The sequence below is a fragment of the Trichosurus vulpecula genome, chromosome 2 (assembly GCF_011100635.1).
Source record: "Trichosurus vulpecula isolate mTriVul1 chromosome 2, mTriVul1.pri, whole genome shotgun sequence".
NCBI classification, from domain to species: Eukaryota; Metazoa; Chordata; class Mammalia; order Diprotodontia; family Phalangeridae; genus Trichosurus; species Trichosurus vulpecula.
In genome coordinates this window covers 306,979,426-307,051,514 of record NC_050574.1, presented here as the reverse complement: position 1 = coordinate 307,051,514, position 72,089 = coordinate 306,979,426, and the positions used below count along the sequence as shown (strand labels likewise).

At 37.4% G+C, this 72,089-nt stretch overlaps 2 pseudogenes; both read left to right on the top strand.

Moving 5' to 3' along the window:
• Positions 1–35,181: 35,181 nt before the first annotated feature.
• On the top strand, positions 35,182–36,060 carry LOC118839208 (annotated as a pseudogene).
• A 9,196-nt stretch (positions 36,061–45,256) lies between these two features.
• Positions 45,257–64,519, top strand: LOC118837069 (annotated as a pseudogene).
• Positions 64,520–72,089: the final 7,570 nt, after the last annotated feature.

Sequence of the window (72,089 nt, the reverse complement as noted above, 5' to 3'; positions counted from 1 at the left end):
GTCTCTTTTCTGTTTTGTTGCAAGGATTATATCAGTAGCATATTTGTAGGAATTACTGGAATAGTTTACTATTTCATAAGTACTGATATCCATGATGGCATTGCAGACCCAGAGCTGATCTTGGATCGAGGAATTTAAGGGTTTAAGACCTGCCTCTGTCTCTGCATAACTTATTTAGCCTTTCAGTGATGCAGGCCAGTGTTAACAAACTCAAGTAGAAATGGATTCTTGATGACTCATATTGACTCAGATTATGTTTTGCACTGGATTTGCCACAAGTTTCATATCTCTGATAGGCAACTCTCTACCAATATAAGTTGCAAAGAAGCTACAGATCTTCACTGGTGTAGTAAGTTTCATCTTAGGCTGCTCCCTCCATCAACAATATCACAAGTGCAATACCTCCTCTTATCCCTAATTCACATGGGGCAAAAGGAAGATTGTTCATTTCACACCCAAAAGAGAAATGACATTTTATCCACAGTAAGTTCCTCTGATGCTGTGAGGAAATATCAAATGAGAAGACTCCTACCATTACTGTCTCTTAATCAGCATAGATTGCCAGACTCCCAGAATTCTGTAGTTTTTCCTTGAATTATTTTACCCAGGTTAATTACCAGGCTGAATAAACTGCTGAGAGATGTACTGGTAGCTCTGATTGCCCAATGTATAGACCACTAACTCCCTGGAAGTACCCTATACATCATCTATATGCTTAAATTTAAAAAAAAAGAATTCGCTTATATTAGCAATAACTGTCTCTGCAGAAGACATTTCTTTGGAATGAATGACCAATTGGTGTTAATGGGATTCTTCTTAAGTCATCAGCACCTCTCAGCAAATAATTTGTTTCCCCAAATGCCCTGAGGACTAGCTGTCATTGTTTTAAACACTTCATGTTTTAAATAATTGGGTTTTAATTTCAATAGAGTTCACAGAAAATAGATCAATACTCTTCTGAGAGCAAGGCAGAGACAATAAAAATTGCTTGGAAGTACTTCATGGACCTGCATCATGACCTGCTTTATAATCTCTAGATTCTCAGCAAAAGAGCAAGGACTTTTTTTAGCTGATGAAATAGATACCCAGTCAAAATGCCATTCTTTTGATCATCTTTTTTTAAATAAGATTTCAGCATAGCTATGCTCAATCTTAATTTATTTAGCTCTTAATTACTTGAGTGAGGGTTGTACAACCAATGAATTATCCAGGACCTGTGTTTTCCTCTTTTCTTTCCTTGTTGACCACCATGTTACTACTTGGCATGACCAAACTGAAAGATAGATAAGAAAAGAAAAAAAGACATCTGTCATGCTAGACAAGGGATTAAACTAAGTGGCTAATGAATGGGGGGATCAGGGTAAACTTGAGCAAGAACTAGCTCAGGCCCAAGCACATCATTTCTAATAGCTCACCTGGTAGCATAAGGGAAGATATGAAGATTGTTTCCTCCTTAACCCTTGTTTTACAAGAAATTTTTTTTAATTCCTGGAATTCATTTCTGGTCATCTGAGAAGAGGGCAAAGATACCAAGAAAAGAGAAGAGGGAGAATCTTTGGAAGATGATAATGGGAAAAGAATTCTAGATATTGCCAAGGAATGAAAGATTTGAAATTGAGGGAGATGGACAAACAACAAATACACTCAAGTTCCCTGTAGAGTTAATACATAGGTATGCTAAGAGGAGTTACTTTACAGTCAGTAGATCATTCAAAAAGTGTTTATTCAGTACCTGTTATATGCCAGGCACTATACTAAGCACTGGTAGGGGGCTAAGAGGTAGCATGAATTCTGTATTTATTCTTGTAAGACTTTATGAGCTAACTAAAATAATAAGGCCCTGAGGACTACTAGCTATGGATTTGTCAAAGGTAGAAGTGACAATTAAAACCCTAAATTCACAAACTTTCTGGTAATCTATCTTATAGTTGTGTTGGTATCAGAAATAAGACTTTCTAGTTGCTAATCACAGTATCCAAAACTTGTTACTTTCCTAATATTGGATAATCTAAAAAAAGATCATCAGATGGTGAGATATGGAGAAAGTTATGACTAAGGCCGTTATGATATTGCTGATAACTGTTTTATCTAATCCACGGCTGTCCAAGCAGCAATGAAAGATCTGTGATAGAGAATCTTAGGGGGAGAAAAGAACATCAACTCCATGGGAACAGGAGTTATTTACTTTTTGTCCTTATAGCTACAACACTTGGTACAATGACAGATTCATAGTAGGAAATAAATAAACATTTGTTTAATTGAACTATGAGAAAAAATTTAATACCTAATTTAAGGAAGAAAACTGAAACAGATTGAAATTGAACTACCTAAAATCATACAACTACTTCGCATCAAAGTCAGGACAAGACCTTAGGTTGTTTGTCTCTGCTTCCATGTCTGATCTGTCTCTGAGTCTCTGTCTCTCTGTCTCTGTCTTTTCCGATTCTCTTTGTTTCTCCCTCAGACACATATGTGCACACTCAAAATACTACAAAATAATGTTTGATATGTAAATTAGAGAAGAAATATTTTATGTGAAATCTGAGGCGATATTTTCCTCAAATTGTAATCCTTTAAGGATAAGAATATATTAAAATACTTTGTATCCCTCTTGTAGTATAACATAGTGCTGGGAACCCAGTGGTTGATTAGGTAACTAAAATTATATTGATTACCAAGTCAATAGAAATGTTTTCATTTGAATATTACTTTCCATGACTTGTCCAGGTCATTACTTGAGTTCTCCATTTTGCATGGCTAAGGAGACATAGTGGGAACTGGTCTATCACAAGATATTTCTTTTTGTTCAGTTGAGGAAGTTACTTACACAAGCTTTTATTAAATGCTTGTAATATGTATAGAACCTACTATAAGCATAGTAGGTTAGCAACAGTGTTTTTTTCTTTTTTATTTAATTTTTGATTTATGGAATAAAACAAGCCTTTCTATAACATAATATAATAAAACAAAAAGAATTGTGCAAGAAATTGCAAATCCATTATATACAACTTGCTATTCCTTTTAAATATGTAATAAAGTTATCAGGTAAATTTCTTTTTGTTTCTTCCTTTCCCCCTGCCATAGAGGTGGCTACCATTGAACACACATGTATGAATGTATGTATGTATGAATGTATGTATGTATGTATGTATGTGGTTATGTGTGTAAAATCATTTTATAGATACTTCTGTTTATAAGTTCTTTCTCTGGATGCAGATGGTGTCTTCCTTCATATGTCCTTTGCAGTTAATTGGGGGTATTTATAATAGTCAAAATGATTTAGTTGTTAAAGTTGCTTTTAATACAATATTGCTGCTACCTTATACAACATTCTCTTGGTTCTGCTCATTTCATTCTTTATTATTTCACAGACATCTATTCGGGTTTTTTTTCAAAACTATCAAGCTCATCATTTATTATAACTCAGTAGTATTCCACCCCAATCACATACCACAACTTGTTCATCCATTCCCCAAATGGCAGGCATTCCCACAATTTCCAGTTCTTTGCAACAACAAAGACAGTTGCTATAAATATTTTAGTACATATAGCCTCTTTTTCTTTTTTCCTAATCATCTTTGGAAATAGATTCAGTAGTAGTATTGTTGGGCATAATTCCAGATTGCTTTCCAAAATGGATCAATATCTTCACAATTCTACCAATAATAAATTAGAGTCACAACTTTTCCACATCTCAAATGTTTGTTGCTTTCCCCTTCTATCATTTTACCCAATCCGATAGGTATAAAATGATATCTCAAGGTTGTTTTATTTTGAGTTATTCTAATCAATAATGATATACAGCATTTTTCATATGATGATAAATTGTTTTGATTTCCTCATTGAAGCTGCCTATTCATATCGTTTGACCATTTGTCATTTGGGGAATGTCTCATATTCTTATAGATTTGACAAAGTTCTTTATATATTTGAAGCATGTGACCTTTATCTAAGAAAATATCTATAATCCCCCCCCCCCAATTTTCTGCTTTCGTTCTGATATTGGCTACATTTGTTTAAGTTGTACAAAACATTTATGATTTAATGTGCTTCAAAGAATTATAGTACTCTATCCTTTCCCTCATGGAGCTTCCAAGACAGTTCAAAATATAAGACTAACAAACATTAAAAAATATTGTGCTATAACTGTCCTTTTTGCTTGGTGTCTAAACCAATCTAATCCAATCCAATGAAACAAATACTTATCAACCACCTATTATTTGTGAGGCACTATAAAGGCACTGGGGATAACAATAAAAGACAAAATTTAAAAAAATCCTTATGTCAAAAACTTATCATTCTATTAATGAATGGTTAAAACAACAGATCTTGGGCAGAGCCAAGATGGTGGCTGGAAAGCAGGGACTCACATAAGCTCCCCCCCAAATGCCTCCAAAGACCTGTAAAAATGGCTCTGAACAAAATCTAGAGCTGCAGAATCCACAAAATAGCAGAGGGAAACAGGTCTCCAGACCACAGCAGCCTAGCCTGTGGCTTGAAAGGTTCTGTTGTACCATGCTGAGAGCAGAGCACAGCCCAGCATGAGCTGCACCAGGACAGACCAGACTGGGAGTCAGTTGGAGCAGGCCTTACGTTCATGGAATCACTGAGCAGTAGCAATTGCCAGACTTCTCAAACCACAAATGCCAAAGACCACCAAGCAGGTTAGTGGAAAAACTGCTGGATCAGGATGAGATCATTCTGCCCTCAGCCCTGGGAGCAGCAGAGGTGACATGGCAGTGGTGGCGAGGTGGTAGCTGCAGCAGCAACAGCAGCAGGAAGCTCCAGCAGCTGCTTCCAGAGCATCAGCTGCTTCCCTGAGTCCCTGGCCCACACTTTAGGAAGAATCAAGTGCCAGATAAGAGTGGGACTACTGGGAGCTCTTTGCTGGCACAGACACAGAGTTCCCTTGCTTTGCCCTGCTTAGATCAGGGTGCCAGTCTGGGTTGGTGGATATTGGGGGAGGAGGAGTGCTGGTGTGAGAGAGCTTGCTGTGTAGAAACAGCTCCGGAAACAATAGCACAGCCCCTAAAGCTTGGGACAAAGTACCCTCTACTCTACAAGCAGTCGAACCCTGACAAAAAGCTCAAAGTCAAGTAAGTGGCTGGGAAGATGACCAGACAGCACAAAAGGACTCAGACTCAGACTTTAGAATCCTTTCTTGGTGACAAAGAAGATCAAAACATACAGCCAGAAAAAGTCAACAAAGTCATAGAGCGTACATCAAAAGCCTTCAAGAAAAATATGAATTCCTCTAAGGCCATGGAAGAGCTCAAAAAGGATTTGGAAAAGCAAGTTAGAGAAGTAGAGGAAAAATTGGGAAGACAAATGAGAGTGATGCAAGAAAATCATGAAAAACATGTCAATGACTTGCTAAAGGAGACACAAAAAATACTGAAGAAAATAACATCTTAAAAAATAGATTAATCCAAACGGCAAAAGAGCTCCAAAAGCCCAATGAGGAGAAGAATGCTTTAAAAGGCAGAATTAGCCAAATGGAAAAGGAAGTCCAAAAGACCACTGAAGAAAATACTACCTTAAAGATTGTAATGGAGCAAGCAGAAGCTAGTGACTTTATGCAAAATCAAGAAATTATAAAACAGAACCAAAAGAATGAAAAAATGGAAGACAATGTGAAATATATCATTGGAAAAACCACTGACCTGGAAAATAGATCCAGGAGAGATAATTTAAAAATTATTGGACTACCTGAAAGCCATAATCAAAAAAAGAGCCTAGATATCATCTTTCAAGAAATTATCAAGGAAAACTGTCCTGATATTCTAGAACCAGAGGGAGAAAGAGAAATGGAAAGAATCCACCAATCACCTCCTGAAAAAAGATCCCAAAAAGAAAACTCCTAGGAATATTGTCGTCAAATTCCAGAGTTCCCAGGTCAAGGAGAATACACTACAAGAAGTCAGAAAGAAATAATTTGAGTACTGTGGAAACACAATCAGGATAACACATGATCTAGCAGCTTCTAAATTAAGGGATCTAAGGGCATGGGATGTGATATTCAGGAGGTCAAAGGAGCTAGGATTAAAACCAAGAAACACCTACCCAGCAAAACTGAGTATAATGCTCCAAGGCAAAATATGGATTCTCAATAAAATAGAGGACTTTCAAGCTTTCTCATGAAAAGACCAGATTTGAATAGAAAATATCATTTTCAAATGCAAGAATCAAGAGAAGCATGAAAAGGCAAACAAGAAAGAGATATCATAAGGGACTTACTAAATTTGAACTGTTTTGTTTACATTCCTACAAGGAAAGATGATGTTTCTAATTCATGAGACCTTTCACAGTATTAGGGTAATTTCCATACATATATATATAGACAGAGGGCACAGGGTGAGTTGAATATGAAAGGATGATATCTAAAAAATTAAATTAAATTAGGGGATGAGAGAGGAATATATTGGGAGTGGCGGAAATGGAGAGATAGAATGGAGTAAATTATCTCACATAAAAGTGGCGAGAAAAAGCAATTCTGTTGGAAGGGAAGAGGGGGCAGGTGAGGGGGAATGAATGAATCTTGCTCTCATTGGATTGGACTTGATGAGGGAATAACATACACAGTCAATTGAGTACTTTACCCCACAGGAAAGTAGGGGGGAAAGGGATCAAAATGGGGGATGATAGAAGGGAGGGCAGATATGGGGAAGAGGTAATCAAAAGCAAACACTTTTGAAAGGGGACAGGGTCAAGGGAGAAATTTGAATAAAGTGGGACAGGATAGGATCAAGGGAAATATAATTAGTCTTTCATAACATGATTATTGTAGAAGTGTTTTGCATATTGATACACGTGTAGCTTATGTTGAATTGCTTACCTTCTTACAGAGGATGGGTGGGGAAGGAAAAGGGGAGAGAATTTGGAACTCAAAGTTCTAAAAGCGGGTGCTTAAATAAAGGTTTTTTGGCATGCACCTGGGAAATAAGATATACAGGCAATGGGGTATAGAAATCTATTTTGCCCTACAAGAAAGTAAGGGGAAAGGGGACTGGGGGAGGAGTGGAGTGACAGAAGGGAGGGCTGACTGAGGAATGGGAAAATCATAATATAGGCCATCTTGGAGTGGGGGGAGAAGGGTAGAATTGGGGAGAAAATTTGTAACTCAAAATCTTGTGGAAGTCAATGTTGAAAACTAAAACTATAAATAAATAACATATTCACAAAGCAAAAAAAATTAAAATTAAAATTAGGAAAACAATAGATCATATAAAAACACTGAGAATGATCCATAGTAGTTGAAAGAGGGGACGTAATTTTTAATTAGGCTTTAAAATGGAAGGAAAAAAACTTAGAAAGCTTAGGATATACTGAGGATTAAAGTGTTCATCAGTATTTGACATTTTTTTTTTGTATCCACTCTATAGAAAATGATGGCAAAATCATCAAAGATTCATTAAATTTTTCATTCAAAAATATTGATTGAGTATATACTATGTATACAGTACTACATTAATTCAAATGAAGGAGAATACTAAACATTTTGGAATCAAAATTGGAGCAAAATTTTGGAATGTAGTCCTGCTATTATGCCCACTACTTCAAAGTTATTCTCCTTTGGTCATTCTTTTTGAAGGAAGGGTGCCAAATTAGATTGTTTTCCTCATTTATTAAATATGCAAAAGACTACCTTCCCCAGATTCATGTCAAGAACCTCCATCCTGCATGCCAGATAACAGAATACAAGAATTGTATTTGATGAGAAACAGGAGTGAATAATGGAAAGGTCTTAAGTTACCACAAAGTGGATTTGTTGGGGGAGAAAAAACCCAGGGATTCAGGGATCCCAAAACTAAAGTTCCCAGGACTGGAGTTCCCAGCTGAGGGGGAGTGCCCCTCAAGGATCTGAGTACTGGAGAGGGTTGGGGGCCATCTGGAATGAATTCACGATCTCAAATATTCTTTAAGTCAAGGTGGAAAAGATTTATTATGCTTTACAGTGGGTAAGAGTTCTTAGGGAACCTGCAACCTTAGAGCAGTGCAGGGAGAGCTTTTATAAGAGATTTAGGGATGAAACATGTCAATTAGTTTTTCTGGGGTGGGATTGAGAAGTGGTTAAGGTGTGGTCAGCTCTTAAAAGAACATGAACTTTTAGTATCTCTTGCACAGGCATAGAGTTCACTGGGAAATAGCCCAAGGTGGGGTATGTGGGGGTGTGATTTGACTGTGAAATGTCACTAAGTTAACTAGCAGTCAGGGCTGACTGTGAATATCTAGGTGGCTTTCATCAAATGTCTTGTTAGAAAAAATAAATGTAATAGAGTATACATTTGACTATATCTTGGATACATATTAGTAAAGTTAGTAAGTACTAAATATAGTCATGACCCAGTGCACAGCCAATTATCAGTATACAGGGAGTAGATAGGCACAGCTGCCTACAGTATCAGGAGTAGAGATAAGTATTTTGCTAGGGTATGCTGCCCTGCTTTGCTAGAGAGAAACTGCCAGGGTCAATGCTTTGAAGCTAGGGAGAGATGTGATTTTAGAAATTGATGTGGTTTTGGAATTGGGGTTCAGGCACAGGCACCAAAGCATAGGCTGTTAGAATTCAGGTCCAAGCACAAGCACCTAAGCACCCCCTCAGATTCATCCCTATCTGATCTCTCAGACTTCTATGTTGGCTAAAGTGTGATATCCACAGTAGAAGCTATTGAACTTTTTCTATAGAACTAAGTAAATTCTAAGGTGTCATAAAAGAGATTGCATATCCTTTCAGCCATAATCCTAGAAGAATTAGTGCATAAGGTTTAAGAGAAAGGGAGAATACTAATTTTAATGGCAATGTAGAACAGTTAGGTGAAACTAATGAATTTCCAGTGCTTGGAAGACAAAGGCATAGGACTGATTAAGAAGGAAAAAAGTTTTAAAAAAATGAGACATGGTTAAAGATCATCACATACTCCAGGCTATCCTCCACTCAGCTGCCAATTCTGTCTTCCAAAAGTGCAGTTTTCACCCTTACTCATAAACTCTTAACAATTCTCTGATACCCCTGGCATCATGTTTTAAGTCATTTGTTTGGTTTTTAATGTCCTTTACAACTGTGTCCCTTGACACCTTTCCCGACTTCTTATAACTCATTATCTTCTATATAATCTACAATCCAGAATCAACTAACAGTGATTTTCCTTCCATACAACATTCCATCTCCTGACTCCATGCTTTTTATGATCTACTTCCTCACATGTACAACCTTGCTTCTCTGGCTTTCTTTGTGACTAAGCTCAAATTCCACCTTCTTTAAATGGCTTTTCTCAGTATCCCCTTCCCCAATTTCATGGCCATGCCCCTGAAATTACCTTACATTTACTCTCTCTCTCTCTCTCTCTCTCTCTCTCTCTCTCTTGCATCTCCTCTACCCATTATGAGTTTCTTAAGGGCAGGGGTTCATGTTTGTATCTTCAGCCTTTAATAAAATGCTTGGTACATTGGAAGCACTTAATAAATGTTTGTTGACTGACATACAAAGTTACAGTTAAAAAATAAAATATTTATTTCTATATAGTTACCACATTTTGAATCAGCAATTGGAAATATTTATGGATATGTACTTTCAGTCCATTGATATCACTAGAATTTAGGTAGCAATGGAATTGTAGCGAAGAATCCTAGCCAAGAAGCCTACCTAACCAGGTGGAATCTGGCACAGACTTAGGTAGGGAGACACTGAGTCCAAGGATGTCTGCTATAATGGAAAAGAGTAAAAATATCCTGTGGGTAGAGATAGATGAGGTCCAAAGACCAGGAGGTCAGAGTGAGAATCATTAAGAGTGATACCAGAAAGATATATTTTTATTTTTCCTTCAGTAAATTCTCTTTATTTGGTTTATTGCTTCTCTTTCTACCTTTCTGATGATTCCTTCTCAGTCTCCTTTGCTGGATCATCATCCGTGCTACATCCAATAATCATGGATGTATCACAAAGCACTGTTATAAGAAGTACCTTTTCTCTATACTATTTCACTTGGTTAATTCACCAGTTCCTGAGGGTTCGCAACCTCATTGCTGCCTAATCTTTTTGCTTTTCCTTCCATATCTTTCATATGAAACTACTTGTCTTCACTTATACAGACACTGTGCTAATTCAAACTCTCTTTACCTCTTGCTTAGATTATTACAATATCCTTCTACTTGGTTTCCATGCTTCTAGCCTATTCTCATTCCAATCTAATAGATGTCAGCCAAAGTGCTGATCTGACCTTGTGAGTCCCACATTCAATAAACTCTAGTGGTTCTCTGTTATCCCTAAGATCAACTAGGAACACCTCTGTCAGGCATTGAAATCCCCTCACAACCGGAGCCCTTTCTACACTGTCATTTTCCGTGCACATTACCGCTTCTACAGTCTAGAAGTACAGGCCTATTTGACTCTTTTTCACAAATAACATTCCATGTCCTATCTCATTCTCTTTGTACTTATTTCTTCCCACTGCTGGAATGCTCTTCCTCTTGACCTTCCCTTGTTGGAATCTATGGTTTCCTTCAAAATTCAACGCATGTCACCTTTTATGTTTAATCATTACTGATTTCTGAGCTGCCAGTACCCTCCTTCCCAAAACTATATTGTATTCATTTCTAATATATTCTGTATATATTTACACAAATACACATGCATACATATACACATACACATATACATCTACATATTATACAAATACATATATGTATATGTATGTACGTCTATATATATATACACACATATATACATATATGTATATAAAAATTGTTCCTTCCTCTCTTCTACTCTTATCTCCTCTCCTTTCCTCTGGTATCATGCCCTTTCCTGAGGGTGTTCTGCCCAAAGGAAGGTAAATTTTAACAGCCAAAATCTACCTAATTATCTTGGGGTTCACTGGCTAGATTTCTTATTCAAAGACCAAGCGTTAAACCCAATTCTCTCTGGATCTCATTGATTAGACACCAATAGGTCCCTGCCCTGTCCAAATACCACTTAATTGTTTTTTTCTTTTTGTGGGGGGCACCTACTGGCTCAGAGTGAATGTAAATAGTAACTCTTTTGGCCAGCAACCCTGAAGGTCTTCCCCTCCCAGTTTGATATTGTTTTTCTGATTAAAGGGGTTTATTGTTAACGTATTTTTGCTTAACGGGAAGAACTTTCTTATCCACTAATGTTACAGTTTACATCAGTTCAGACACCATGTGTGGTACTGTCAAATGCTCTCTTTCTTTGGCAGATGATCAAACTTAGGTTACCTGCACAAAAGCAAGTTCCTATTTTGCTTTCTTGACCGTGTCCTGACATTCCTCATTGCCGATGCCAATTCACCTAAGTAAAATTTTGGAACATGAGAAGTCTTGGGCTCACTAGAAAGACCGCCCCCTTGATATGGTCTCATGAGTTACACTCTATATGATAGACACATTGTTAAACCATTCATTATTCTTAACATATTTACATTTGGAGATCAGACACTTGTGGGGTTAGGTTGAAAATATCTCTGATGCCATATGTTCAGCCATGAGAATCATGACAAACATGCACCTTTTTCCTTTTCGTTTGTCCTTCAACCTAACATTTTCCTCTCACTAAGTTTCAGAAATGAAAGAGAGGGGTTTTGAGAACTGAGGAGAGCTCAGATTTACTTATTAGTGAATCTTGGTAGGAAAATAATAGATAGGAGTTAAAAATTCCAGTTTTGTAGTATGTGTGTGTGTGTGTGTGTGTGTGTGTGTGTGTGTGTGCAGTTTTGAGGGAGTAGGAGGATTGAAGGAGTACTGACAGGGAAGCATTTTTGCCACTATTACAGAGTACATAGAAATCTGATAATCCTAAATTCTGATTTAGTAACTAACTCTGTCCCTGTTTCTTTGTAACTATTCGATATGTTTGCCAATTATTAATTTGGAATGGATGTGTGTGTGAGTGTGTGTGTGTGTGTGTGTGTGCACACACACACACACACACTCATACCCACACAGGTATCGAGGCAGCTTGTGGCTGAGTGGATAGAGCCCTGGGCTTAGAATCAGGAAGATCTGAGGTCAAATCCAGACTCAGCACTTCCTAGCTTGGTGACCTTGGGCAACTCACTTAACTTCTGATTGCCTGATAAAATGGGTCCACTGAATCCACTAGAGAAGGAAATGGGAAACCATTCCGATGTCTTTGCCAAGAAAACCTTCAATGGGTTCATGAAGGGTCAGACACCACTGAAATGACAGTACAAAATAATAGACAACTGGGTGGTATAGTAGATAGAGTGCCAGGCTTGAGTCAGGATGATTCATCTTCCTGAGTTCAAATCTGGGCTCAGATACTTACTAGCTCTGTGACCCTGGGTAAGTCACTTAACCCCATTTACCTCAGTTTTCTCATCTGTAAAATGAGCTGGAGAAGAGAATGGCAAACTACTCCAATATCTTTGCCAAGAAAACCCCAAATGGGGTCATAAAGAGTCAGTCATGCTTGAAATGACTAGACAGCAATGATAGTTACAGTAACAATAACAAAAGAGAGAAGCCTTCTGTCTTCCTCCCTGTTTAACCAAATTTATACCTCAATGTACTCTGAAGTCTCACTTCTTCCATGAAGACTTCCACACCAATTTTAGCCTAAGTAGATATATTCTTTGTCTTGATTCCTGTGGCTTTTAATGATTACATCATTCACTTTAGCACTTACTCATAGGTAAACTTGTGATGTTGCTTAAATGTTTCATGTTTCCATGGTTTGTTCTCATCAAATAAATTTTAACTATATGTGAGCATCAGCATCCCTCTGCAGTGACTAGGGTAGAATTGAGTTCATAATAGGCGGCCAATAATGATTTAGAAGAATTTAATTGCTTTTCCCACCTTTGTGTTAGTCTTCAAAAGGTTTCCTTTTATAAGTTATCTAAAATTTTTTTAAAAACATAATTCTATTATTAATTACATCTAGAGAACTATATATAACTATGGCATATTAAAGTTGGAATGGATCTCATAGCTTAGCTTTCTGTAAAGCCAATCACAGCAGCACACCTGAGGATTGTTGATGTGAACAATTTAAGGGTCTAATTGCATAGTATAATGAACTCTATTCAGAACTAAACATTGTTCAAAAAACTAAATTATAACATTTGTAGCAACATCTTTAAGCAAAACATATCATTCAATATATACCTCATAACACTCAGTATGTCATATGACACATAGCATATGTCATTGCATCCCCAAAATACTTATTTACACAAGCAGGGGATCCCAGGCCAGGGTCTTCCCCAGCACAACATATCATCCTTAAGGGGTAGCAGAAAATAAAAACACCATCCACCCCTAGGTCACAGTAAGTTACAATCTCTTCAATCAATAAAGAGTGTCTAAGTTAAGTCCTCTTTTATCTTGACTCTAGGTTGATTGCCAAGTCCCATGGCTCTTCCTCCATGGGCTGAATGGCCCCCACTCTCGCCTGGGTTCACATGTAGGCAGCTCTCTCCTCCTGCTCCTTGTCTCAGATCATGGGACTGCTCCACTCCAAGCTCTTCTTGCTCCTCGCTGGGAGTAGGCTACAGGGGCTCCTGCCCACAGCTCCTGTTTCTAGGAGAACAAAGCTTAACAAAGCTACAACGATATTTACATACATTACCAGCACCATCATCTCAACTCACTCATAAAGACCAACAGGCAGGGCTTCTGACTGAGAAATTAATGCAGATCAAGAGAAAGGGCTTCTGCCTAAGAAATTGACACAGACAAACAGACAGGACTTCTGTCTGAAAAATTGATACAGACCAACAGACAGGACTTCTGTCTAAGAAACCAACGCAGACAAACAGACAAATTGCTGGCATCACAAACTTTCTTCCTGTTAGGCCTCCCCACAAGCAAGCGTAGCCTGCTCATGCTTGCTTCTCTCTCTCAGCTTCGTTTCTCTCTTCACCAAATTCTCCCTCCAGGAAATACAATATATATTGTTTCCAATCAAAGTCTCTTGATTCAATCAGTTTGGAAATCCAATCAAAGACTCTTGGTTCAAAGGCACTTGATTGGCTTAGTGCTAAGAAGCTTGGATGTCAGCACATAATTGGATTAATGGTTAATTAATTAAATCAACCTTACATTAAGCACTTAATGTGTTACAAACACTTAACTCCAAAAGAAAAAAAAAACATTCCACTTTGCTTGCCCTTACACTTTCCCAACTCTATTCTTTTACAGATGAGGAAAACTACATAAATTTGTAATAATACTACTCTCCAATCTTCTTTGTATAACCTCTTTCTCAAATATGTAGATCTTAGGTATTAATATTTCATTACTTCAGAATTCAAGAGATCCATGATGGCTGTATGGTCGCTCCTTCTACCAATCCAAAAAGGTTAATGTGTTATAGAAATTAATAAAACAACAAATAAATGCCTTGTGGTCATCCTTCTGTAATGGTCCTCTCCAAGCCCAGTTGATCCTTAAATGAGTATCTTTTTAGGAGCCTCCCCCATTTTTTTTTTTGAAATTTGTCATAATTCATCAAGTTAGAACTTAACTAGGCGTAACTCGGTATTACCTTCACATGATAATGAACATGGCAATTTAATTTCTAAAGAAAGGTATGGACAAGTGACTCACTTTTGTATGTTTTCTTATGCTTATAAACTTTAATTTAATTGGGAATCTTGATCAGTTTTAATATTACTGTTCCTACAGATTAAAAATTAGCATTTTTTACTTTTTGGGGGGAGTTACCTTCTCATTTCTAAATTTCCAAGAATTCTTCTTAGTTTATTTTCTTTTTTCCTCCTCATGAATATTAAGGAACACCATAATATAGCACATTTATATAATAAGTAAAGTATCCAAATAAAAGTATTCAGTAATGCTAAACATCTGGATATCATGGGCTACTCAGATAATTGAACAAATCTTTTCATTTTTCCCACAGATATTTGGCATAATGACAACATATTTTTGTAGCTTTTAAAAATCTACTGCTTTCAAGCTGAATATTTATCTGGTAGTTGGGTACTATAGTGATCATTATGGGACTTGTTCTGTCACAGGTATATAAGTCATCTGAAATAATTTTTAAAAATCAATTCACAAGCTTCTATTAAATATTTTGCCAATTTCTTAAGCCTCCTGTTGACACTTTGTGGAGTAGTACAATAAATTTCACATATGACAAAAATAACTTAAAAGTTTAATCATGATGAAGCTCTAGACAAACAGTAATCCACTTCACTGAACTTCATTTGTTTTGGTCATCTAAATTATCCAAAGATATGAAAATATTACACCCTGGAATGCCACATGCCTCAAATATTTTGTCCATCATAACCTACCAATGTGACTCTCTTCAATTATCAGAAAGTCATTGCCATTTACTCTCCTCCAGAAAGCCATCTTGGATTGCTATATATGAAGCACTGACTAATCTGGTCTTATCCTAGCAGGAAACAGCATGAAAATCTTCTACAGTTACTTCTATCACTCCCAACCCATTGTTATATTTATTTTTGTTCACTGCTTCCCTTCAAAAAAAATGCTTGTAGCCCTGTCAAAAAGTTGAAATAATTACTCTATTCGAACTTCACACTAGTTCTTTATTTAAAAAAAAATGCTAACCTCAGTCTGCTTTATCTGCATTATTTCCAAACCACTTTTCTATCTATTCTATTACCTGACCAAATTGGATTAACTGACCATCTCTTAAATGTATTGAGTAATTTCATATGCCTGTACCTTTGCCTGTATAATGCCCTCCATTTAGAATACCCTACCTATCCTGACAGTTCTACTTTTGCTCACTATGAAATCCCAGTTCAAATATCACTGCTTTGATGAAGACTTCATTGATCCATCATTGTAGAAATGATGTCTCCCTTATCAATGATCTTGAAGCATTTTGATTGTCCTTCCCCTTAGAGTAGTTCTCATTCTTCCTTGAATCATATTTATTTATGCATATCTTATCATCATGACTAGACTATAAGCTCATTGAGAGACAAGAACTGCATCTCATTCATCATCTTCTCCCTGTGCACATTTAACATAGTACTCTTCAAATAGTATGAACTCAATAAAGCATACTGAATTGGCTTACATTAAATGGAATTAAATTGAATAACAGGTTTAGTCATGCTAGTGCTGACTTTTTAACTGCAATTTCTGAGTAAGGAAGAGCTGGACTTATAAAATTGGCTTCATATGACACAATTAGGCATTCAGTTAATGATTTCAGATGATAATGGTGATGATGATCAGTCACCTCAAAAATGATTAAGTGGAAGCTGAAGGAACTGATTTTATGAGGGAAGGTTGAAAGAATTAACATGTTTATCATGACCTAGTAATAGCTATAGGGAAGCTGTCCTAAAGCATTCTTATTCCATTCCATTTCTACATGTATCTGGTACTTGTCATAACAGCCCCAGGCAGGTTACAATAATGAGAGCAACATATGGCATTTGAAGAGTGTAAACACCAAGGAGGGATTGTGATTTACAAGGGCAATACCAGGGGAAGAAACTGAACAAGTAAGAATGATACAGCCAAGAAACTTGTCCCCAAAGAAAGCTAGATCTTCTTTTCCTGCAGTTTTTTCCTCTTTGTTTCTTTGCTGTTACTCGAACAAAACAGCCATTGATGAAAACCTGAAGACTGTAAGATGGTAGGATTTAGAGCCAGCTGAGACCTCAGGGAATTTGGATAGCCGAGAAAACTAAAGCAGATCCATTTTATCTGTAGTTCCTCCGTCTTGCCTCTGACCCTGATTGTATTGAAGCATCCTCTCCCCTCTCCCCATGCTCCACTCCCCCCTGTCTACCCCTTCCTTTCTGCTGTAACAGCAAGTTTTGGAAAAAAAGTTTTATCTCTTCATGTGGTGTGGATTACAAGAGATAGCTAAGCTGAAGAAGAACCTTTCCTGTTACTAGCTCCACAACAAACTCTGTCCTATCCTGAGGTATCCCCTATCCAATTCACCCCCTACCTAAATTGAAATCTGTATAAACTTTATCTTTTGTTCCTTTGGGGAGTCTCTGCCTATATGCATGAGACTCACTTTCTGGGGATATCAGTAATTCATCATTAGTTCCTAAATTTCTGGTTTGGGTTCTGGTTCTAACACTTGGTTTTTGTTCTGGCACTGGCAGTTTTACCCAAAGGATCATCCATTCAACATCCTCTTTTTGTAAATAAAGTAAATTGCCTAATGTCTGACAGGTAGGAGGATTAGCATATAACCTCAAATATTCTTACTCCAGGACCAGTATATTTACCATTGTACATGTCTGCCTAGAAAGAGTAGCATTATATTTTGTTATTTGTGAGGAGGAGTTTGCAATCAGATGTATTTGAACTTGCTATAAGGAAATGCAGTAAAGCAGAGGTTCTTAACTTTGTGTCAGGAACCCCTTTGGCTGGCTGCTAAAGCCTGTGGACCTCTTCTCAAAATAATTTTTAATGCATAAAACATATAGGATTACAAATAAAATCAACTATGTTGAAATACAATCATCAAATAAATTTAAAAACAAGCTACATCCCAGGTCAAGAACCTTGTACTGTAAAGATTAAGATACATCTAATAATGCAAGCAAAAGTTATATAAACATGACAAAATTAGTCATTTGATGTTGAATGGGTTTAAGAGGGAGGAATTGTTGGACTGAACTGAACCATATGTTTTCATTGACTTCAATTAAGATTTGTGTTTATATAGGCTGTTACAAAAAGACGGATGACTAAGAAAGGTTATAAACTCTTTATACTTAAGAATCATTATGAATAACAGGGTCAACCTTGTCTTTTTAAGATTACCTCTTCATATATAAAAATAGTTTTGATGCAAAAAAGTCATTAAGATAAAATTTCAGCAATGTGTTTTTAAGGGTAAGGGAGTTCTGCCTCTCAATCAATTTTAATATTCTGTTTGTTTTTGAATTTATTTAAACATATACATATAGATACACATAAAAGCAACTTCAATGTTTGTTTGTTTTTTTTTTTTTAATTTTGAGTTCCAAAGTTTCTTCCTCTCCTCCCCTTTCCTTGAAAAGGAAAGAAATTTTATATAAGTCATAAATGTTCAGTCATGCAAAACATATTTCCATATTAGTTATGTTGTGAAAAAGAAAACACAAACAACAAAAAAGACAGTTTAAAAAGTATGCTTCTGTCTGCATTCAAACTCCATCAGTTCTTTCTCTGGAAGTGGATAGCATTTTTCATCATAAGTCCTTTGGAATTGTCTGTGATCATCACATTGTTGGGAATAGCTAAGTCATTCACAGTTGATCATCATACAGTATTGCTGTTACTATGCTTTCCTGATTCTGCTCACTTCACTTTGCATCAGTTCATGTAAGTCTTCCCAGGTTTTTTTCTGAAGGCAACTTACTCATCATTTCATATAGCATGATAGTAAACCATCACAATCATATACCATGACTTGTTCAGCCAATCCCCAATTGATGGGCATCTCCTTATATTGTTTACTTGATAGATTCCATTTCTCTACATATCTAAGTTTCATTCATCCTTCAAGGCCTAGTTTAGTCCTATGCAAGATAAATCAGTATGTTCAAGGCACAGTCACTGTCCTCAATGACTTTATATGTCATTGGAGGATACAGGAATAATAAATGCAAGGAAATTCAAAGTGGGAAAAATGTTAACGTGATAGTATTTAATAAAATGCTTGCAGTACTAGAAACAATACCTGAACTGAACTCTGAAGGGAAGCAAGGATTCCTAAGGGGCAGAGGTGGGGAGCAAAGACATTTTAGACATGAGACAGGCACAGATTGTGCAAGTGACAATGATTTTTCAGATAGCAAAGCAACTTGTGATTCTTTTTGACTGGAAGAGAGGCTTTTGCTTTTCCTTAATGAAAAGTAGTAGTATAAATTTTAAGAAAGGTGGTTTTGAGTCAGATCATGTAGGTTTCTAAGCCCCATCTTCATGTGTTTAGATTGTGTCCTAGAGAGAATCAATATGAACAGAGTGCGACATTGTCCTACAACTGTTTTAGGGAGATTATTTTGGCAGCTGTATAGGAGATGGATTGAAGAAGACACACAATGGAGTTTTGGATACCAATTAGTTTGAGCGAATGGAGCTCTATCAAATCTTCGTAAAATCTCCAGCCCACATTGACTTCATCAGTAGAAATTCTCTGAGTTCTAGGAATTAGCCTTTGGTTATGTACTATCTCATGTTACTCAGGCTGCTGAAGGATAGTGATCTGGTTTTACGGCTTGTAAATTCTGTAAGGGCAGAGATCATGTTTTAACTACCTTATATCCATTACAGCATGCAACAAGGTATGGACAGAAGAGATGTGCATCTAATTGGCTAATGACTAGAATATAAAGTTCTTGAGCAAGGAATCATGTCTTTTCTAATCTATGAACTTTCCAAAGCTGTGCCTAATCCATAATCAACTCTAAAATAGGTTAAATAAATAATCCATTTTAGATCGTGCTCAGTTGGACTGGTTGGGCCTCTAGTCAGAGAGTTGTATTGAAAGATTAGAGGACTGAGAAGCCAGGCAAGGTAGTGGGATTCAGGAGCTGCTTTTTGCAGCCTGGGAAAATCTCCTCTATAGCTCTCACTTTTACGGTAGCCACTGGAAAAGGAAACTATTGATAAATTCTGTATGTCAGGGAGTATATATAGCTTGAAGCTGCTGCTACAAGGTGGGGAGGGGTTGTGCACGTAAGGATCAATTTGGTGGAGAGGAAATCATTGGTGACAACCAAGTGTGAACCAAGGGACATTTGGTGATGGGTATAATGCATTTTTCCATGTGAAAAGATAGAGTACAGCTGGGGAGGCACGGCACAGTGCTCTTACTGCATTTACCATGGATAACCACCACCTGGGATGCCACACTGATGTTTGAGAGGTGCTGACCCCTCTTTATTTCTTTTGGGGTTCATGGCTGGGTTGGTTTTATGCCCCTTATGCACCGAAAACACGGACTGCTGCTAGAATAAAAGAGCCCACTTCTGCCACTTGCTGCCTACAAGGCACTTCCTATCTTTGCAGCTGAGTGTCCTTATCTATAAAATGAAGGGATTACACTACCCCTACTGCTGCTGCTGCTGCTGCTGCTACTCCTGCTGCTGCTACTACTATTACTGCTACTACTACTTCTACTACTACTACCACTGCTACTGCTGCTATTACTACAGCTGTTGCTACTGTTATATTGCTACTACTACTACTACTACTACTACTACTACTACTACTACTACTACTACTACCACTACTACTACTACCTCTACTACTACTACTGCTGCTACTGCTGCTATTACTACAGCTGTTGCTACTGTTATATTACTACTACTACTACTACTACTACTACTACTACTACTACTACTACTACTGTTGCTATTGTGGCTGCTATTACTGCTACTGCTACTACTGTTGCTGCTACTGCTCCCTCTTTTAGATTTCTAAAAATTTTAATGTCTTTCAGGGCCAGTACAGAGATAATAAGATGTAAGAGCATGTTTTATTCCAATTGCATTTACTCTTTGGAAGGCAGAGCCCCTTTTCAGACATGAGTTGATCATTCCACACTTTGTAAAGGATTTAAAGCTTTCAGTGGTCACATTTGTACCTTAAAATGGATTAAAAGATTTTAGGAATTCATTTGCATTCTAAAAGGCTAGCAGAGACTATGAATTATCACCCAAGGCATAGATTACCTCTGTACCTTTTCCTTAACCAATGAATTACATAGACCAATAGAAGAACATTGTAGTTGAAAATTTAAAAAAAATGACTGGGTAACTATGAATCCCAGAGATGTTTGGTGATAATTGGGTAAATGGTCATTGTCTGATATGGCACAGGGCACAAAGATTTGAGAAATGTACTGAATAGTAGCCACAAGATAGGACAATGTCTCTCACCAATTGGAAACAGTCATATACTTAAAAGAGTTACCCAAGGGAAAGGCTAATACTTTTGCTCTATCTATTCCTTCCTGGAAAATGACAGGCCTGAGAGCTAAGGCCCTAAGAGAGAAGAACTGAAAGGACTTTGGCTACTCTTTCTGAAAGATCCTATTAAGTACCAATGGGGAGAATTATAGAGGACCCTGAACCTAAAGGTGTTGGAGCCTATAGCTATATTTAAAGGAACATCCTGACCAGAAGTGACAAAATGCTCTCTGAGGAACACTTCCAGGTGAAAAACCCTTTTAGCACTCATGTCATATAAAGTGTGGATCTTTTGGAAACACTAGGAACAGAGAAAGGGCATTGCAGTCCTTAAGGATCAAGAACGTTGAGTTACCTTTAACACACATGTACCCTAATACCTCCCCAGCATTGTATTCTAAGTTTGATTCTACTCTTCCCATGGGTACTGTGTGTTTTTGTAGAATAGTGTGCACTAGGTTTATGGGGGAAATATTTTGTAGCTAGTTTTTATGTTACTTAATGAAAACTTTTCCTGAGATCTAAATGTTTTCTCCAGGCTATTTTCTAAGGGAACACACTGGTGGGGGTTCATGAGGTAGACTTTTTAGAAGTACTTACCCACAGGCTTATTTCTAGAATCAGAGATAGTAGCTATATTTCTGAGATTTCTCCTACGAACCTGAATACAGGTCAGGGAGAGTATCCCAGAAAGGGCTTTATACATATATTATCCTGTTTGATCCTCACAATGATCCTATGAAGTACGAGTTATTCCAATTAAGAGACAAGGCAAATGAAGCTGAAAGAATTTAAATAACTTGATAGGGACATAGGATATAAACTCAGTTTTCCTGACTCCATATCCAGTTCTCTATTCACTGTACTACTTAGATAACCAGAAAACATCTAAGGGACCTTCTAGTTCTGTGTCCTAGCACCTTATTGCTCTAAGTCTATAATCCTATATACTAGTAACACATTATGAGATAAAACCTAGACTATTACCACTAATTTGAATAATTTCTGATGAATTAGTGTCAGGATTTTCTCCTGAGAGTACTGTTGCCACATTTCCAGGGACAGTGGGCACTTGTAACTCTTGCTGTTTTCAGGTATTCCATGTGAGATTATATTTTACCATATGTATTTGTCATCAAAGGTCATTTAATTGTTTATATACTGACATTCTGAGAGGAAGGCAACTTATCTGCCCTAACCTTGCTGCAGCTCTTAGTGGAGGCAGCAACGTAAACCTGATGTCATCCCAGGGGCCTTCTGACCTTACATTTCTAAAATATCTGAGAAGTCTTGCTGATTTGTTCACATGGCCTTGTTTTGTTCTTTGGTGAAAATAGCAACATGCTATTCTGTTCTACTCCTTAGCAGTAAACAACAATGCCTCAATAGATACAGTACAATGAAAGTAAAAAGCTTTTGTATATGAAAAAGGAACAAAAACTTCATAAGTAGTAAGATTTCAAGAACATTAACATTTAAAGTAAAAACACTGAGTCTGGTAAATTACAATTCAGGACCGATTTGTTAACCAAAAGCTAATGTGAGGAGCAATAAACGTTCCTCCAAAACAGCAATGAATACACAGAAACTAAATATGCATTAGGTCATTTTATTTGAAGAGTCATAATACAAACTGGCATCAGAATGCTTCATGGAGATTATCTTTCATCTGTAAAAGCATGTGGGGGAGAAATGAAATTGCCCAGTCTGATTCTGAGCAAATGAATAATTTATGCCAGTTCATCTCCGACTCTGATAGATTTATCTCAAGAAAATGTGAATTAGCCTACTGATTAATGCACAATAACAAAAAAAAAATCATTTCAACTAAAAGTTAAAAAATAATGGAAAGGGCATGTCACTTTATAATCAGCCCACTGCCAAAAATATAACCTTGTCCCGGGTTGCCTTGCAACACTACCTAATGTCAAAGAACATTATAATTTTATTGTATTTATTTAAATATTCATCCAAACACTTGCTTCTTTGATGAAGTCTCCATTTTTCAAGGGTTTCTTGGAGGTAGAAATCAAAGGTAGGTGATTCTTTAAGTCTGTCACAATTTCAAAGCAGACAACCTGGGAAGAGACAAAAACTCAAATGACTGGTATATCGGTAAGGCAAGATTCATGACCTTGAGGATGACCGTGAACATGCCTGAATGGTTTGGAATCACAAAGTATGAAAAACTCTCTAGGTAGAAGGCAGAGGAAGTGTAACATTCATTTAGACTCCAGAGGATAAAATCCCAAGACCGATAACCCCAATTCAATATAGCAGTAATTATATTCCAAAACCAGTAAGCCCACCTCAATGTAGCAACAAGGAAATTATAACACAGAATTATAGCAAGGAACTATGTCATCCTGTAACCTTTCCCCCTCCTAGGGTCTTCCTGTAAACATCACTCACGAATCCTAACTGTCTGCTTGCCTGTCTTCTCTCCACAGTTCTGAAATCCCTTGCAGTTCTCAGAGTCCTTGCAGTCTCCTAGATTCTCTGGATTCTCATTTTTCCAGTCTCTTGATGCTGTAGATTCTCAGTTCTTTGATCTCTCTGCAACTCTCTTGTCTGCACTCTCTGCTCTGCAGTCTCTCTCCATGATGCTGGCTGACTTAATGTCTTCTTGATATCTGCTTCTCAATTCTCTTTCTCAAATCTGCTGCCCTCAGTTGTGCTGCTCTCATACTCTTGGCTCTCCTTATGTACAGCCCTAGCTGGCATCTGATTGCATAGAACTCAGGTCTCTGATTGGGTGAATTCATGATTGACTAGAACTCAGTGCACATACCATTGGCTCTGATATTAGCAACTCCCCTTAGGCCCTGAGGGCTTCACACCCAAATTGGCTTAGTACCTAGTAAGTAGGGGCTTTAGCCATATTTACAAAGAAAGATATAATCAAGCTTTCCAACCTAGCCCCACCAAAGGCCTATTGAGTGGGCAGGGAAGAACTTTGATCACATTAATAGTACAACTGGTTATTTAGATACTAATTCCAAAGTGCATTTTCTGATACTTAAATCAACATAAGTCCAGAACTGCTATGGCAATTTACACTTTAGAGACATGATCCATCTTGTTTTCACCTGACATTGAATTCCTGGATTTGGATTTTTGAAGTGGCCAAAATCAAAAAGCCATTTAACATCTCAATATAAACTCAGCTACAGCAAATATTCGAAGAAGTCAATGGCTTACCAAATGTCTATAGAATCACTTGAGAAGCAATAGTGTGAGAGACCCATATTTTTCAACAAAATAAGTGGAACAGAAAATGTAATCAACACCTGATCTAATTTGTGGTTGGAGACAGCAGCATGGATAATCTCAAACTGCAAGGAATCTAAAAAATCTTCTTTATCTTTGGGAATTTTTTTCCATATAGACTTTATGTATGATATTTAAGGATTTTGTGACATTTTAAATAATCATTATCACTATTATATTATTGTAAAGCTCTTTCATAGGAAGGGGATAAGATTTAGCCCACTTGCTATCTCTTTTTTTATTTTAAATTTTCTTTTATAGCTTTATTTATATACTACCAACACTTCTAAATTTTATCCTTTCTCTTTCTTCTGTGAGCCATTCCTTTCAAAAGAGAGTAGCAGAGAGAGAGAGAGAGAGAGAGAGAGAGAGAGAAATTTCAACAAAATTAATATGTTGGTTCTTATATTTGCAGTCTTTCATACCCATAGCCCACCAGCTCTTCAAAGAAAGCAAAACATGGCATGCTCTCATTTTGTGATTAAGCTTGATTGTTATAATTACACATTCAGTTTTTGTTGTTCTTCAAATTACAGTGTTGTCATTGTATATATTGCTTTTCTGAATTTGCTTATTTATTACTGTATCAGTTGATCTGTCTTCCCTTCCTTCTTTGATTTCATATTTATCATTTCTTAGGTACATTCCTTCCATTATCTTCTTGTTCCACAATTTATTTAGCCATTTTTCTACCCCTGACTTTTAACATGCCACCACTTTTTTCCCAATCCATTGTGTCAATGAATAACATCATTGATAAAACATATGACCTGCAGCCAAGATGACTTTTGTTCAATTTAGATGAACATCTCACTTTCCTTACTCATGAAATGTCTAAAGTATAGTACTACATTGATTCCCTGAGGAAATGTCTGACATTGCATTGGCAGAAAAAAGAAAGTTAATCACAAATTTAATTTTTTTTTTTATTGCTAACCATTAACCAGATGAGTAGTAGAGTCTGGATATGATCTGAGCTGCAAGATACTACTGGAAAGAATCTTGAGTTGGGAATGTCAAAGCCAGGGTTCTACCTCTAGTTCTACTAGCTAGCCATGTGATGCTCACCAAATCATTTCAAATCTCAAAGTGTTAGTTTCCTCATTTATAAAATTAGGCATTTGAGTTAAATCAACTCTAAGGTCAAACAGGACTCTAGAAACAAAAACAAATATCCCTTTTGGCAGTCTCACTAATTGGATAACTTTGAGCATTATAGAACTGAAAAAATATTTGTTGAATTCATTAGATATTATTCACTCACCAAGAGGTTCATGGTTCATCCAACTCATTCCGACATGTGATCTGTGAAAAGGGCATGAAAGGATATGTTGTATCCACTCATTGGATAGCAACCTGGTCTTCTAATTAAAGGCATTTTTATGGGCACATAACTCAAGTTGATGTTTTGTGAATGTCTTATTTCTCAAGCAATTTGTTCTCTAACTACACTCTCCACACACAGTTGAACACACAGATCAATCTAGATTTTAATTCAGTTAATTATGAGATGTAAGAAAAAGAGTTAAATTGGAGCACGCATGTATGGAAAATTTTGTTGTGAGAAGCAGTAGGTATTTCTAAGCCTTGGTAGATTTTTCAATTAAATCACTCAACAGATATTTAATTGCTTACATTTGGACAGGCATTGTGTTAAGCATTAGGGATATAAAGATAAAAGTGAAATTATTCTTTCAATTAAAGAACTTAAATTAAAATGGAATACTATAGTAGAGAGTCCATTGGATTTGGAGTAATATATCCTGGGCTTGTCTATTTACTATGTCTGTGACATTTTTATTTTGAGTAACTTTTATTAATAGTACTGATAACATTCATTGTCAACCACTTGCTAGAGTTAGACATTCATTCAGCGTTCATGGTTTTCAAAATGGAAATTCTCTGTATTGATCATACACTTGATCATAATTTAGACTATGGGGTTACAAAGTCCAATAGTCTGTTTCAATGTTTTTTTGTTTGAGAGGAAAGGGAGGAACCTATGTCGAGTCCAATCCAAACCAAACTAACAAGTGTTTATTAACTGCGTATTATATGCAAAGCACTGAACTAAACATGGTAGATACAAACAAAATTTTAAAACAGTCCTGGACCTCAAGGAGTTTACATTCTATCTGGAGGATCTACCATGTGAACAAGTACGAATGTACAGGATAATTTGAGCAGGGAGGGTACTGACCATTAAGTAGGATCAGAAAAGGCTTCATGGTAGCAAATCATCTGAGTACTAAAGAAAGCTGGTGGTTTAAGAGGTGGAGAAAGGCAGGGCATTTGACATGGTCAGACTTGTGCAGAGGGAGAAAAATAATATATTAGTGAAGTATGCTGTTGAATTGTTTTTAATCATTTCCAACTCTTTGGGAATCCATTTGGTTATTTTTTGGTTTTTTGTTTTTTTTTTTTTTTGGCAAAGACATTAGAGTAGTTTGCCATTTCCTTCACCAGCTCATTTTACAGATGAGGAACTGAGGCAAACAGGGTTAGGTGACTCAGCCAGGGTCATTCAGCTAGTAATTGTTTGAGGCCAGATAATATTATTGAGGATCTGTTGATGGTTGGGAAAGGCCTCAAGGTTATAGATCTCTGTTTTACTCTAATAGGGCTTGAGGCCTTAGGTCTGCAAGTCTTGAACCTGAAGTCTTCAGCTGAGAGTCAGGAGATCTAATATTTTTGGTTCCAAAGTCTGTAACTTGCTTCCTGTGTGACCTTGGGAAAATTGCCTTCCTTCTCTGAGCCTCTGTTTTCTTTTCTATCAATTTAATTTAAATTTATTTATTTATTTAACATATTTGGTTTTCAGCATTGATTTTCACAACAGTTTGAATTACAAATTTTCTTCCCATTTCTACCCTCCCCCCACTCCAAGATGGCATATATTCTGGTTGCCCTGTTCCCCAGTCAGCCCTCCCCTCTATCACCCCCCTCCCCTCTCATCCCCTTTTCCCTTCCTTTCTTGTAGGGCAAGATAAATTTCTACGCCCCATTGCCTGTGTATCTTATTTTTTAGTTGCATGCAAAAACTTTTTTTGTTTTTGAACATCTGATTTTAAAACTTTGAGTTCCAAATTCTCTCCCCTCTTCCCATCCCACCCACCCTCCCTAAGAAGTTGAGCAATTCAACCTAGGCCACACATGTATCATTATGTATAACCCTTCCACAATACTCATGTTGTGAAAGGCTAACTACATTTTGCTCCTTCCCAACCCATCCCGCTTCATTGAATTTTCTCCCTTGACCCTGTCCCCTTTCCAAAGTGTTTGTTTTGATTACCTCCACCCCCATCTGCCCTCCCCTCCATCATCCCCCTGCCTTTTATTTTTTTTTTATCTTCCTTCCTCTTCTTTCCTGTGGGGTAAGATACCCAACTGAGTATGTATGGTATTCCCCCTCAGGCCAAATCTGATGAGAGCAAGGTTCACTCATTCCCCCCTCACCTGCCCTCTCCCCTCCTCCCATAGAACTGCTTCCTCTTGCCACCTTTATGCAAGATAATCCACCCCATTCTATCTCTCCCTATCTCCCTCTCTCAGTATGTTACTCTCTCATCCCTTAATTTCATTTTATTTCTTTTAGATATCTTCCCTTCATCTTCAACTCACCCTGTGTCTGCTCTCTCTCTTTCACATATATATATATATATATATATAACACACACACACACACATATATATATGTATACACATATACATACACATACATTCATATACACATAGATATATACATACACATTCACTTATATATATACATAAACACACACACACACACACACACACACACACACATATATATATATATATATGCATATTCCCTTCAACTACCCTAATACTGAGGTCTCATGAATCATACACATCATCTTTCCATGTAGGAATGTAAACAAAACAGTTCAACTTTAGTAAGTCCCTTGTAATTTCCGTTTCTTGATTACCTTTTCATGCTTCTCTTGATTCTTGTGTTTGAAAGTCAAACTTTCTATTCAGTTCTGGTCTTTTCACTGAGAAAGCTTGAAAGGCCTCTATTTTATTGAAAATCCATATTTTGCCTTGGAACATGATACTCAGTTTTGCTGGGTAGGTGATTCTAGGTTTTAATCCTAGCTCCATTGACCTCCGGAATATTGCATTCCATGCCCTTGGATCTCTTAATGTAGAAGCTGCCAGATCTTGGGTTATTCTGATTGGGTTTCCACAATATTCAAATTGTTTCTTTCTGGCTGCTTGCAGTATTTTCTCCTTGATCTGGGAGATCTGGAATTTGGCGACAATATTCCTAGGAGATTTCTTTTTGGGATCTATTTGAGGAGGCGATCGATGGATTCTTTCAATTTCTATTTTGCCCTGTGGCTCTAGAATATCAGGGCAGTTCTCCTTGATAATTTCTTGAAAGATGGTATCTAGGCTCTTTTTTTGATCATGGCTTTCAGGTAGTCCAATAATTTTTAAATTATCTCTCCTGGATCTATTTTCCAGGTCAGTGGTTTTTCCAATGAGATACTTCACATTGTCTTCCATTTTTTCATTCCTTTGGTTCTGTTTTATAATATCCTGATTTCTCATAAAGTCACTAGCTTCCACTTGCTCCAATCTAATTTTTAAAGAAGTATTTTCTTCAGTGGTCTTTTGGACCTCCTTTTCCATTTGGCTAATTCTGCCTTTCAAGGCATTCTTCTCATTGGCTTTTTGGAGCTCTTTTGCCATTTGAGTTAGTCTATTTTTTAAGGTGTTGTTTTCTTCAGTGTATTTTTCAGTATTTTTTTGAGTCTCCTTTAGCAAGTCATTGACTTGTTTTTCATGCTTTTCTCGCATCCTTCTCATTTCTCTTCCCAATTTTTCCTCTACTTCTCTAACTTGCTTTTCCAAATCCTTTTTGAGTTCTTCTATGGCCTGGGGCCAGTTCATGTTTTTCTTGGAGGCTTTGGTTGTAGGCTCTATGACTTTGTTGTCTTCTTTAGGCTGTATGTTTTGGTCTTCTTTGTCACCAAAGAAAGAATCCAAAGTCTGAGACTGAATCTGGGCGCGTTTTCGCTGCCTGGCCATATTCCCAACCAACTAACTTGACCCTTGAGTTTTTCAGTGGGGTATGACTGCTTGTAGACTAACGAGTTCTATGTTCCACGTTTGGGGGGGAGGTGCCAGCTCTGTCAGACCCGCACTACTCCTTCCCCAAGAACCCCCAGCCTGGGCTGGGCTTAGATCTTCAGCAGGCTTTTGCACTCCTGCTCTGATCCACCACTTAATTCCTCCCACCAGGTGAGCCTGGGGACAGAAGCAGCAGCAACTGTAGCTGCCCCACCTCTGCTGCCCCTGGGGCTGGAAGCCGAACCGGGAACTCCTTCCACTCCGGCAGCTTTTCCCACTAACCTTCTCCGCAGTCTTTGTTGTTTGTGGGTCGAGGGGTCTGGTAACTGCCGCAGCTCACATATTCAGGGTGCTAGGGGCCCCATCTGCCCGACTCCAAGTTTGGTTGTTCCACACCGCTCAGGCTGGGCTCTGCTCCACTCCGTACCCAGCTCCCAGCTCCCAGCTCCGTGTGGAATAGACCTCACCCAGAGACCATCCAGGCTGTCCTGGGCTGGAGCCCTGCTTCCCTCTGCTGTTCTGTGGGTTCTGCCATTCTAGAATTGGTTCAGAGCCATTTTTTTTATAGGTTTTTGGAGGGACTCTGTACAGAGCTCACTCTAGTCCCTGCTTACCAGCCGCCATCTTGGCTTCGCCTCTATGTCTGTGACATTTGGCAAGTTACAGAATCTCCATAGAACTATTTCTTAATTTGTAAAATGAGGAAACTAGATAATCTCTAAAGTACCATTCAGGTCAAAATACCTGTCATATCTTTCTATGTTTAAAGACACACATGTAATCATGGACTCTGAGTCAAATATCCAAATAATAAATTCATGGTGAGACAATTAAAGATGTAGACCTCATTAGAAATATATCCCCCAAAGATCTATGGTGACATAATGGAGTCAAGATGATTAGGTTTCAAATTCCTCCTCAAAGATTTATTAGTTATATGATGTTGGACAAAGAAATTTACCAAAGATTCCAAAGGCTCACATCTTTAAAACAGAGAAAATAATAGTACCCGATACAGACATTTTGTGAGGAAAAAAAAGAAATAGTGAATGTAAAGTACTATATGAATACAAGATATTGCTACAATTAGAAATTTTAAAAACACAGCAGGAAAAAGCAATTGATTTACACAATGTGAATTCATCATTATGTTGTATAAGGGACATTGTCCTATGGTAGAAAGGAACAGGTACTTTCATACTTCTGACCTTTTTGATTAAGCACAATTCAGGTGAATTGTTCATGGGAAGAAGCGAGAGCTCAGCTTTGTTGTGATGTAATAGCAAAAACTTCTAAGCTATCTGACCATTCAGAAAGCATCCTCCTGCATTGTAATGCTCTGGTTTCCAGAAGCCAATTTCAAAGACCAATAATACAAAACAGGGCCGAAACTGAATATTAGAAAGGCTTTTTAATGCATCCTTTGCATCCTTTGTTTTGGGAGCGAATTCATCACAGATTAAGTGTAGATGAGGTAAGCACCAAAAGCATTACAGTAGCCTAAAAAGGTGACCCTGGAAGTACCAAGTTTAAATTTGCCTTATTTCACTCAGAAACATCACACAGCCAGAAACTTTCTTTTTCAAAATGAATTTGTTATTTTTTTTTTACTTTTAAGATTTAAAAAAAAATTTTTGAGTTCCAAATTCTGTCCTTCTCTCCTTCCCCTCCACTACAGATTGAGAAAGCAAGAAATATATTATCAATTATACATGTGAAATCATGCAAAACATATTTCTATATTAGAGACATTGCACAAAATAAAGCAGGAAAAAATGAAAAATAACAGTACATTCTTCACTCAGACTTTCTAAATTGTCTCTCTGGAGGAGGATAGAATTTTTTACCACAAATGCTTTGGAATTATCTTGGATCATTGTATAGGTCAGAATATCTAAGTCATGGGGGCAGAGCCAAGATGGCAGCTGGAGAACAGGGACTCACTTAAGCTCTCCCCCAAATAACTCCAAACACCTGTAAAAAATGACACTAAAAAATTCTAGAGCTGCAGAACCCACAAATGACAGAAGGAAACAAACCTCCAGCTCAAGATGGCCCGCATGGTTGCTAGGAAAGGTCTATCTCACCGTACTGGGAGCAGAGCACAGCCCAGCACAGGACAGACCAAGCTGGGAGCAGAATGGTCTGAGCAGCCCTCAGCACCCTGAATCACTGAGCTGTGGCATTTACTAGACTTCTCAACCAACAAATGTCAAAGACAATGGAGCATGTCAGTGGGAAAACTGCTGGATGTTGGTGAGAGAAGTATGCAGTCTAGCCCCAGCCCTAGGGATGGCAGGCCACAGCAGCAGTAACAGCAGCAGCTGCTTCCAGAGCTCCAGGACAGCTGCTTCATGAGCCCCTGGCGCACATGGTGGGAGGACTCAAGCTTCATATCAGAGAGGGAGTGCAGGGATTGCTTTGCTGGTACAGAGGCAGGGTTGTCTTGCCTTGCCCTGCTTGCATTTGGGTTGCAGTTCTGGTTGGTGGTTCTTGGGGGAGGAGGAGTGCTGCTGTGGCAGAGGTTTCAGGGACTGTGACCTTGAAGTAGCATTGAAAACATCAGCACAAAACCCTAAAGCTTGAGACAAAGCACTCTCCACTCTGAAAGCAGTCATACCCTGACAAAAACCTCAAAAGTCAAGCAATTGGCTGGGGAGATGAGCAAATAGCATAAAAGGACTCAGACTATAGAATCTTTTTCTGGTGACAAAGTATATCAAAACATACAGCCAGAAGAACTCAACAAAGTCAAAGATTCTACATCAAAAGCCTCCAAGGAAAATATGAATTGGTCTCAGTCCATGGAAGAGCTTAAAAAGGATTTGGAAAAGCAAGTAAGAGAAGTAGAGGACAAATTGGGAAGACAAATGAGAGGGATGCAAGGAAATCATGAAAAACATGTCAATGGCTTTCTAAAGGAGACTCAAAAAATACTGAAGAAAATAACACCTTAAAAATAGAATAACCCAAATGGCAAAAGAGCTCCAAAAAACCAATGAGGAGAAGAGTGCCTTAAAAGTCAGAATTAGTCAAATGGAAAAGGAGGTCCAAAAGTCCACTGAAGAAAGTGATACCTTAAAAATTATAATGGAGCAAGTAGAAGCTACTGACTTTATGAGAAATCAAGGAATTACAAGACAGAACCAAAAGAATGAAAAAATGGAAGACAATGTGAAATATCTCATTGGAAAAAATAGATCCAAGAGAGATAATTTAAAAATTATTGCACTACCTGAAAGCCATGATCCTAGACATCATCTTTCAAGAAATTATCAAGGAGAACTGCCCTGACATTCTAGAAGCTGAGGATAAAATAGATATGGAAAGAATCCACTGACAGCCTCTTTAGAAAGATCCCCAAAATAAAACTTCTAGGAATATTGTCGCCAAATTCCTGACTTCCCAGATCAAGGAGAAAATATTGCAAACAACCAGAAAGAAACAATTTGAGTATTGTGTAAATACAATCAGGATAACACAAAATCTAGCAGCCTGTACATTAAGGAATCAGAGGGCTTGGAATATGACATTCCAGAAGTCAAAGGAGCTAGGATTAAAACCAAGAATCACCTACCCAGCAAAACTTAGCATAATACTCCAGGGCAAAATATGGATTTGCAATAAAATAGAGGACTTTCAAGCTTTCTCAATGAAAAGACCAGAGCTGAATAGAATATTTTACTTTAAAATACAAGAATCAAGGTAAACAGGAAAGAGAAATCATAGGGGACTTACTAAAGTTGATTTTTTTGTTTACATTCCTACATGGAAAGATTATATTTGTAACTCATGAGACCTTTCTTAGTATTAGAGTAGTTGAAGGGTATATAGGAATAGATAGAATGTGGTAAATTAGCTCACATAAAAGTGGCAAGAATACCTAAGTCATTCACAGTTGATCATGATACAATATTGCTGTTACTATGTAGTATGTTGTCCTGATTCTGCTCACTAGACTTTGCATTAGTTCCTATAAGTCTTCCCAGGTTTTTCTGAAACCATCCTGCTCATCATTTCTTATAGCATACCTTTTTGTGATTCCTTCACAATCATAAACCACAACTTGTGCAGTCATTCCCCATTTGATGGGTATCCCCTTGATTTCCAGTTCTTTGCCACCACAAAAAAACTACTTTAATATTTTTTAACAAATATGTCTGTTATCTTTTTCATTTGTCTCTTTGTGATGCCAATATAATAGTGATATTGGGTCAAAGGATATGCACAGCTTTATAGCCCTTTGGAAATATTTCCAATCTGTTGTCAGAATGGTTTGACTACTTCATAACTCAAGCAATAGTGAATTAGTGTCCCTATTTTTCTACATCTCAATGTGAATTCATCATTTCTGATATAACACAGCTATGAGTTGATTATAATAGGAAAATTGGAAAAAATAAACAGTGAGAAAGAGGGGTGCAGAGGGATACGGGGGAAGGGAGAGGAAGAATGAGGAAAATTATCTCACATAAAAGGGGGATGCAAGGATGATTTTTTTTACAGTGGAAGGGAAGATGAGTAAGTTCTGGGTAATGCTTGAATTTTACTCTTATTTGAATTGCTTCAAACATTCTTAGGGAGGGTGGGTAGGAAGGGAAGAGGGCAGAGAATTTGGAACTCACACTTTTAAAAACAGATGTTCAAAAACAAAAAAAGAAAGTTTTTGCATGCAACTAGAAAGTAAGATATACAGGCAATGGCACATAGAAATTTATCTTGCCCTACAAGAAAGGAAGGGAAAAGGGGATGGGAGGGGATTGGGGTAACAGAAGGGAGGGCTGACTGGGGAACACAGCAACCAGAATATACGCCATCTTGGAGTTGGGGGGAAGGTAGAAATGGGGAGAAAATTTGTAATTCAAACTCTTGTGAAAATCAATGCTGAAAACTAAATATATTAAATAAATTAAATTTAAAAAAAATTAAATTAAATTAAATTAAAAATAAAATTAGAAATAAGAGAAGAACACTCAGAGAGTTCAGCCTTAATGGCACTTTTCTCACCCCTCTTGACACCCTATTGAGGTTGGAGGAGGAAGGTGTGGCCTGGGAGATAGGTGCCACACCCTGAGTGTAGCAGCCTGAGGATGGTAGGAATGGGCCTATGGCCCAAGGCATGGGCACTGTTAAAGTACTGTAAAATGGTAGTCGCCAGGACAGTCATCTCTACCAGAATGGGGAGGGAGTGACCACTCCAAAGAAGAGCACTCCTGGATGTTGGAGACCTTGGGTAAAGCTCTGTTTGCCATAGCCTAGTTATGGCTCTATTCTTAGCAACATATTCTTTCACTATACCGTGCTGCCTAGAAATTATTATTTATCAGAGTCACTGGAAGGGTTATAGGAAAATGGGGGTAATGGTGGGAGGGGGTGGAGTAGGTATAAAGCATATCATATTCACTGGATAGTGGGAATGAGGAAAGGAATAAACATTTATTAAGCACCTACAAAAAATAAAAAGAGGAGTCACTATTAAAAAAAGGATTAAAATCATTGCATCTAAAAAAAAAAGAATTGGTTCAAGCACAGAATAACATACATTCAGTTGAGTATAGAAATCTATTTAACCCAATAGGGAAGTGGAAGGTAAAGGGAATAACTGAAAGGAGGTAATAGAAGGGAGAGTGGATTAAGAGAGATGGTGATCAGAAGCAAAACAGAAATTGGACAAGGGACAGGGTAAGAAGAGAGGGAGAAGGATAAACAGAAGATAAAAAAGTATAGAAAGAAATAGACATGGCATAATTGTTAATATGAATATGATGAACTCATCCATAAAATAGAAACAGATATCAGAACAGATTAGAAACAAAAATCTGCTTTCCGTGCTGCCTCAAAGAGGGTTCCCTATGGTGTTGTTCTCGGTTTCTGCCATAACTTTTAAAGGGAAACTTTCACAATGTCTGGAGCCCTGGATGTCTTGCAGATGAAGAAGGAGGATGTCCTCAAATTCCTTGCTGCAGGAACCCATTTGGGTGCCACCAATTTGGACTTCCAAATGGAAGAGTATATGTACAAAAGAAAGAGTGGTGGCATCTATATTAGAAGAGAACTTGGGAAAAGCTTCTGCTAGCAGCTCGTGCCGTTGTTGCCATTCGAAACCCAGCTGATGTTAGTGTCATCTCATCCAGGAACGCTGGGCAGTGAGCTGTTCTGAAATTTGCTCCTGCCACTGGCACCGCACCTATTGCTGGATGTTTCACACCAGCTCCTTCACTAACCAGATCCATGCAGCTTTCAAGGAGCCTCACCTCTTGGTGGTCACTGATCCTCGGGTAGATCACCAGCCTCTGACTGAAGCATCATATGTTAACCTCCCAACCATTGCACTGTGCAACACAGACTCTCCACTTCACTATGTGGATATTGCCATTCTGTGTAACAACAAGGGGGCTCACTCAGTGGGTCTGATGTGGAGGATGCTGGCCTGTGAAGTCCAGTGTATGCATGGTACCATCTCTCGTGAACACCCATGGGAGTTTATGCCTGATCTTTACTTCTGCAGGGATCCAGAGGAGATTGAAAAGACAAGCAGGCCACAGCTGAGAAGGCAATGACAAAGGAAGAGTTTCAGGGTGAATGGACTGCACCCTCCCCAGAATTCACTGCTACTCAACCAGAAGGGGCAGATTGGTCTGAGAGAGTACAGGTGCCATCTGTGCCCATTCAGCAGTTCCCCACCGAAGATTGGAGTGCTTAGCTGGCTACTGAGGACTGGTCTGTGGCTCCTACTGCTCAGGCCACTGAGTGTGTAGGAACTATCAGAGAGTGGTCTTAAGTTTTGCCCCAGATATTCTAATCGGGTTGGAAAAATGCTGATGGAAAATAAACATTGGTTTCTTTAAAAAAAGAAACCAAAATTCAAGAATATGTTGTTTACAAGAAACACAACTGAAACAGAAACACACACAGAAAGTTAAAATAAGGGGCTAGAGTAGAATCTATTATGCTTCAGATGAAGTGAAAAAAGGGATAAAGCATAAGCAAAAACAGACCTAATTAAAAGAGATAAGCAGGGAAGTTACATTTTCCTGAAAGGTACTAGAAATAATGAAATAATATTAATACTAAACATGTAAGCACCAAATGTCATAGCATCAAAATTATAAAAGAAAATGTTAAATAAATAACATGAGGAAATAGTCGGAGACATCAACCTTCCCATTGCAGCATTAGGTATATCTAACTATAAAATAAGTAAGAAAAAAAATTAAGATGAATAGAATCAAGAAAGCCATTAGTATTCTAGGCTAGTATAATAGTATTCTAGTAGTTCCAGGGTTATTCCAATGGCATTACTTCTTTGGACAGGGATTCCTAGTGGTATAAACCAGCACCTTGTTAATGAAATTGTGAAAGTTATTAAATGAAAAGGCCACATTGCTTCATAGACTGGGTTCAAAGAGACATCAGAGGCCTTTTAGTTCAACCATCATTTTACAAATGAACGAATTGAGGTCCAAAGAGGTTGACTTTTTAGGATCACAGATTTAAAACTGCAAGAGACCTTGCAATCCAAATTCTTCACTTTATAGATGAAGAAACTGAGATTCAGATTAAATGACTTGCACAAGGTCACATAGCTGCGGTCACCTATCTGAGGCAGGATTTGAACCTAGGTTATTCTCATGCCCAAGTCCAGTAAGCTATATATACACCACTTTACCTAATTTACACAGGTCTTCAGTGGCAGACACAGAACTCAATTCCAGGTCCTCCGAGTCTAAATACTTTGTGTTTTCTATTGTGTAATGTTTTGTCTGCACTCCCAGTTAATCTTCTAGCCATATCAACTGAGTGATGATGATAATCTCAAAGAATGTATGAATGTTTCAATATTATTGGTAGAAGACCTTGAAGAAAATCTTGTAGAAGTGATCTCTACTGATTGTGGTTGTTATTCTGCCTCCTTTGTTCTTGAAGGGTGATATCCTGATTTGTGTGTAAATTGGATTTAAGTGAGGCAGAGATACACAAAGTCATCAGCTTCACTCTCTCCTCCAGAATTATTTGAGTCCATTGGCAAGACAAGTTTCATGACAACTGATGATGGCCCAGGATACAGTGGGTGACCTTGGAATTTTAAAATTAAGACCTTTTCAAGGTCTCAGTTTGTCTGCCAATTCAATGACTAAGGGCTAGCTAGGTAGCTGGCCTAGTTTATCATCACAAAAGTATCAGTCCCTCAGTGGAAGACCGTAAGAGTTTCTGGCGAGAACAGAAAATAATTGCTATTTACAGTCATTCTAAGCCATCAAAAAACAAGCAATGAGCAACCAGGGCTTAGGCTATTGGCCATTCAATGAAAGCCAGAGTGATTTGAGTTTAAAGGCATAGTCAGGTAGAGATTTTTTAAAGCCTGTTTTTTCAGAGCTGTGTTTCAAGAAATTATGAATGGAAAAAGCCCAGACAAAGAGTAAGCTGTTCCAGCTTTTCGCAAATAAATAATAACAAAATAAATAAATAAATAAATGGAAAATATCTCTGTGACCCTGTGCAACCCATTTAAATTATCTCAATCTCAATTTCTTCATATATAAAACCTCTTTCAACCTCAGTTTGCTCATTCATAAAGTGAGGGGGTTGAACTGAATGACATCTGATGTCTCTTTGAACTCAGCCTTTTCATTTAATAATTTACTCTCACCATCTCTACAAGGCAGTACAAATTTTACTAAGGAAGGTGATGGTTTACACCACTAGGAATCCTTGTCCAAGCAGTAATGCCATTGGAATAACCTTAGAATAATACTAAAATATTATTATACTAGCCTAGAATACTACTGGTTTTCTTAATTCTATTTGTCTCCTTAATTTTATTCTTATTTATTTTATGGTTGGATATGACTAATTCTGAGAGGAGAAAGTTGAGGTCCCCCACTAGTATAATTTCCATAGTCAATATTTATTGTGTTTCCTGTATTCAGAGCATTGTGCTAGTTTCTGGATGAGTAAGAAAGATTTAACATATTTTCTAGCATAGATGCTGTATTAACAACAGACAAGGAACATTTCAATATGGCACTTTATGGCTATAGCAGAAGACCTTGCAAAATCTCATCTTTCTGCATCACAAAACTGTCAAAACTTTAAAGGACTAACCCTCAACAAGAAAATTGATCAAATAAATTCTACTCGCAGTATACCGCCATATATACTATTACTATGGATGAATGACTTGGACACTGACTGCTCAAGTGGTATGAACCAATGAATTCCCATTCATGAGAAATTTGAGGCAAGTTGTCACCTCTAACAGTAGCAGTCCATTACTGAGACCAGGTGGATAGGTATGGCTTACCATGACTTGGCTTCAAGTCCTGTTGATGATTACACTTTACTGAAAAGAATGAATTATGCTGTTTTCTTTTCATTGATTGGATTCTTCTTTTGGCTTTTTTAATTCTGTGTTTAACTCTTAATTTAACTTTTACTTTTATTTAGTGTTTACCCTCAAACATAATCCCTACTTAGCCACAGACCTATTAAATTCGATATTTTGTACACCAAATATTTATCTCCTAGCCCTTTTCTGATGCTGTTTTAATAAGTCAGCACTGATCAGACTACCATCTTGTATGGACCTTATCTTTATCTCTGTCTTCTTTTAAATTGTTGTTTTTACTAACCTGTATTCTACTACTTCCCTGGAAAATATCCCAGTTTCTGATTTTCATCTAATCTGCTACTACTTGGCAAGTACCAGACACATACCACACTCAAGATACACATAGCTTCAAAGGACTCCCAGCTACACTAGACCATGGACTGCTTCCTGGGCAAGGAAAAGTCAATCAATGATCCTTATTCTAAATATACAAATCTGACCTCAGGTCACATTGTTTGTTTATGTTGTTATTGGTTTTGTTTGTTTCTTTTAGTTTTGCTTGCTTTTACTTGTATTAATGCCTTAGATCCTCTGGCAGATTTAAAATTGCCTGAGAGAATGGACTATATCTGATGGGTTTTTTTTTCTAATTTTGTAAGTTTTGACTTAATTGGAGTGTTCAGTACAGTGATGAACATATCTAGGATATTTAATGTAATCCTAAAACAAATAATGAATAAATTCTCTAATAGATCAGTTGTAGAAGTTGAAATTATGGAAACCTTTAGAGGAAGTGATCATTCCATCTTAGATTAAAAAGATATAATTTTACAACCACCCTGGATTTGGGGCAAGTATATTTTGAAAACGTCAGAAAAATATTAGCTGAATAAGATCTTATTGCCCAAATTCTACAGGAAAAGTTAGTCTAAGAGGAATGGGATATCTACAAGAGCAAAATTCTGATGACTGATAATTTCAACAAAGGACAGGGAGGTTGGAGGAAGCTATAGTTTCAGTGACAAATATCAAGATGCATAGAATTTCTCAACCAACTTGATATTAAAGAGGCATGTGATGATAAGAGCAGAGTTTTATATAGCACTTTAAGGTTTACAGAGCACTAAATGGATATTTTCTGATTTTATACAAATAATAATTCTTTGAAGTTGATACTATTACTGTCCCCACTTTACAAATGTGTAAACTTAGACCAAAAGAGTTAAATGAATTGCCCAGGTTTACATATTGAATTAGGATTTAGACACAGATTTTCTTGACTTCACATCACTTATGCCCCACAGCAAGCTTCCTCTCAAAAGATAGAATTAAATCAAGATAACAAAAATAAATTTAAAAGGAGGGATATGGCTCTATAAGAAAAATGTCAGAGACTTCAAGAGCTCAGAGGAAGCTGAAGCTGGTAATGATTGCTGTGGACAACCAAAATGCCTTTCAAAAGCTATATCAAGAGCAAGAAAAAGATGAAAGAAGGACTAGGATTATTTCTTGAGATAAATGGGACAATGTTGATAGATTGGAAAAGGCAGAGCTATTCAACCTGTTATGCTTTATTTCTCCAAAAGAAAATTATTTTTGTACCAGGAAGGACGGAGCAAAAATAGGTCATGGCAATTTGAAACTCATGGTAAGTGCAGAGATGATATGAGAGCATGAACATCAACGAGTTCAAGTCACTGGGTACTAGTGAACTGCTTTCTGGGATACAGAAGAACTTTAACATATAATTGCTGAGAGGTTGTCATTGATCTTTGATGAAATATGAAGAAATTAGAGACAGACTTCAGAAGCAGAGGCAAGAAAATATTTATTTGATTTTCCAAGCAGAGAAGTAGGTGGATTTGCTGAGCATATTTAGTAAGATTAATTTCAATCCTTGAAAAAAAATATGGGCTTAATCAAGAAAACTAATATAATAACAAACTGCAATTTCTTTTTGATAGATATTAGACTTGTAGACATAGTGCCCTCAAAATTTAGTAGGTAATTTGGCAAATAAAAGCAGTATACTATCCTTATGAGCAATATGAAAGATGTGAATTATATAATATTACAAATAAATAACATTAATTTTGGCAAATTAACTGGAACTAAAGAGAATTGATTAGTGGAGCAACATTAACCTGGATGGAAGTATGTGTAATAGAGAATTTTTTTTAATCTGCAAATGAGGAAATTCATAATATGCTTGTCAAATTTTAAGATTACGTAATCTTAATTACATAATCAAGGTAGGGATAATTGACATATTGGATAACAGAATGAGTATTCTAAATGACTTTGATAGGTTCCAGAGGTGGGGAAGCTAAGGCCTCCAGGCCACATGTTCCCCACCCCTGTAAGTGACTATTGGATTATTTAATCATATTGCTATGACATTTAGTGGTGATAAATCCAACATGCCTTTTCCAAAATATTTCCATTTGGCTCTTAGAGACCCAAAAGTACAACTCTAGTTTGATAAATATATTTAGATCAAGGCCTCAATTCACAGCAATTAAATACCTCTGAGGATAATGAAAGAATGAGTCAGAGATGCAAAGATATGTCATGATATAGATCCTCTGAATTAGCTATAAATCCATATGAGAATATCATTATTCATGTGATAAATTTGCTCAGTTCTTGGTGCATTATTTGCAAGAAGCATTTTATTATTTTCCAGAATGGAATTTTACAATGTTGTTTGTAACTACGTTGTGATCATACAAAAATACACACACATAAACATATGTGTATATGAGTATATACATATATACATACACATGCATATACCTATGTAAATATGTGTGTATATACATAGGCAGATATATATGTATGTATGTATGTATGTATGTGTGTATGTATGTGTGTATGTATGTATGTATGTAGTTTGGGCCTCTATGTGCACTTGAAATTGGATCCCTCTTGTTTCTTTCTGTGAATTTTTTTTATCCATACGCTCAGTACTTCTTCATGGAAGTTGAAGTTTCTTGGACCATTTCCTAAAATCTCTGTATTACAACATCAGACGTACTTGAGTGAGAATTCTCCCACCCCTTAAAATTCATTGCCTTTGTCTGTGCAACGCATTGCCCTGGTATGGAAGGTATAAGACTCTGCCAATCTGGGAAATTGAACATGAGAAATGACAGATCTCTGGCAAAGCAGAGTTTATGAAGTCTGAGGAGAACCTTGCCCCATAATCATTAATGACCCCATTTGCATTTCTTATCCTGTTATTTCCTAAAGTCCATCACACTCCAAACCCAGATATTTGGTATCTCAAATCAGTCACTTGTAAGGGTTGCTCTCATGCTCCTACTCCCAGGTTTCCCATAATATGTCTCCTGGTCTGTGAATTAAAAGTGAGACAATAAAAGCCTATTGCTTTATGCTTTAACTGGTCTTATTCTTTTGTAGAAGCCACCTTTAAGCTCATAAAATGACCTACAACAGTCATCAATCCACTGTTTCAGCCTGCTTAGAAACCTTGCCCTTTACTATTCCATATCTCCAAAGTTCTTGGGAGAGGGTTGGGAAGGGGTCTCCTTTGGCAACTTTCTCAAGACAAAGAGGAAGAGGAAAATGCTTCATTTTTCTGAACTATTTTTCTCTGTGGTTCTATTGGGGTACCTTAGAATGCCAAACTTTGGGATAGACAGCCAAGTGAATTTCCTAATGGACATTCATTGTATTACATGGGAAATGCCAGGGAACAGAGCTGGTTAAGTAGATAACTATTCACATATGAGTGGAAATGAACTTAATCTACTCAGTAACTTCTAATCTCCAAAAATACAGGCTATAACAAAATGACTTTTGGGGAAATATAATGCCCTAAATTCCATATCTGAAAATTTCTCCAATTCCTGTGAGTAATCCAAACCAGATGCAGGCCAACCTGACCCTGGTTGTGTAATGTTTCCACTAAGACATCCTGAGAGCTGAATGATTTTCTTTTAACTATGAGAATCAGAAAGACTGGAGGGACCTGAAGCATAAAAATGTGTGTCCTTGAGAGAATGCATTAATTAATGATGGCAAAGCAATCTCAGTGTAAAATACTGCATTATTTTTAAAGTGTTATTATAATTGAATTACATGTTCTGTGGGGGATAAAAAAGGAACTAACTCTCTCAATGTACAATTAATCATTATCTATGTATTGCTTCTGTGTGATCAACCCTATAGCATGTAATAAATGTGAGATGATTATGACTGACAATATTTTTCTGCCAGCAGCCTCAGGACTATCTTGTGTGATTAGAGTAGAAAAGGGGAAGGTGGGTAATTCTTATGTTTATTTTATTTTATTTTATTTTAGCAGTGTGGCATAATAGAAAAAGCGTCAAATATAGAGTGTGAACTAGGTTCAAGTACTGTCTTAAACACTATTCTGCTGTAGTCCTAAGTCATTTCCTCTTTGTGGATCTCAGTTTCCTCATCTGTGAATTGAGGACATCTGTAAAAATTAGTCTCCATGTTTTCTAGCATTCTTTCTAGCTGCATTTTATGTGTCCATACTTCTATATTTTACATTATTTTTTTCTCTGCTGACAAGCAGATCTGGCCTTGGTGCCATACTACCTGAGTCTAAAACTCATCTCTGAAACACACTGGCTATGTAACCCTGGACATATCTCAACCTCTTGGTGGTGTAAGCAAGTCTTTAAAACCGTCAGTTGTATATAGAAGATGCCATCTCTCATTGGTGGTAGGAACTTCCTCATCTAGAAGGCCTATCAGTGAAATTATAGGTCCAGTCTTTCTCTCTAAGGCTATTGCAACATTAGAAAATGGGGAACAAACTACTGAGATTCCATTTAATGGAAAAACACTGTACAATTTCTCTGTTCTTCACTCAACCAAATAGCTGTGGATTTAGTGTGAAAATCCAAACTCTGATCCTGAGTCTACTGTTTCCAATAAAGATAATCTTGGGGAAGCTATTTCTCCCCTCAGGCCACTTTTTCCTCACCTATAAAACAAGGGGGTTGGATTAGATGGTCACTTATCTTCATACCATCTCTAAATCCTATGATTTCAAGCATATCAGGGCCAGTCTATTATAATGTACTTTCCCTCTTTCTCCTAATTTAAGCCAGTAATTTTTCCCAGGTTGAAAGGTGCTTCTTTATAACCCAACTTCCTGTTGATATTTGCAGTGACAGTGAGCCAGCTGTGCCTGAGGGTCTGGCAAGGATTCCCAGAATGGATAGAAATTGTTCTCAGAGTTCGGTCTGCATTTCCTCTGGGCATCTGTGCTCCTATGTCATTGTTTTCCAACACCTTACACAAATCGATGACATGGAGAGAGCCTTTTTTTTTTTTACCGACATTGGCATAGGAGTTCATTTGATGGGTTAATTGAGGAATTTCTTCCTTTCTCATGGGATCAGAAGATACTCAGGAAGCCTAAATGAAAACCTCTTTAAAAACATGTATGCCGTTGAATAGAGTCAGATATTTTATAGCCAAATCCATAGAAGTGAAGAAATAACATAATTATTAATATATTACATAGAAAATAATAAAGATGAAATTAAATATAATTTTTAAAAGAACATTACAATTTTGGGAGTAACCTACTGACATTCACATTTTAAAGAGTTATTTTGGTGAGTGAAAAACAGTTGTATAACATTGTCTCATTTTCAGGAGAAGAGTAATCTTACTTATTTTGCAGATGAGAAAACTAAGCCCCAGACAGGTTCAATGCCATGACCAAGTACTGCTTCCCCAAGTTCTGCATTATGGTACAGGTAGATTTCACTTATGGAATGGACCAGATTTGACTTACAGGAAAAAAAAAATCAAGGGTTTGGCTTCATTTGAGACCAGATGAACTTATCTGGGTTCATAGTAACCAGACGAGGTTTGAGTCAGGAAACACAATGTAGTGACGGGATAGTATGGGCTCAGTTATCTAGGAATGTAGATGGTTTGGGGAGTCTGAAAGCCCTGCTGACCTGGAAGGGCTAGAAAATTAAAGTTTTTATTGCTTTTGTGAAAGAGCTTTGCATATTGAGGTAGAGAGACTGGGGGATGCAGTACTGGCTAGCAAAAAAAAAAAGTAACTGAAGAAGGTGGATTTCTTCTTCAGTAGGCTTTCTGCTTCCTCTTTCTAGAGTCCTATCCTTCTTGATAAATCTCCTTAGATTCTTCTGCACAGTAATTGGCATATAGATATTGCTTAATAAATGCTTTCCACTCTTTTTTTCCCATTTATCTTAAGTATCTTTGCTGTCCCCAAAGAAAATCCATACATTTGCTGTCTCCTAAGAAAATCCACACATTTTCCCTCATTCAAAATTGGTTCTAAGCAAGGCAGAAATATTTTGATAAACTGATCCAAGCCATGGTATGATTTGATCAACCAATAAGATGTTATCAAATTCTGACTAAGTTCCTAGGACTTTGGGGAAAGAGAGATAGAATAAATATTTCTTGTTCTCGAGAAACTTGCAGGCTTATTTACGAGCAAATGATAACAATAAAAATAGTGAATAGTCATGACTGGTATTGATTGTAGAATCAATAGGAAAGAGCTGTAAGCTCATCTACTCAGTATGCACTTGCCTCCAGGTGCAGAACCACCTCCGCTCTCTCTTAAGGCTTTAAACTTGCTGTTTCAAAGTTCACCATGAATGATGATATTGCTACCCTCTTTATTGACAATGGCTTCAGAATGTGCAAAGCTGTCTTTTCAGGAGATGATGATCTTCCACTGTTGGGCACCCCAGACATCAGTGTGGTGGGGGTTATGGGTCAGAAAGACAACTATATGTGGGATAAGGCCCAGAACAAGAGAGGTATCCTGAACCTGAAGTGCCCCATTAAACATGGTATTGTCACCAACTGGTGGACATGGAGAAGATTTGGTTGGCATCATACTTTCTATAATGAGCTCCATGTGGCCCCTGAAGTTACTCACAGAAACTCCCTGAACCCCAAGGACAACAGAAAAACGATGACACAGATTATGACTGAGACTTTCAATATTCCCGCCATGTACTTTTTCATCCAGGCTGTGCTATCCCTGTATGGCACAGGTCAAACCACTGGTATTGTGAGGGACTCTGGTGATGGTATGACCTACATTTTGCCCATCTCTGAAGTTATAGCCTTCCCCCTATTATTCTCTATTTGGATTTGGCTGACTGTAATCTGACAGACTGCCTCATGAAGATTCTGAGGGAGGATATAATTTTACTACCACTCCTGAGACAGAGATTGTGTGTGACATCAAAGTGAACCTGTGTTATGTAGCCAGCCACAGACTTTGAGCAGGTGATGGCCATTTCTGCATCAATCTCTTCTCTGGAAAAGAGCTCCCTGATTGTCAATTATCACCATTGGCAACAATATGTTCTGGTACCCAGAAGCTCCCTTCCAACCATTTTTCTTCAGTATGGAATCCTGTGGAATCCATGAAACTACCTTAAACTCAATCATGAAGTATGATGTTGACATCTGTAAAGATCTATTTGGCAATATCATATTGTCTTGTAGTAATACCATGTACCAAAGCATTGTTGACAAGATGCAGAGGGGACATCCTTGGGGGCGGAGCCAAGATGGCCACATGAAAACATCATCTTACCGGAGCTCTCTCACAAGTTCTGTCAGATTCCTATAAAAAAGTGAATTTGAGCAGATTTGAGAGAGTTAGAAACCACGAGAAGTCTGAGTGGGGCAAATTTCCCTGCCAGGAGAATCTGAAAGGACAAAGGAATGAATCTGTGGGCTAGAAGAGCTCTCTGTGAGCGGAGCTACTCCAGACCGGACCAAAGCGGAAGCGGCTGTCCGGGAAACCCACATGGGAGACAGGCTGGGAGAAAGCTGGGCGCCCAAAACCAGTGGAGATCCCCAGGCTTCCCAACACAGGATGGCACTCTGTGGAAGTGATGAGAGGCAGCGCAAGGCCACCAACCATGAGATTCGAACTCCTGAGGCTTGCAGCCCAAAGGTATGAAATGCTTCTTCAACTTCCAGGAGACATAATGGCCAGGTAAATGACTCTAATCCCTCCCCTCCCCACCCAGAGAATTCCTCAGGGGAAAAAAAAACTGCTGGAATAGAGGAGACAGAAGTGGGGCTTTAGTGGCCGAGTAGTGGGAGTACCTGAGTCCCAGAGGGGCAGAGCCAGCAGGGGTCAACACCAAGATCCCAGACGTACTCTTGCTCCCCCAGGGGAAGTGCCAGACACCCAGCTCAAACAACAAAGAGCTGACACCATTGCTGAAGAGCAACAGTGCTGGAGAACAACCCCAGGGGAAGAGGAGATTTTGAGCAGCCAGACCCCCTCCCCCACACCTCAGGAAACTGAAGGCTATAATTCACAAAGCCAACAACAAGACTCACAATCCCCAGAATAAGAAAGCTGGAACAGAGAGCCCTGAGCCCCAAAAGCATATATTTATTGTAAAGCCAGGAAAAGGCTAACCAACATGAAGAACACAAAAAAACCAAGGACCATTGATTCTTTTTATGGAGACAGGCAGGATCAAAATACCAATTTGGAAGAGGATAACAATGACACTACATCCACATCTGATACCTCAAAAGGTAATGTGAACTGGTCTCCAGCCCAAAAAGCATTACTGGAAGATGTAAAGGAGGATTTTAAAAACCAAATTAGGGAGCTAAAAGAAAAAATGGAAAAAAAATCTACTAATGAAATCAAGTCCCTAAAGAATAAGACTGGCAAAATGGCTATGGAGATTCAGAATCTGAATAGAGAGAGTGACACCCTGAGAGGTAAAATCAACCAATTGGAAAAGGAGACTCAAAAGTAAAATGAAGACAGTAACTCATTAAAAATTAGAGTTGAGCAAGCGGAAGCTAATGACTCTGTAAGGCATCAAGAAGCAGTAAAACAAAATGTAAAGAATGAAAAAATAGAAAAAATGTGAAATATCTGATTGGGAAAACAACTAACCTGGAAAATAGATCCAGGAGAGACAATTTAAGAGTTATTGATCTACCGGAAATCCACAATGAATAAAAGAGCCTTGACAGTATCTTCGAAGAAATTATCAAAGACAACTGCCCGGAGGTCCTAGAACCAGAGGGCAAAATAGTCATTGAAAGAATTCACCGATTACCCCCTGAAAGAGATCCCAAACTGAAAACTCCAAGAAATATTATAGCCAAATATCAGAATTACAAAATGAAAGAGAAAATACTGCAAACAGCCAAAAAGAAACAATTCAAATATCGTGGAACTACAGTCAGGATCACGCAGGATCTTTCAGCTTCTACTTTAAAAGACAGGAGAAACTGGAATATGATATTCTGAAGGGCAAAGGAGCTGGGACTACAACCAAGGATCAACTACCCAGAAAAATTAAGCAAATTTTTTTTCAGGGAAGGAGATGGACATTCAATGAAATAAGGGAATTCCAGACTTTCCTGATGAAAAGGACAAAACTCAATGGAAAATTTGATTTCCAAATACAAAACTCAAGAGAGACACAAAAAGGTAAACAGAGGAGAAAACCCCCACAAACCTCATTAATCAATAAAGGCAAATTATTTGCATCTTTATACGGAATTATATCACCTTATGTTTGTTTTATATGTATACATATATATGTCAATCTTGAGAATAGTACAGCTATTCTGACAATTGAAAGGGAAACATATAGAATATGAATGTCTGTGTAAAATAACTGATATAAGGATAAAAAACATAATTAAGATATGTAAAGGGAGGGCTTTGAGAGAGGAGGTAAGGAAGTAGTAGAAAAGGGTAAATTACACCAAATGAAAAGGCACAAAAACACATTTTAGCAGAGGGAAAGAAGGAAGGGAGAAGAGCAGTATTTGAGCTTTACTTTCATCTGATCTGGTTCAAGAATGGAATAACATACCCTGATAAGTACAGAAATCTAACTTGTCCTACAGGAAGTAGGAGGGGAAAGGGGGAAAAAATGGAGGGGGGTGGTCAGAAGGGAGAGGAGAAGTAGCAAGTGGGAAATGGTAAGACAAGGGAGGGGAATAAAGAGGGAGGGTAAACTGAGGAAGGCAGCAGTCAAAAGCAAAACCTTGTTGAGGAGTGGAAGGGGAAAGGGAGAAATAAAAGCATAAACAGGGGGAAATAGGATGGAGAAAAAGAGACAGATAAAAATCATAACTGTGAATCTGAATGGGACGAACTCTCCCATAAAACGGAAGCAGATAGCAGAATGGATTAAAAACCATAATCCTACAATATGCTGTTTACAAGAAACACATTTGAAACAGGGGGATACAAACTGGGTAAAGGTAAAAGGCTGGAATAAAGTATATTGTACCTCAACTAAAGTAAAAAAAGCAGGTGTAGCAATCCTAATCTCAGACAAAGCAAAAGTAAAGACAGATTTAATTAAAAGAGATAAGGAAGGACATTACATCCTGCTAAAAGGCACCATAAACAATGAAGCAATATCATTGTTTAAGATTTATGCACCAAGTGGTATGGCGTGCAAATTCTTAGAGGAGAGGTTAAGGGAGTTGCAGAAAGAAACAGACAACAAAACTATAATATTGGGAGACCTCAACCTTACCCTTTCTGAACTTGATAAATCTAACCTCAAAATAAGTAAGAAAGAAGTTAAGGAAGTGAACAGAATTTTAGAAAGGGCAGATGTGATAGACCTCTGGAGAAAACTAAATGGGGATAAAAAAGAATATACTTTCCTCTCAGCGGTACATGGCATATACTCAAAAATTGACCATGGACCAGGGCATGAAAACCTCACAATCCAGTGCAGAAAGGCAGAAGTAATCAAAGCATACTTTTCAGATCATGACGCAATAAGAATTATTTGTAACAAAGAACCATGGAAAAATAAGATAAAAACTAATTGGAAACTAAATGATCTAATTCTAAAGAATGAGTGGGCCAAAGAACAAATCAGAGAAATAATTAATAACTTCATTCAAGGGAATGACAATAATGACACAACATACCAAAACTTATGGGATGCAGCAAAAGCAGTTCTTAGGGGAAGTTTTATATCTCTAAATGCTCACATGAATAAAATAGGGAAAAAGGAGGTCAATGATTTGGGCATACAACTGAAAAAGCTAGAAAAGGAACAAACTGAAAACCCCCAATTAAATAACAAATTAGAAATACTAAAAATCAAAGGAGAGATTAATAAAACTGAAATCAAGAAAACTATTGAATTAATAAATAAAACAAAGAGCTGGTTTTATGAAAAAACCAATAAAATTGATAAACCTTTGGTCAATTTGATTTAAAAAAAGAAAGAAAGAAATCAAATTACCAGTATCAAAAATGAAAAGGGTGTGTTCACCTCTAGTGAATACGAAATCAAAACAATAATTAGAAATTATTTTGCCCAATTATATGCCAATAAATTCGACAACCTTAGAGATATGCATGAATATCTACAAAAACATAAATTGCCCAGGTTAACAGAAAAGGAAGTAAAATGTCTAAATAACCCCATCTCAGAAAAAGAAATTGAGCAAGCCATCAATGAACACTCTAGGAAAAAAATCTCCAGGGCCAGATGGTTTTACATGTCAATTCTATCAAATATTTAAAGAACAACTAATTCCAATACTGTGTAGACTATTTGGGAAAATAGGTGAAGAAGGAGTCCTACCAAATTCGTTTTGTGACACAAGTATGGTACTAATACCCAAACCATGTAGAGTCAAAACAGAGAAAGAAAATTATAGACCAATTTCCCTAATGAATATTGATGCAAAAATTTTAAATAAAATATTAACAAAAAGATTGCAGCAACCTATCACCAGAATAATACACTTTGACCAGGTAGGATTTATTCCAGAATGCAAGGCTGGTTTGATATTAGGAAAACTATTAGCATAATTGATCATATGAACAACAAAACTAGCAGAAACCATATGATCATCTCAATAGATGCAGAAAAAGCCTTCGACAAAATACAACACCCATTCCTATTAAAAACACTGGAAAGCATAGGAATAAATGGAGCCTTCCTTAAAATTATAAATAGCATCTACCTAAAACCATAAACAAGCATTATTTGTAATGGGGATAAGCTAGATGCATTCCCAATAAGATCAATCCCAAGAAGAATCAATGGGAGATCAAAGAAGGAACAAATTATTAAGAACTAGTGCCAAGATGCAAAAGTAAAAGCAGGGAACTTGCTTGAGCTCTCCCCCAACACCCCTAAATACCTATAAAAATGATTCTAAACAAATTCTAGAGAAGCAAAACTCACAAAATGACAGAGTGAAACAAATTCTGTCCCAAGACAATCTGGAAGATCAAAAGGAAAGGTCTGTTGCATTGGCTGGCAGAGGGCCCAGTCCAGTGCAAAATGTGCCAGCACAGACTGGGCCCCAGCAAACCTAGAGCAGGCCTCAGGGGACTGAATCATTGGCAGCGATGGTAGGTTCCAGACTTCTCAACCCACAAATGCACAAAACAACTTAGAAGGTTGGTAGGAAAGGCCTGGTGGACCTGGGTGAGAGAGGAGCACAGTATGGGCCTAGCCTTGGGGCAGTGGGAGCTGCAGGGATAGCTGCTCCCAGAGCTCTAGGCCCATAGACAGTGGGTGTTCAAGTAGCTGATCAGAGGGGGATTGCAGGGATCTCTTTTCTGGCACTGAGGCAGTATTCTTTTGCTTTGTCTGTGCTTGGATCTGGGTCTCAGTACTGGGTGGCCATCCTGGGGAGAGGAGAAGCACTGGTGTGACAGAACTTGTGGAAAGGGAATACTCCTCACAGTTCCAAGGCAGAAAAGAGTGCTTGTGGTCCCTCACAGACAAGAGCACAGGCCAGGAAAGGAGTAAACACCTCTCCTTTGATCATGCCACCCTGGAAAAACTGAAAATTTACAGGTCCCTAGAAGCATCTCTGGAAACAGCGGCACAAAACATCTTGGGAGAATAACCCTCCACACTGGAAGTAGATTCCTACTTTAACAAGGAGTTATAAAGTCAAGTAATAAGTTGGGAAAATAAGAAAACAACAGGAAAAAAAGCTCAGACTATAAAATCTTATTTGGTGATAAGATCAAAACATAAACTCAGAAGAAGGCAGCAAAGCCCTACATCCAAAGCATCCAAGAAAAAATTTGAACTGGTATCAGGCCATGGAAGAGCTCAAAAAGAGTTTTGAAAATCAAATAAGAGAAGTAGAGGAAGAATTGGGAAGTGAAATGATAATGATGCAAGAAAACCATGAAAAAAACAAGTCAACAGTTTGCTAAAGGAGACCTAAAAATGGTGGAGAAAATGATACTTTAAAAAAGTGGACTGTGTGGGTGGAGTCAAGATGGCAGCATGAAAGCAAGGACTTCCTTGACCTCTCCCCCAAATCCCTCCAAACAACTGTAAAAACCAACTCTAAACAAATTCTAGATGTACAGAATCCATGAAATGACAGAGTGAAACAAGTCTCTAGCCCAAGACAGCCTGCATGTAGCTGGGAGGGGTCTATTGTACCATACTGGGAGCAGACCATGGCCCACCACAGGTCTGGCCAGGACAGACGAGGCTGGAACAACCCAGGCAGAGCAGGTATCAGGGCCCTGAATCACTGAGCTGTGGCAGTTTCCAGACTTCTCAATGCAATGTCAATTTAGCAGGTCAGTGGGAAAACTGTTGGACCTGGGTGAGAAAAGGACATGGTCCGGCCCTCCCCCCCAGGGCAGTGGAGGTGGCTGCAGCAGAGGTGGCAGTAGGCATAGCAGCAGTGGCTCCTTCCAGAGATCCAGGCCCACTTGGATCTGGATCGCAGTCCTAGTTGGCGGTCCTGGGGTGAGGAGGAGTGCTGATGTGGCAGACCTTGCAGTGGCTATGGAGAGGAAGTCCTCCTGGTAGTTACATACAGCCAGAAGAAGACAACAAAGTTGAAGATCCTATATCAAAAGCCTCCAAGAAAAATGTGAATTGGTCTCAGGTCATGGAAGAGCTCAAAAAAAGATTTAGAAAATCAAGTAAAACAAGTGAAGGAAAAATTGGGAAGAGAAATGGGAGTGATGCAAGAAAATCATGAAAAACAGGTCAATAGCTTGCTAAGGGAGACCCCAAAAAATACTGAAGGAAATAACACCTTAAAGATAGACTACCGCAAATGGCAAAAGAGGTCCAAAAAGCCAACGAGAATACTGCCTCAAAAAGCAGAATTAGCCAAATGGAAAGGTGGTCCAAAATATCACTGAAGAAAATAATGCCTTAAAAATTATAATGGAGCAAATGGAAGCTAATACTTTATGAGAAATGAAGAAATTATATAACAGAACAAAAATCAAAAAAGAGAAGACAGTATGAAAGATCTCATTAGAAAAACCACTGACCTGGACAATAGATCCAGGAGAGATAATTTAAAAATTATTGGACTACCTAAAATCCATGAACAAAAAAAGAGCCTAGACATTATCTTTCAAGAAATTATCAAGGAAAACTCCCCTGATATTATAGAACCAGAGGAGGAAATAGAAATGGAAAGAATCCCCCAATCATCTCCTGAAAAAGATCCCAAAAAGAAAACTCCAAATTCCAGAGTTCCCAGGTCAAGAAGAAAATATGGCAAGCAGCCAGAAAGAAACAATTCAAGTATTGTGTTAACACAATCAGGATAACATAAGATCTAGCAGCTTCTATACTTAAGGATCACAGGGATTAGAATATGATATTGCAGAAGTCAAAAGAGCTAGGATTAAAACCAAGAATCACCTACCCAGCAAAACTGGGGGCAAAATATGGATTTTCAATGAAATAGAAGACTTTCAAATATTCTTGATGAAAAGAACAGAGCTGATTAGAAAATTTGACTTTCAAATACAAGAATCAAGAGAAGTTTGAAAAGGTAAACAGGAAAGAAAAATCATGAGGGACTTACTAAAGTTGAACTGTTTTGTTTACATTCCTACACGGAAAGATGATATTTGTAACTCATGAGACTTTTCTCAGTATTAGGGTAGTTGAAGGGAAGATACATACATATAGACAGAGGGTAGAAGGGGAGTTGAATATGAAGGAATGATATCTGAAAATTAAAATCAAGGTGTGAGAGAAGAATATTGTGAGAAAGAGTGTTATAGTAACTAAGGTGGGGCTTTGTTTTACTGTTTTCTCTTTTGGAGCGCTTATTAATTAAGTGCCCTTGATGAGTCTGGCCTTTGGTTTTTTTTTTTGTTTGTTTGGTTTTTATTAAATAAGGAGTCTTTGATGACCTGCTTACCTCAAGGGAGAGACTAGTTTACATGGGTTTGTGTTGCATGTTTGTGACTCCAGAAGCTTTTAGGTCATGTGAGTTTGAGTCGCATGTTGTGATGCCTTTTGACTCTGAACAGGGTATATAAACTCAGAGATTGGTGTTTTGCCTTTGGGCCTCACTCATGGAAAGAGTGTTGAGACTCTGATCGAGCAGTTGTAACTGCACCCTGGCTTTGCTAACCCAGACTCATTGGTTCTTCTCTGGTAACTAAATTGTGATTTGGTCTGTTTATATTATCTATTTTGACAACGATCAGGGTCAAAGGAGAAAACTGAATAAAAGGGGACAGGATAGGATGGAGAGAAATATAGTTAGTCTTTCACAACATGACTATTATGGAAGTGTTTTGCATAACAATTCATGTATAACCTATATTGAATTTTTTGTGATCTCAAGGAGGGTGGGTGGGGAGGAAAGAAGGGAGAGAATTTGGAACACAAAGTTCTAAAAACGAATGTTAAAAAAATGATTTTATATGCAACTGGGAAATAAGATATACAGGCAATGGGGTATATAAATCTATCTGGCCCTATAAGAAAGGAAAGGGGAAGGGGATAAAGGGGGGAAATGGGGTGATAGAAAGGGTGGCAGACTGGGGAAAAGGGAAATCAGAATACATGCTATCTTGGGGTGGGGGGAGTTAGAGATGTGGAGAAAATTTGGAACTCAAAATCTTGTGGAAATGAATGCTGAAAACTAAAATAAATTTTTAAAAAAGAACCAAAAGAAATCAAATTTAAAAAGACAGACTAGGCCAAAGGGCAAAATAGTTCCTAAAGGCCAATGAGGAGAAGAATGCCTAAAAAAGCAGAATTGGCCAAATGGAAAAGGAGGTCCAAAAGACCACTGAAGAAATAATTCCTTAAAAATTAGATTGGAGCAAATGGAAGCTAATGGTTTTATGAGAAAGAAAGAAATTATAAAACGAAACCAAAGAATGAAAAAAGTAGAAGACAATATGAAGTATGTTATTGGAAAAACAACTGACCTAGAAAACAGTTATGGGAGAAATCTTTTAAAAATTATTGGATTACCTGAAATTCATGATCAGAAAAAAAGGCCTAGATATCATCTTTCAAGAAATTATAAAGGAAAACTGCCCTGATATTCTGGAACCAGAGGACAAAATAGAAATTGAAAGAATCCACCAATCACCTCATGAAAGAGATCACAAAAGGAAAATCTTAAAAATATTATACTCAAATTTCAGAGTTTCCAGATAAAGGGGAAAATATTGCAAGCAGCCAGAAAGAAACGATTCAAATATTGTGGAAACAGAATCAGGATAACCTAATATTTAGCAGCTTCTACAGTAAGGGATCAGAGGGCTTGGTATATGATATTCCAGAGGGCAAAGAAGCTAGGATTACTACCCAGCAAAACTGAGTATAAGCCTTCAGAGGAATATGGAGGGTCAATGAAATAGAGGACTCTCAAGAATTCTTGATGAAAAGACCAGATCTAATAGAAAATTTGACTTTCAAATACAAGACTCAAGAAAAGCATGAAAAGATAATCAGGAAAGAGAAATCATAAGGGCCTTATTAAAATTGAATTGTTTACATTCCTACATGGGAAGATGATATTTATAGTTCATAAGACCTTTCTCAGTATTAGTATAGTTGGCGGGAATATGTGTGCATGTATATGCATGTGTATGTTTGTGCGTGTGTGTGTGTGTGTGTCTGTGTCTGTGTGTGTACACAGAGGGCACGAGGTGAGTTGAATATGAAGGGATGGTATCTAAATAATAAAATTAAGGGATGAGAGAGGAATGTGCTAGGAGAAGGAGGAAGGGACAGGTAGAATGGGGTAAATTATCTCACATAGAAGGGGCAAGAAAAAGCTTTTACAGTGGAGGGGAAGAGGGGGGAGGTGATAGGGAATTAGTGAACCTCACTCTCATCAGATTTAGCTTAATGAGAAAATAACATACACATACAATTTGGCATAGAAATCTATCTTACCCTACAGAAAAGTAAGGAGGAAAGCAATAAGGGGGGGTTATAGAAGGGAGGGCAGATTAGGGGGAGGGGGTAATCAGAAGCAAATACCATTGAGGAGGTACAATGTCAAAGGAAAGACTAGAATAAATGGGGGCATAGGATGGAGGGAAATATAGTCTTTCACAACATGACCATTATGGATGTGTTTTGCATGACTGCATACGTATAACCTATATTGAATTGCTTGCCTTCTCAATGAGCATGGGTGGAGAAGGAGAAAGGGAGAGAATTTGGAATTCAAAGTTTTAAAAATGAATGTTAAAAATTGTTTTTACATGCAACTAGGAAATAAGATACACAGGCAATGGGGTATAAAAATCTATCTTGCCCTTCAGGAAAATAGAAGGGAAAGGGAATAAGAGAAGGGGGAGGGTGATAGAAGGGAGGACAGATTAGAGGAAGGAGTAATAAGAATGCATGCTGTATTGGGGTGGGGGAGGGGAATATGGGGACAAAATTTGGAACTCAAAATCTTGTGGAAGTGAATGCTGAAAACTAAAAATAAATTGATTAATTAATAAAAAATAAAAAAAAACAGCAAAGATAATAGTGTCACTGTAAAAGACTTCATGGGTGAAATACTGGTTGCTGCCATATGTAATTTAATGTTTATGCCTTCTCACGGATATTCAGATTTTAATGGAGAACAATGCCTAAATCTGAACTGTTGAATCTCTTATGGCAGAATTTTAGATATTATTGGCAGGTGTATGAGGGACATATATTTCACCAAGACAACTTGCCCTTTTCCCCTCAAATACATAATACCATTCAGGGGATCATATATTGGTCTCACAATTTAAGACCTTCTGGGAAAGGGTAGTCTATTGAATCTTAGACAATAAGTTGGTCCTCATCATGCTGAAATTGTATTCACTACTGGACCTGTTTGTTTAACATATGTTGGAAAGACTTTAGGAGCCCAGAGGGTTTATATTGCTACTTTGTGTACAGGGGTTAAGTTTCTTTTCTCTCTTCGCTTTTCTGTGTGTGTGTGTATGTGTGTGTAAGTTGGCACATGACAAATTTACCTACAACTATTGCTTCCACTTTCTCTGTTCTTACTGTTAAACCTTCTGCATTCTGGCTTCCAACCTCAGAATTCAACTGAACTTGTTTCCTGTGAAGTTACTGATGATTGCTTAACTGCCAAGTCTAATACCCTCATCTTGAACTGTATCCTTCTTGACCTCTCTGCAGCATTTAATACAGTTGACTAACTTCTCCTTTTGGATATACTTTCCTGTCTTTTTTTTCTTTTTCTCTTTCTTTTGGTGACTGTTCTTTATTGGCTCTCCTATTCAGCTGACCATTCTTTCTCAATCCCTTTTCTTGAATCTTTATCCTGTCATACTTACTGTAGGTATCCCTAAGGCTCTGGTCTGAAACCTGTTTTCTCCACATGCTCTCTTCCTTAATGATTTTCTCAGGTCCCATGGGATCAAGTGTCATCCCTATGTTGATGAATTCCAGATCTATTTATCTAATCCTAATCTCTCTACTGAGTTCCAAATCTGTACCACAAACTTCCTGTTGGTAATTTTGAACTGGATATTCTGTATACATCTCAAATTAATATATAACAAACAGAATTAACTTTTCTCAAAATAATGTTTCTTCTTAAGAATTTCTTTCCCTATTACTATTGAGTGCATTCATTCTAATTACCCAGCTTTACAAACTCAAAGTAATCCTCAACTCCTGCCATTCATTCACTCCATGTCTGATCAGTTGTCAAATCAAGCATTTTTTTTCTCTTGCAGTGTTTCTTGTGCAGTTCTCTTTTCCTAAACTCATACAACTACCACTCCAGTTTGGGTCCTCATTCCCTGCCCTCCAAGTTACTTCAAAAGCCTTCTAACTTGTCTCCCTGACTGGTCTTTTCCTAATCCCTTTCATTTTCTACACAAATAGCAAAATACTTTTCCTAAGGCCTAGATCTAATAACATCACAACACTACTCAATAGATTCCAATCCCTATTTCCTTCAAGAACAAATATACGATTGAGCCTCCCTACGTTCCTGTTATCTTATGCTCTCCATTTGTACTCAATGATCTTATTAGATATTCTTGATGTTTCTCACATGAGATATTCCATCCAACATCTTGTTGCCTTTGTACCAAATGACTGTTCCTCTCAGTATTCAGATCTTAGAATCTATTGCTCACTTTAAGAGTAAGGTCGAGTACCACCACCTACAGGAAGCCTTTTGTGGTTGCCTCATTATCACACCACCACCAACTGTTAGTGCCATATTCTCTATGGTCCCTTCCATCTACTGTTTCTATCTTGTATATACTGATGAATACATACTGTCCCTCACATTAGAATGAGGTCACCTTAACAGGGATTTTTTTTTTGCTTTTGCTTTATACACCCAACTGTTAGAACCAGGTCTGTGATACATTAAAATTTAATAAATGTCTGTTGAATGATTGAGGGTGTTTATTGGTACACACTGATGTTTTTACCATAAAGGATGTACCAATTTTCACTTTGTGTCTTAATGGGCTTGGAAGAGTGTAAAGAGGCTGAAGATATTTTGGGCTGAAGAGTAGCAGTCTGGCATTGTGTGAAGCAAGTTTCTAGTGCTAAAACTAATTAAAAGTATTTGAGATTATAAACAAGACTAAGGTAGCTTTCTCATTTGTCAATTGTTCCTACTGAGAAAACAATTGTAAGAAAAATTAACCTTGATGATAAGATATATGAGCTTGTGTTAGCTCCTGAAAGTAATAATGTAAAATTGTGAAAAGTAGGTAACAGCCTAAAGTTGAAAGTTACCTTCTGTGAATTACGGTAGTATGACAGAGGAAATTGCTTTGTTCTTCCTAAGGGTGTGGGGAGAGGAGGTTTGGCAGTAGTGGAGGAGGTAAGGAATAAAGGAGGTCAGTATGGTCTGGTTTAAGAATGCTTAAAGGTAATCAAGAAACGGAAATTGCAAGGGACTTACTAAAGTTGAACTGTTTTGTTTACATTCCTACATGGAAAGATGATGAGTATGATTCATGAGACCTCAGTATTAGGGTAGTTGAAGGGAATATGCATATATATATATGCATATATATATGTTTATGTATATATATAAGTGAATGTGTATGTATGCATGTATCTATGTGTATATGTATGTATGTGTATGTATGTGTATATATATATATGTAAAAGAGAGAGAGCAGACACAGGGTGAGTTGAGGATGAAGGGAGGATAGCTAAAAGAAATAAAATGAAATTAAGGGATGAGAGAGTAACTTACTGAGAGAGGGAGATAGGGAGAGATAGAATGGGGTGGATTATCTCCCATAAAGGTGGTAAGAGGAAGCAGTTCTAGGAGAGGAGGGGAGTGGGCAGGTGAGGGGGGAATGAGTGAACCTTGCTCTCATCAGATTTGGCCTGAGGGGGAATACCATACATACTCAGTTGGGTATCTTACCCCACAGGAAAGAAGAGGGAGGAAGATAAAAAAAAAATAAAAGGCAGGGGGATGATGGAGTGGAGGGCAGATGGGGGTGGAGGTAATCAAAACAAACACTTTGGAAAGGGGACAGGGTCAAGGAAGAAAATTCAATAAAGCGGGATGGGTTGGGAAGGAGCGAAATGTAGTTAGCCTTTCACAACATGAATATTGTGGAAGGGTTATACATAATAATACAGGTGTGGCCTAGGTTGAATTGCTCAACTTCTTAGGGAGGGTGGGTGGGAAGGAAGAGGGAAGGGAATTTGGAACTCAAAGTTTTAAAATCAGATGTTCAAAAACAAAAAAACTTTTTGTATGCAACTAAAAAATAAGATACACAGGCAATGGGGCGTAGAAATTTATCTTGCCCTACAAGAAAGGAAGGGAAAAGGGGATGAGAGGGGAGGGGGGTGATAGAGGGGAGGGCTGACTGGGGAACAGGGCAACCAGAATATACGCCATCTTGGAGTGGGGGGGGAGGGCAGAAATGGGGAGAAAATTTGTAATCCAAACTGTTGTGAAAATCAGTGCTGAAAACCAAATAAGTTAAATAAATAAATTGCATTAAAAAAAGAATGCTTAAAGCACAATCATTCATGAGGCATAAACCCAGATGGAATAGAAGCATCCCATGATGTTGGGTCAGGGCTGAGAATCATCCTGAACTCTAATCCTCCATGTTTTTGTGCCAACTAGCAGTATGGCCTGTCAGTCAACTCCTTGGCACTTCAGGTTACTCAACAATAAGATGATGACTTTACCTACTAGCTCACAGTGTTAATGTGGACTGCAATAAAAGAAGAGATGCAAAAGCACTTTATTGCTATAGAAATCATGATGAAAATACAAAGTAAAATTATTAGAATTTATTATTATCTCATTTTGATAAGTATGATAATATAAGGATGGGGAAGTATGTGGCTCATTTGGAATAGTGCACAGCTGGTACTCGTATCCCAAAATAATGATTTTCATATAAAATTCTATTAAAAATAACCTCATTTTTCAAGTTTTTCACCATCAATTTTTCCAAGATATTATCTCCATCCTTTGGGATGCGTAGGACCAGAATATCCTAAAGAAAGGATTCTTTACTTGAAATCTACAACCTTATGTTGCTGTTGTTGCTTATAATGTTTTGATATCTGCATTTCAACATAATTTCTGTCCTTTGCAATCTAATGTATTTTATTTCATGAGTTTAATTCTAAGAAACAATCCCTAGATTTCACTGGATTGTCAAAGGATTTTATCACACACACACACACACACACACACACACACACACACACACACACACACACGGTTAAAAATCCTTTGGCTTAATGCATTTCTCTTGAAATTTTGAATATCATGTCTATGATCTGACTTCTTATGGAGCAGATAAAAGGTACAGTGAATAGAGAGCCAATAGTCAGGCCAATAGTCAGGAAGACAGGAGGTCAAATCCTTCCTTAGACATTTACTAACTGTGTGACTGCGCAAGTCATTTCACCACACTCTGCCTTAGTTTCCTCAACTGTAAAATGTGTAAAATGTAAAAATTAGCTTTCATAAAGCTTGGTGTGAGACCTCACTAAACCATAGCATCCTAATAGTATTTGTAGATGAATCTGGCAAGAAAGATAGATGCAAGGTAGAACAAGTGTCTGAGATCAGATTTGAACTCGGGTCTTCTTGACTCAGACCTGGTGCTCTATCTACTGTACCACCCAGCTGCCCATCTGGCATATAGTATATACTATATAAATGATTATTCATTTTTCCCTGGGAAGATATACTTTGGAGGTTTGAAGCTCTCCAGATACTTGGTTTTAAATATTGGCCTGAAAAATGCAGATTTGGAGTTGATGAAATTTTAGGCCCTGGAAAAATTCTCTGATTTGATGGTATCAATAGATACCTATATTTATTTCTGTAGATTGTTTGTTATCAAGGCCCATGAAGAAGAGAAATACACAGAATAGTGTTGCTGCAATTTTATGCTACTCCCTCAGCAATAGAAGCAAGATAGAAGGAAGAAGAACAGAGGGTACTAAGAATTACAGTTTTTAGATCATCTATAAACATTAATTTAACTTCTGATGGAATACATCTAAGATTTTATCCACAGATCAAAGGTTTATATAATGATATACTACTGGAGGAACTGTGCCACATCCATAATCACATATATCACTACTTAGAAAGGCAAATAAAAGAGTTGACCAAGTTGGTTTCAATTATTTTAAGGCAAATAAAAAAAAACACTAACTCTAATTATCATTATTTCTTGTCAAAGTTTATAACCATAAGACACTATCCACAATTGAGAAACCAAAAGGTCTTAGAAACTTCCATAGGAATGACACACTTGATCTTGTCAAAGAAAGAAATGTAGAAGCCAAGTAGAATACCAATTTACACCAAAATATCATTTGGAAAATATGAAGGAGGATGGTTGAAAAGTTTTGAGCAGTATTACCTCATAAAATGTCAAAAACCACAGGAAAGGAAAATTAGCTTTCATAAAGCTTGGCATGAGACCTCACTAAACCATAGAATCCTAATAGTATTTGTAGATGAATCTGGCAAGAAAGATAGATGCAAGGTAGAACAAGTTTGCTATTGTTTCTATGATGATTCATGCTTATAACTTATGATAGCAGTGCCATTGAATTTTGTTCTAAGATCAAAGTAACTGATATGCATATTTGATTTAATTCATCAAGCATTTATTGAGCATCTCTTTTGTTACAAATACCAGGGATACAAAGACAAAATTGAAACAGTCCTTTCTCAAGGAATTTGTGTTACACTAGAATGTAAATTGAAATATCACTTAGTAAGATGGAAATCAGAACAGTTTGATATGAAAAAGTAAACAGAATCAATAAATTACAGGTAACACAACCCTGAAGATTCTCAGGCAGTAATTTTCCAGGTATCTAAAAGGAAGAGAAAATACTATAAAAAACAGAGAGAATAACTGGTGGTATTACTTTAAAGTCATTGAGAGGACATCTGTAACTATGTAAGCCTACTTTCTAATTATAAATTATTTATGAGAAGGGTCCATTAGAATACTATGTATCCTTGACTAAAATGTGAAAAATATAAAGGAAATATTTTATAATTGAGAGGGAAAAGTAAATGAATATTGTCCTTATTTATTGTTTACATAAAGTAAAAAAGACTTGTTAGATCAAAATTTACTTTGTATGTACTTTTGATATATGTACTATCTATTACATATCTCCCATGCATGTGTTAAAATTGCATTAGAATCCTTAGAGTCATTTCTACAGTGAGTCAATAATTTTTAATATCAAGTAATGTAGTTTAGATAGAAATGTCTACTCATCAGGGTGGTTCATGACCGTCAAAGCAGATATCCCCTGAAGACTCCACTTGAAGTCTTCATGTGTTCCTGTTTGTGAATGGCATAATGTATTTTTCATATTTCAAATATTATAATGATTGTTCAAGGAGATCCATGGCCATTCAAAGGAGATTGACCTAACAACATACATAGAACAAATAAATTAATGAAAAAATGCATAGTTCATAGATCACGGCATACAGTTTCTATGAACAGCTCTTTGTGTTAGTCCATGAGCTCATATTTCTTGGAAAGGAACTACAGAGGCAATGATCTGGACCCAGAACTGAACTATAGAAAAAGAGCCAGATAGATTCCAATTTGAAAATTATACGGTATTTTCAACAGTGTTAAAGAATTGCCACCTAGGTCTTCCTGACATCCACCCAATTCCATCTCTTATTTTGCTACATTGCCTCTCAGAAGCTCATAATGGGATTAAATGAGATGAGGGATATTTTACTAATGATTGTTTCAGACAAGAAATGGAATAAATGACATTTTCAAGGCAAAGTATGACTAGAAAAAGATATGGGCCCATTACGTAATGAGAATAAAGCATAATATATGAGGAAAAGGCAGACCTGACACAGCAATGGTACTGAAGGAATATTAAAAGATCTAGTGAAAGGTTTCCTAAGGAGAAAGTGGAAATTCTTTGGAAGACATATATAGAGTGTCATATTCACATATAGAGCAAGGGCATATATAAATCAGCGAGAGCAAGAAGTTGGTGTAGTATAGGAGAATACAAAAAGTTTCAGGAATCAATGCTGGTGGCTTTTTTGACTATTTAGCTATTAGGACTCAGGTAAAGAATGAACTAATGATTATAATGCTCTGACCAGAAAGGACTACTCCTGAATTTCTCCCTCCCCTAGCTTTATCCTTGGTACTGTTTTGTCACTATCTCTCAACATCTGAGAGCTAAGAGGAGGAAAATCTAGTGAATTTTAGTGCAATCTTTTCATAAGCAAAAGGAATTGTTTGCATGGCCCATGAAAGCCCTTTACATCTTTGGATTCTGTGATCTCCTTTACATTTTAGCCTCTCAATCTGACTGTTGGTATAACAGAATACAGTTCCTTTTGTCCATTATGACCATTTTCTAGAGGTGCTAAATTTTCTATAATGGTGATGATAATCATGGTATATGTAAAATAATTCACAATGGGAAAAAGAATCAAACATATTTAAATAAATTCCAACAAAATATTAACAAGAAGAAAGGCTACTTTTTGCTATTGTCCATCCTGCTCTGACTTAACATGCTTTATTATCTAAAGTATAATCTAAATATTGTGTCACACTTTAGAATCATCTTAGTACCAGGTAAATATTTCATACGGATCAATATCTCACATATGCGTGTATGTATACACATACATATATACACACATATATTTATATACACCTGTGTGCATGTGTAATTTCTTCATTGTTTACTTCACTCATGTCTAACTCTGCGACTCCATTTGGGGCTTTTTTGCCAAAGATACTGGAGTGGTTTGCCAATTCATTCTTCAGCTCATTTTACAGATGAGGAAACTGAGGGAAACAGGGTTAAAAGAGTTATCCATGGTCACACATGGCTAGGTCCCAGAAAAATTCTCTGATTTGATGGTATCAAATCCAACATACTAAATATATATATATATATATAATTATCATTATTAATACCTGGCTCTTTCTATACTCTTTCCACCTGTATCATGTAAATTCCTTTAGGGCAGAGACCAATGTTTTTGCTTTTCTTTCCATCCCCAGTACGTAGCACAGTTCCTGGCATATAGTAAGTAGGTGCTTAATAAGTGTTAATTGATTTTTTTTTTACTGTTTACAGCCTAAAGATTATATAATGAAGCTAACTATAATTATAATATTTTTGTACTTTTCAAAGAACTTTTATACAGATTATGTTCTTAGAATCTCATCTGAGCCTGTGAGCTAAGCAGGGTGTTATCTCTATTTTGTAAATGAACAAAATGAGGCAGAAGACAAATAGCTAGTGTGCCCAGTTTTATAAAGAGGATTAACAGCAATATCAAGACTAGTATAGATATCTAATTACTAGTCTACTTGTCTTTCATTTACAATATATTCATTCATTCCTGTTTATTCCATTCCACTTATAGGGGAAAATATATATATATATATGTATATATATATATATATATATACATACACACATACATATATGTGTGTGTGTATATATATACATACATACATACATACATATATATATATATATACATACATACATACATATATATATATATATTGTCACAGATTTTCTTGCCTGTTCTTGAATGTTTGTGGCATATTAACATTTGAAAACAAAATATTCCAAAGTGTTGGGAAGAGTGAAAAAGACAATTTGGCAGGAAGAAGGTTATTAAGGCAATAAATTCCAGATGTGCACCTTGACAGTAATATGTATTCCCAGAGAGCTTGGAGTATAGCTTGAAAGAAATTGTGTCCATTTGCATAAAACAATACAGCAGCTAAAATTACACAAATTGCTTCCATTCCTGCTTTCATGATTGGAGAAAGAAAAACTCTTCTTTCTGATCAATCCAACATACTCTTGTTATTAGAGAGGCATTTAGAAATCTCTTACTTTTCAGTCCAGATGGTATTCCTCAATGATGTAAAACAGGAGCTTTTTAAACTGTAACCTGAATAAATACCGGTAATTTTAACTGTGATTATGTATGTGTCTTTTCTTCCCCATCCAAGAAGGTAAAGATGATAACAACATAATAAGATTTATGTTATTCTTAATTCTCTAATTATAGGAGGGCTTATTCACAACAATATTGCATTTGTCTACAGATGATTATCTACATGCCTGAAAAATAAGCTATAATAATTTAACTAAATACGCATAATTTTTTATTACTTCTACTCTTTGGTCAAAATTAATATACACACATTAGAAAACTCACTTTATGGATTTTCTGTGGTAGTGAAAAGCCTGTGGTAATGAAAATTAGATGATCTGCCATGAACTTGGTCTATGACCTTGACCAAGTCTTTTAATCTCTGTGAGTTAATTCCTTCTTGGTGAGATAAGGATATAGTGGTGGTTTAGTTGTAATGTTAAAACTGAGTTTTAAGTCCTGACTCTAGTACTTACTGGCTTTAGAGAAAGATTTACATCACTTAGTTTTTTTCTGAGTCACAGGTCCTCCATCTCTAGTATGAGGTTGTTGGGGGCATAGGGTGAGGGCAGGATTTTGCATGCTTATAGTGTTATAAAGATGTAAATAATTTATTTCACTCCTTATTGAATCATTAGTTCTCTTCCTCTCAGTAGCTACTGCCAATAGACAGCTCTACCCAACTGGTCTCTTAAAAAGATGGTCACAGACAGAGCATGGAATAGACATGAATCAATCCTTATTGCTTTAAGGGATCAGGAGACATAATGAGATAACAAGATCATTTGATGAGATCACTTAGCCCTGGGTCAGTTCACCTAAGTTAGGGTCAGGATTAGCAGTATTTACAGATCCAAAGATATCCAAAGTACAAGCCATGAGCTAACAGTCAAAGTACAGGGTCAAATTGAAGCAGGAGGTGAAAATATTCACAATTCTGAGAACTGTTTTGTCTCCTATCAATAGTGCTTTGCCCAATGGGCAGACCCCTGCCTTAGAGAACTAAATGTGTGTGGTGTTAATGTGATTAAAGATCTTCCCCACCTACTCAATGGGCCTCAGGTGGAGATAGTTGAGGGAAGCTTGATTAGGAAAGGCTTGACTGTAGGCAGGCCTACACCCTTTACTTATTAGATGTGAGGCCTCAGGCCCACACTCTTTTCTTAAATCAGTCATGAGAGGTAGGAACCCCTGGGCAATAAAAAAAAAGTATATATACCCAGAATATAGCCTTTGAGGAGTGAGAATTTAGAAGAAAAGACAGAATTCAGCCCAAGGAGAAGGAGTAAGAACTCTGAGTCAGCAGAGCAACAGAGAGTGCAGAGCAGAGAGTGGAAAACAGGGAGCTGTGGAGACCAGAGAACTAAGGGGGGGAGAGAACATAAGCAAGCAGACAGTTGGGATTCCTGACTGTTTATGGGAAGGTGCCATCAAGGGGACAGTTACAGGATGACTTGGGTCTCTGCTGTGATATCGTGCTTTAAGTTCTTTGCTGTTATGATGAAGTGGACTTACTGGTTTGGGGATATAATGGCTATGGCGAATTGGATTCATTGGTTTTAGGATTTGATCCTTTGGTATTTGAATAAATGTTTTACTTCTTCTACATTCTATATGGAGAGTGTCTTCTATCCTGCTATACAGAACTATACAGGCATAATCACAAACCTCATAGATGTTGCATTTATTGCCTTAATGATACAATGTGGAATAAAAAACACTTTTTGTCTAAGGTCCCTTGTGCTAAAGATCAAGAAGCAGTAGAGAAAAGCTGAGACTAAAGAAGGCTCAGCACACACTAATAAGGCCTAGAGCACCATTAGGAGGAATAAATTTTGGTTACAAATAGCAACAAAAATGTGAACTTTTCTTCAGGGGCAGGGGGACAGGTCCACTTATATATTGGGTTGAATTATACTGCATGATATAGAAGAATTAGTAGACCATACATTTAAAATCTCAGAAGAGTTTATCCTAACCTTGAAAATTGCTACATACCTTTCTGCGAAGGGCATTTCTTAGAACAGATAAAAGGTCACTATTGTAGGGAATTTTATACACACACACACACACACACACACACACATATATATATCAATGAGAATGTCACCCTAGGGAGTAAGTGGACAGCACCCTAGGTGGTGACTATACTCAAGGGAGGGGATACAGTCAGACCAGTCTCTAAAGGATTTGTTATATGAAACATGAAACATAGAGGAATAGGGCAGACTTAATTCATATTCCCATTTCCTGAATCAAAAAGGTGATCAAAAGGACCAAGAAAAGAAGATACAGTGGAAAAATACCACACTCTGGATTTAGGAGACCGAGCTTTAAGACTTAACTATGGTACTTATTAACTTTATGACCATGGCCATGTCCCTGAGCTTTGCTCACTCACAGGGTTTTCATTTGTAAAATAGGACTGCTGTGAAAATAGAACAAAATAAAATGAAATATTCTGTAATATTAAGGCACTTAATTAATATTTCTCCCTCTCTCTAGTCACCAACAGTTCTGCTTTTTTTGCCATTCTGAGACAGCTACTATTCAATGGGTCTGGGTGGGAACATTACTTAAGGAACATGGGAAGTTACCTTTGTAGTACATGGACTAAGGGCACACTCTCCCAACCTCTATTAACACTAGTGAGCACTCAGAACTTGATTACTAATTCTCCTTTCAAAATTATAGTAGACCCTGAGGGATTTGGTAGTGGTGGTATTGGGGTTCTAATTGCTAAGTTCCCCTAATAAATTCCTTCTCAGGGGACTAGATGAAATGCTTTCCTCCTGTGCTGCCAGATACTCAAGACTGAATGTATACTAGCTTATGGGTTTTATACAAGCTCCCTAAAGCTTGACTAAGTATTCTAAACCAATCTGAATAACTGTCCTGCTGTATCTAATTGAAATGCCTTTATTTGATTTATTTAATTCATCCACACATTATGTCTTGAATCTCCCCTTGGGAGTTATTGGAATATGCTAAAGTTGATACTGTAGGTAGGCAAGATAAATGCAACCGTATTAGAAGAAATCTTTCAGTTGGGTAGATCAATCATTGCAAAGACTTGTGACAAACTGAATTTTGATTGGACTATACCAGAAAACCTAATTTAATACAAAAACTCTTCAGAAGTTAACTATTTCCAAAAATGGAATTCAGTAACTGGGTCTTGGCTCTTATCCAGAATGATTTAATTAATAAGATCCTGCAATTTATATCACCATGGGGGAGGGGGAAGCTCAGATCATGATGTTAGAGTGAGTGGTAGAACGTTTCCCTTAGGCCTTCACGTTCTCCTCCACAACAATCCAGAAAATGCACAAATCAAGTTCTGATGAGGAAAGTCAAGAAAAAAAGTCACATTGAGGTATTTTTTTCCAATGCAGGGCAACTTAGGAAGCTGGAAAGAGATGTCTGCCAGGATCACAGCATAGTAGCAGCAGTGCAACACAGGTGGAAGTTGCAGTGGACTTTGGTAACAACAGCAACAGTGGGGATCAGCCTAGCACCCAGCAGAAAAGAGAACATTTGGGCAGAAAGAGATCCCAGAGTACATCTGTACTAGTACTGGTAGCAGGAATGGTGACATCTGACACCTCCAATCCACATTGCCCCCTTCCAAGCAAAGAGGAGTGGTAGTGGTTGTAATGGAGCAGGGGTTCTACCTGCATAAGGAGCAAGGAAAGAGTTCCAGAAATATAACTGGGTGGCTCTGAGACCAAAAGCAAAGTAACATCTAAATGTTGTCCTTTAACCTCACACATAACTCTACAGTGGAATAAATCAAGTTAAAAGACCAAAACTAAGAGTGAACCAGCAGGTGTGAACCCACAGAACCTCCCAGGAGGTGAACTATAACTGAGTAAAGCAGTAATATACCAAAACTCAACCATGCCCAATCCAAGAGACCCAAACTGGGTCAGGAATTTTCAGATTGCAGATCAGGAGGGTAGTAAACAGACCCTTTTCTGGATCACACCACTTTGGAAGCACCAAGAACTTGCAGGCCCCTAGACAGAGTGGTGAAAGCAGAGAAGGACTTAAAGGAAAGACATTCAGGCCAGATGGCCCAAACACTCAGAGTTAAAAAGAGCCAAACTCCAACAAAGTTCAAAGTTGAAATTTAAATTGGAAAAATGAGGTAACAAAAAAAAAGGAAAGATGCATAATGGACATAAGCCCAGAAAGAATTCCTAAATGAATTAGAGATTTAAAAAAAAAAGATGGCAAAAAAACTTAAATAAAATAGCTGTAGAGGAAAATGGGTAAAGAAATGAGAGCTATACAAGAAAATTATGAAAAGAGAATTAATTATTGATAGACTAAGTATGAAAAATACTGAATAAAATAACTTCTTAAAAATCAGAATCAGGGGGCGGAGACAAGATGATCACATGAAAACAGCATCTTACCGGAGTTTTCTCACAAGTTTTGTCAGATTCCCCTAAAAAAGTGAATCTGAGCAGATATGAGTGAGTTAGAAGCCGCTAGCAGTCTAAGAGGGGCAAATTTCCAAGCCAGGAGAGGCCCAAAGGCAAGATGTATCTGAAGGCTGGGAGAGCGCTTGGCTTGTGGAGATGCTCCAGGCAGTACCAAAGAAGAAGTAGCTGTGGAAACCAACATGCGAGACAGGCTGGGAGAAAGCAGGACTCCCGAAACCAGCAGGCTTCCCAACACAGGATGGCATTGTATGGAAGCAACAAGAGGCAGGAGCACAATGCCACCGGCTGTGAGACAACTACTCCTGAGGCTTGCAGTCCAAAGGATTGAAACATGCCTTCTTGAACTTCTGTGAGACATAATGTCCAGGTAAACGGCTCAAATCCCTCCCCCACTGACCCAGAGAATTCCTCGGGAAAAACACTGGAATAGAGGAGACATAAGTGGGGCTTCAGTGGCCAAGCAGTGGGGGATCCTGAGTCCCAGAGGGGCAGAGCCAGCAGGGGTCAACACCAGGAGCCCAGACAAACCCTGGCACCCCCAGGGGAAGTGGCAGACACCAGCACAAACAACAAACAGCTGAGACCATTACCTCAGAGCAACAGTGCTGGAAAGCAGCCCGAGGGGAAGAGAAGACTTCAGGCAGCCAGAACCCTCCCCCACACCTCAGGAAACTGAAGGCTATAATTCACTATGCCATTAACTAGACTCACAATCCCCAGAATAAGAAACCTGGGACAGGGAGCCCTGAGCCCCAAAAGCAGAAATTCGTTGTAAAGCCAGGAAAAGGCTAACCAATGAAGAAGAACAGAAAAAAACAGAGGAACTTTGATTCTTTTTACGGAGGCAGGCATAATCAAAATACCAATTTGGAAGAAGACAGCAATGACGCTATACCCACATCTGATACCTCAAAAGGGAATGTGAACTGGTCTCAAGACAAAAAAGCATTACTGGAAGAGCTAAAGGAGGATTTTAAAAATCAAATTAGGGAGGTAAAAGAAAATGGAAAAAAAATGGAAAAAAAGTCCAACTGACAAAATCAAGTCCCTAAAGCATAAGATTAGCAAAATAGCTATGGATATTCAGAATGTAAATAGAGAAAATGACACCCTGAGAGGTAAATTCAACCAACTGGAAAAGGGGACTCAAAAGCAAAATGAAGACAACAACTTACTAAAAATTAGAATTGAGCAAGTCGAAGTTAAGGACTCTATGAGGCACCAAGAAGTAGTCAAACAAAATGTAAAGAATGAAAAAATAGGAAAAAAAATGTGAAATATCTGATTGTAAAAACAACTGAACAAGAAAATAGATGCAGGAGAGACAATTTTATAATTATTGGTCTACCAGAAATCCACAATGAAAAAAGAGCCTTGACAGTATCTTTGAAGAAACTATCAAAGATAACTTCCCCAAGGTCCTAGAACCAGAGGGTAAAATAGTCATGGATAGAATCTTCCAATCACCTCCTGAAAGAGATCCCAAATTGAAAACCCCCAAAAAATTATAGTCAAATTACAGAATTACAAAGTCAAGGAGAAAATACTGTAAGTAGCCAGAAAGAAACAATTCAAAAATTGTGGCACTACAGTCAGGATCACACATTATCTCTCAGCTTCTACATTAAATGACAGGAGAAATTGAAATATGATATTCCAAAGGGCAAAGCAGCTGGGACTTCAACCAAGGATAAACTATCCAGAAAAATTAATCATAATTTTTCAGGCAAGGTGATGGACATTCAATGAAATAAGGGAATTCCAGACATTCCTGATGAAACAGCCAGAACTCAATGGAAAATTTGATCTTCAAATACAAAACTAAAGAAAGACATAAAAAGGTAAGCAGGAGGAAAAACCCCTACAAAACTTATTTATCAGTAAGGGCAAATTATTTACATCTTTATATAGGATTATATCATCTTATATATATGTGTATATATACATATATACGTGTATATATGTATATATGTCAATATTTATGACAATTGAAAGGGATACACCTAGACTGTGAATGTCTGTATAAAATAACTGATATAAGGATAAGAAACATAATTAAGATGTGTAAAGGGAAGGTTATGGTAGAACAGGTAAGGAGGTAGTAGAAAAGGGTAAATTACATCAAATGAAGAGGTACAAAACACATTATACTAGAGGGAAAGAAGGGAGGGAGAAGAGTAGTATTTGAGCTTTACTGTCATCAGATCTGGTTCAAAAAAGGAATAACATACCCTGATAAGTATAGAAATCTAAGTTGTCCTACAGGAAGTAGGAGGGTAAAGTGGAAAAAAAGGGAGGGTGGTG